The sequence below is a fragment of the Vicia villosa genome, unplaced genomic scaffold (genome assembly GCF_029867415.1).
Source record: "Vicia villosa cultivar HV-30 ecotype Madison, WI unplaced genomic scaffold, Vvil1.0 ctg.000217F_1_1_3, whole genome shotgun sequence".
NCBI lineage: Eukaryota > Viridiplantae > Streptophyta > Magnoliopsida > Fabales > Fabaceae > Vicia > Vicia villosa.
The window spans coordinates 755,180-827,268 of record NW_026705081.1 but is presented as its reverse complement, the minus strand read 5'-3'; the positions used below and the strand labels follow the sequence as shown (position 1 = coordinate 827,268).

General features: G+C 31.6%; 6 protein-coding genes, 1 long non-coding RNA gene and 1 other non-coding gene across 9 annotated transcripts; 5 read left to right on the top strand and 3 right to left on the bottom strand.

Annotated features, from left to right (window-relative positions):
• Positions 1 to 8,921: 8,921 nt before the first annotated feature.
• Positions 8,922 to 12,393, bottom strand: LOC131625438 (basic leucine zipper 34-like). The gene is made up of 5 exons (XM_058896305.1): positions 11,231 to 12,393; positions 11,030 to 11,120; positions 10,745 to 10,871; positions 9,784 to 9,944; positions 8,922 to 9,270 (listed from the first exon to the last, which is right to left on the bottom strand). The coding sequence occupies exons 1-5, from the start codon at positions 11,887 to 11,889 to the stop codon at positions 9,202 to 9,204; spliced, it is 1,107 nt and encodes a 368-aa protein (XP_058752288.1). The 5' UTR covers positions 11,890 to 12,393; the 3' UTR covers positions 8,922 to 9,201.
• Positions 12,394 to 12,850: 457 nt separating this feature from the next.
• On the bottom strand, positions 12,851 to 18,001 carry LOC131625448 (pentatricopeptide repeat-containing protein At1g06270-like). Its single transcript, XM_058896314.1, has 3 exons — positions 16,483 to 18,001; positions 15,529 to 15,861; positions 12,851 to 14,378 (listed from the first exon to the last, which is right to left on the bottom strand). The coding sequence occupies exon 1, from the start codon at positions 17,723 to 17,725 to the stop codon at positions 16,649 to 16,651; it is 1,077 nt and encodes a 358-aa protein (XP_058752297.1). The 5' UTR covers positions 17,726 to 18,001; the 3' UTR covers positions 12,851 to 14,378; positions 15,529 to 15,861; positions 16,483 to 16,648.
• Positions 14,297 to 15,976, top strand: LOC131625449 (zingipain-1-like). Its single transcript, XM_058896315.1, has 2 exons — positions 14,297 to 14,738; positions 15,247 to 15,976. The coding sequence occupies exons 1-2, from the start codon at positions 14,297 to 14,299 to the stop codon at positions 15,837 to 15,839; spliced, it is 1,035 nt and encodes a 344-aa protein (XP_058752298.1). The 3' UTR covers positions 15,840 to 15,976.
• Positions 18,002 to 21,492: 3,491 nt separating the features above from the next.
• LOC131625437 (rac-like GTP-binding protein RAC2) lies at positions 21,493 to 23,308 on the top strand. The gene is made up of 7 exons (XM_058896304.1): positions 21,493 to 21,893; positions 21,978 to 22,065; positions 22,228 to 22,337; positions 22,444 to 22,507; positions 22,611 to 22,675; positions 22,873 to 22,938; positions 23,018 to 23,308. The coding sequence occupies exons 1-7, from the start codon at positions 21,795 to 21,797 to the stop codon at positions 23,114 to 23,116; spliced, it is 591 nt and encodes a 196-aa protein (XP_058752287.1). The 5' UTR covers positions 21,493 to 21,794; the 3' UTR covers positions 23,117 to 23,308.
• Positions 23,309 to 23,454: 146 nt separating this feature from the next.
• On the top strand, positions 23,455 to 23,527 carry TRNAR-CCU (transfer RNA arginine (anticodon CCU)). The gene has a single exon. It is a non-coding gene; the product is annotated as a tRNA-Arg (tRNA).
• A 21,633-nt stretch (positions 23,528 to 45,160) lies between these two features.
• Positions 45,161 to 47,535, top strand: LOC131625447 (ras-related protein Rab11B-like). Its single transcript, XM_058896313.1, has 2 exons — positions 45,161 to 45,563; positions 46,930 to 47,535. The coding sequence occupies exons 1-2, from the start codon at positions 45,349 to 45,351 to the stop codon at positions 47,360 to 47,362; spliced, it is 648 nt and encodes a 215-aa protein (XP_058752296.1). The 5' UTR covers positions 45,161 to 45,348; the 3' UTR covers positions 47,363 to 47,535.
• A 7,712-nt stretch (positions 47,536 to 55,247) lies between these two features.
• Positions 55,248 to 57,400, top strand: LOC131625436 (putative FBD-associated F-box protein At5g56440). 2 transcript variants are annotated; one of them, XR_009290855.1, is made up of 4 exons: positions 55,248 to 55,323; positions 55,416 to 55,542; positions 55,970 to 56,219; positions 56,965 to 57,400. XR_009290855.1 is itself a non-coding variant. In XM_058896303.1 (3 exons), the coding sequence occupies exons 1-3, from the start codon at positions 55,782 to 55,784 to the stop codon at positions 57,003 to 57,005; spliced, it is 393 nt and encodes a 130-aa protein (XP_058752286.1). In that variant the 5' UTR covers positions 55,756 to 55,781; the 3' UTR covers positions 57,006 to 57,400. The 2 variants fall into 2 exon arrangements, 1 of the variants encoding a protein (XP_058752286.1); XM_058896303.1 differs by lacking the exons at positions 55,248 to 55,323; positions 55,416 to 55,542 and adding an exon at positions 55,756 to 55,883.
• A 2,974-nt stretch (positions 57,401 to 60,374) lies between these two features.
• On the bottom strand, positions 60,375 to 64,554 carry LOC131625435 (uncharacterized). Its single transcript, XR_009290854.1, has 4 exons — positions 64,169 to 64,554; positions 62,113 to 62,895; positions 61,753 to 61,837; positions 60,375 to 60,479 (listed from the first exon to the last, which is right to left on the bottom strand). It is a non-coding gene; the product is annotated as an uncharacterized LOC131625435 (long non-coding RNA).
• Positions 64,555 to 72,089: the final 7,535 nt, after the last annotated feature.

Below are 72,089 nucleotides of genomic sequence, written 5' to 3'. Positions count from 1 at the left end.
GGTGATTAACTTAAATACCTATCAAGCCTTTTAAATTTGGAGACTCAAGGTTATATTGAAGTTCTTATATGATCGGTGTATATGACAAAGAAACTTGAAAGTCTCACAGTTATGAAAGATAGAAAGTGTGAAAGCTCGTATGGTTGTATCTGTCTGACTAACCAGAGTCTTGTGAAAATAGGAAGGTAACTTCTAAAATACTAATTCAACTAACACACACATATTTAAAACATTTCTTAAGCCTCTTTTTACTTAACAAAACATCTAAAAATGTTTTTAAGCCTTAGCTAATTGATTAGGAGACTATCATCTTTATCAAAAGAATTTTTTGAACTACATAAATCACATGGCTAATCGATTACATAATCAGTTATGAAAGTCTTTTAATGATTGGTAACAGTCTCTTATCCAAAATTTCCATATTGGCCATAAATAATTGATTATTTGAAGTGCCTAATTAAATAGGCGGGTTAATTGGCTCATGGATTGTTTCCTTTTTGAATCATTTTTTTACTTATATAAAGGAGGCTCCTCCACACTTCATTTCACAATTGAAGTCGTGATTTGTCTAATTCTTCTATATTTTTATCTCTTCTCTCTCTCTCTCTCTAAAAAAAAATAACCAAAGTTGTCTTAGTGTCTTGTGAGTGGAAAATGCTTGTGAGGAAAGAATTGTACTAGTGTTGTGCCATTGTTTTATTTTCAAGAGTGTGATACTCTTGAAGAATTGATTTTTGTTATTAAGATAAAACATTTGAAATCATCCTGTAAAATCTCTACTCAGTTTGCGAGTTCAGCCCGTGAAAAAGCTTAATTCTAGTTCGGGATAAACCAATGTAAAATGTATTTATTTTCTTGTATCAAAGGTTTGTGGGCATAATCTATAAAATCTCAATATTATAGTCAAATATCAAGAAGATCTCTTAGAGACAAGAGTATGCCAATATTCGGCCGAACCTGGATAACTTTCTAGTGCGATCTCTCTAATCATTATCTTTTAATTTTTGTTATTTACTTTACTGCTTTATTTTTTGCTACATATTATTATGATCTTAAAAATACTAAAATAATTTACTAAGTATTACAACATATAAATTAATTGCGATTTTTTAATACCACATTTCACCATCCCACCCTCTCTTGTGCTTGAAGTCACTTGTATAAAAAATTTGTTGTGAGGAAAACACATAAATAGAGAGTAAGAGTCCTAAACTGAAAGAATTCTCTGATGTGTCACGACTTTTAGTTCTAAAATAACAATACACAATGGAGGAGCACACAATAACCGTAAACATTTCCCAAGGATCAAAATTGAATAAGGGGGTTTGATATTGATTAGTACTTTGTACCATATGCGTCCATCAGTGGTGTTTTTTACTCTTCTAGTGAAGCAAAAAAATTCTCGTCGCAAAATGTTTTCGATGATAAATAAGGTAGTTTTTTCTCCTGTTTCTTCTAAAGTTGTATTAGAAATGGTGCGGAAATGTCTCCCAACATTGAATGGTTCGTTATATTTTTTTGATGGGTCGTTTGGTTGTCTATCATTGATATTTTTTAATATTGTTTTGTGAACATTTTTGTGAATCAGAAATTGTTTAGATGATGTTTTGAGAGATAGACAAAACTTTAAAAAAATTCTTTCGAATCATTTTGTAGATTTTTACAAAGTTTTGAAAAGTTCATTCATAGGATTTTGAATAGTTTGCTGGATTGTGGACGGATTTGATTTGTTATTATCATGAAAATGGTGAATATGAATCTCATGGGTTTGATGTTAGTTGTTGGTAATGACATTATGGATAGACATAAGCTTGTTGCATGGTTATGTTATTGTTGTAACGGTGAAGTGATGAGTAGAATGGGGTGAAGGAGGTAGGTGTTAGAGTGTGTTGGGTATTTGTTGTTGGTTGAATATTATGGTATGTGTTGTATTTTGTTGTGGTTGGATCTAGGAAGTGGTGAATTGAGAAAGTCATCATAATGATCCATCATAACGATCCAAGAGATGTGATATTTTGTGTGTTTGTTGTTGATAATTGTTATAACTTTGATATTCATAAACATATGAATTATAAGAAATTGAATATGAAATATATGGATTTGGTGCATGTGGTGTGTATTCATGGTTAAAAGATAAACTTGGTAACGGAGTTGTAATTGGGGTGTAGGTGAAGTGAAATGGACGAGTGTAGGAGGGATAACATAAAAATGAAGGTGTAACAATAGTATTTGAATAATAAAGATAATTCATGAAATATTTTGAGTACAAGGATGAAAGAACCAATTAATAAACTCTAAAATCACTAAACTATGAAAAACTGATAAATTATAACATTATGAAGAAGATAAAAACTACCTGAGAAAATTAAGTATTCTTTCATTAATTTCTTTGATGAAATACAAAAGAGGACAATGCACTTGTTATATACTATTATAAATAAATACTAGCCATACATGTGGCATAATCTCAAATGTCCTATGAAGATTCTAATCACATTGTAATTTAGAAAATAAAATCTAAAGTATAATTGTCAAGATGGTCGAGTTGGTCTAAGGCGCCAGTTTCAGGTACTGCTCCGAAAGGGCATGGGTGGGTTCAAATCCCATTCTTGACATGGTAGTCCTTACATTACAGTCTATGGAGTTGTGTTCATTTATCTTACTCTTAACATGGCAGAATTTTTGATGCACCTCATGGTAGTCCTTACATTACAGTCTATGGAGTTGTGTTCAGAGACTATCAAGATAAATGTTTAGGTTCTTATACTTCCAATATTGGTATTTTCTTTGTTTTTCATGTTGGGTTGACGAGAACTATTTTAGCCATTAAAATTTCTTTTGATAATAGTTGACATCATCTATGGTTAGAAACTGATTCACATATACCTTTGCATTCACATATATATTCTATAGTCATTTTTCTTTTTCTATAAATTCAAAAAACTTTGAAAAAAAATTCAAACATCTTGACCCTACACATAAAAGAATCAAACACTACAACATTCCCTTTGTCATACAATAGGCTAATACATCTCAAATGGTAGGATTGTGGGTTATACCAATAGTACCATAACATATAAGTCTACCTTTATTATCATCATAAGAGACATAACCTTTTTTTTTAATACTTGTCATTTTTAGGAATCCATTTCATATTAGTCTCGTGATTTTTCTTTATGAAGGAAGAAGAAGTGTGAGTCCACTTTATATTAGTTTCATTATTTTATTTTTTTATGAAGCATGAAGAGTAAATATGACCATATTTATCAAAATAAGTGAATTTAGGCATGTTATGATTATAGGTCCTATTCAAGTGACAAAAAAGTTTAAATGACTTCGCATTATTTTCAAGTTGATAGTTTAATTCAGCTTTATTATAAATACCTCTTTGATTTTCCAAAATAATATTTAATATATCTCTCCCTTTGGTAAATTTATCAAGTGTGTCATTAAAATCTTCAATTTTATTTTATAAAACTTTTCAAGGTGCACACCTAATAGATCTATTTGTATCAGAAGAAATAGAAAGAGAGTCTTGAATTAAAATAGATTGTTTGTCTCTAAAACAAGTTATTTCCTTAGTTTTTCATTTTCATTTTCAAGAGAGACATTTGTTCTTCTATAAGTGGAAAGAGTTCTTTTTAACTTACCTAAATCATTATTGAATTATTTAGGCAAAATATCCTTTTTGATCCCTTATGTTAACTTCGGGGTTTATTTTGGTCCCTTAACTTCAAAAAGTGTCATATTGGTCCCTTAACTCTTCAAAATATGTCATTTTAGTCCTTTTTGTCACATTAGCGATGGAAAAACTCAAAAATTGATCACTAAATCAGTCGCTAATATGACAAAAAGGACTAAAATGACACCTTTTGAAGAGTTACGGGACCAATATGACATTTTTTGAAGTTAAGAGACCAAAGTGAACCCCGAGGTAAACAAAAGGGACCAAAAAGGATATTTTGCCAATTATTTATAAATGATGAAGAGCTCATTATAAGTAAATTCATAAGTTTCCTCATTTCTTTCATTGTTAGTCATTGGAAACATGTTAGCTTCTTATATTTCATATTCATCTGACGTGTCTGTGTTGTTATCATCTCATACAATGTAAGATATTTTTTGTTCTTTATGGTATTTTGTATCTTTTAGATTTTCTTTGATTCTACATATACTTTCCTTTATGTGACCCTTTTCATCTTCTAAATCCATGTCTTTGATATCTCTAGCTTTTAGTACAATTCCTTTCTTTATATTATTTCTTTATTTGCTTTCATCAACATGATTTAGTTCAATTTTGTGTTTATGTAATTTATCAAACATATTAGCAGACATCCTTAGATTTAGAAATTACAATGACTTTAGGTTTTCAACTGAGGTTCAAGTATCTAAGGAATTTATGAGTCAAATCCTAATTTAGAAAAAAAAAACAAAGTTCTTAAGTGATTTATTGTATGAATGAAATGTTTTTGCATATCTTGCATTTTTTTATCTTCAGGTTTCATTCTAAACAATTCTTACTCACGGGTCAATGTGTTTATACCAACCCTTTTTACCTTGGTAATACCCTCATGGGTAACTTGAAGGGTGCTGCACAAACATTTAGAATATCTTGCATTTTTTATCTTCAGGTTTCATTCTAAACAATTCTTACTCATGGGTCAATGTGTTTATACCAACCCTTTTTACCTTGGTAATACCCTCATGGGTAACTTGAAGGGTGCTGCACAAACATTTAGAAATATTATAATGTGAAACACATAAGAACATATCTATGCCAACACGGTATAAATGATAGTTTTAGCTCTTAAATTATACTACACTTTTACTTTGTCTTCTTTGGTTCATAGATTTCTAGGTTTGTCCACCACTACATTATTAACTTGATGATAGAGGACAAATGGACCATTTTTAACAATGTCCCAAATATTACAATTCATTCATTCAATAAGAAAAATATATTCTCTTTCTAGTAAGCATATCATTCATCATTGAATGATGGGGTGTTTGTTTAATGAATCATTTGAATTTGCCCTACCTCTTGAGACTATTAGTCTTTAAAGAAGAGTTAGGTTTTGATTCCACTTGTTATCCAAGTCATTTCATACACAAGCTTTTATCCTAGGTCCAACTTGCAAAATTTATACTCCTTCCGTTTCTTTTTAAGTGTCGTTTTAGAGAAATTTTTTTGTTTCTATTTAAGTGTCGTTTTAGAGAAATTTTTTTGTAGTTTAAAATGGTCCATTAAACTATATATATATATATATATATATATATATATATATATATATATATATATATATATATATATATATATATATATATATATATATATATATACGATACTTAAATAGAAACACATATATAGGGACCATTTTAAAATATACATATATACATATATATATATATACATACACGTTTTGTTTAAACTAGGTATGTGTTTGAAGGTGTTTGAGAGATAGAGGGATAATTTCCATCCTCTCTGTGTAACTTTCAGTATACTTTTTGTACATTCAGCAATTAAATATAGACACCATACATCGTGATGGAGATTGGGATTAAGCTCAAATCCTAAGAGGAAATTTTTTATGAGGTCTACAAAGTATAATGTGTGGTCTCAACATAGGAGGGAGGAAAAGGAGAAGGAAACTCGAACGTCTATTTTATTCACTTTATTTTTAGAAGAATGTCGTGCAAGAGATATGTATGAGGAATTCAAAGTCTTGAGAGACATAGACAAAGTGGTGAGCCTATTTAAAAGAGGTGTAAGGGGAATGAGGTACGATTTTCCAAGGATTTTTGACGTCGAGAATGAGAGGTTACTAGCAACTAAGCTTGACAACCTCTTCATTGGAAAGAGAAAGATATTTGTTAACGTCTCAAGGTTCCATAGAAAACAGAGGTATCTCACCCCAGAACGTTTCGAGAATGAATAGTTTAGTGAAGGATGGGCTAGGACAAGTATAGAAGGGTTCAAAGGTCATTGGAACAAATAATTGGTTCATAAGGTTAAAACCAAGGGATCGGAAGATTGGGGTGGGGCTGTAGGATCAATATCTTATGCAAACTTGCTCAAGAGAAATAACGATTGGTTTCCCAAACGAGTTTTAAATCTGTTGTTTGCTCGTAGTGAGTTTAATGTCTAAGAGGAAGAAATGTAAAATTTGTATAAGCAATTTATTAGCATTGTAGAAAGTTTGGGGTGTCTTACAATATTCAAGATTTTTCAAAATTGAAGGTTATTTTCGATTTAAGTTACTCCATTGGGTGCAAACCTTTGTTAGCTTGGGGAAAGAGAAGAAGGTGAGCTAGAGGTGTTTGTGGAGGATGGTAGGAACTCGTTAATCTTGTGGTTCAAAGAGATCTGATCATGGGAAGCTTATATCATAAATTTAGAGAGGTTTATTTTGGTTTGGGGATATGTTGTTCCATGTCATGCATGAAATCCTGATTTTTTTCAATTATTGATGGAATCTTTAGGCGGTTACATTTTTTTAGATGACAATACCAGCTTGCAATCTAAGATGGACATTTTTTGCATTATGGTTAGAATAATCAATAATTCGGTCCTTAATAAAGCTTTCAACATTCTGATTAATGGAGAAATATTTAGAATCAAAGTGGTTGAAGATTCTCAATGTCCACTTAGGGTTTGCATGCCCACTTCTTCTGAGGATTCTTCGTCAAGATTAGAAGCAGATTCTGATGAAAAATATGGTGATTGGTTCAAAGAAGACATAGGTCAATATGGAGATTTTGATGGAGTTGTTGGTCTCTTTAAGATGAACATATCGAATGATGGTGAATGTGATGGATTTAGTGAACGATGTTGGTCTCACTATTAATTACTCCCTCTGTCTCATAAAAATTGTCTTATTTGAGCAATAAGTTATTCTTAAGAAAATGATTAGAAGTGTTGGTTTTAATGATAAACTTAATATCTTTTACTGGAATATCCCTATTAAATGTAATTAATAGAGTAGTTGAATAAAGTGAAAATCTAATAAATAGGGGTATAATAGTGGGAAAAAATAATAAATGATGCATTGATATTGTAAATGGACAATTATTTTGAAACAGAGAAAAGTTACAAATGAGACACTTTTTATGAGACGGATGGAGTAGAGATTTAGTAGTCTATGATTAGGAGGCTAGAAACGTAAGTAGCAGCAAATATCAATTGGTGCAGGATGCTAGGGTAACTCAGTCTTTTGAGAAGAAGTCAAATCATAGTGTGTTGCGTGTGGAAAACTAAGTCTCGAAGAAAATTGGGGCGCTGAAAAAGACGACTTTCTTAAAGTAATTATTAATAAACCAAAACGTATGGAAAAATTATTTTTGGACTTGGACATGCTTTTCTAATTCAGAAGATTTTCACAGCGTGGCTACTATTAACGAAAATTCAGATGTGGGCCTATCTTGTGAGGTTGGTCCCTAGTTTGATTTTAATGGGCTTGCTTTTGCCCATAGAAAAATTATAGCCCAACCCATTTGTGTGAATGAAGTTAGAGGTCAAGCCAAAGGACATTCAAATATCCCCAAATCAAATTTTTCAACCAAACCTTCACTCTTTTATGAGTTGCAGATGGCCAGAAGTTAGTAGATTTGTTGAACATCCTACATAATGGTCAACCTAGTCAAGATTTTGTAGATGAGTTTGTGAGGTGGCAAAGTGCATGGAGCTTCTCTGTTAAATCCAATTTCAACAGGATGAGGAGCTTAGTAATTATTTGGTTGAAAACTTCTTCAAAATAAATTATCAATTATAGGCGAGTTAGCTAGAAGGGGGATTATAAATGGTATTCATAATGAGGTTTATCCAATGTGCTTTGGATTAGATGAATCCATTATCCATATGTTCTTGAGGTGTCTTTTAGTAGCTAGTGTTTCGAAGGAGGTCTTTGCCTAACTTGATATTCAAAGAATTATGGAGGAGAATTCAACTATGCACATCCCCTAGTGCTTTCGGATTTCTTTGAAAGGTAATGTTAAGTATAAATTGCAATTGTTAATTTTGATGTATGCTGCTGATTTATTTGAATTAATAGAAATGTGGTTTTTTAAAGTGGCCGAAAAGGATTGTCATGTTAGCCAAAATATTAGCTTGGAATTATTCCTTGCTAAACTCAAGGGGACTACGGTCCTTAGTTGGTCACATTTGGAAGCTAGGCCTTTTGTGGACTCTTTACTCTACTTGACTTGTCTCTCTTGTTTGCGAGGGTTGAGTACCTTTTGCACTATTTTTAATTTCTTGAAATAAATGAAGTAGGAGAGAGAAAAAAAAGATTCACTCATAATCTCCACCATTTATTTTAAAATTCAATGGTTCGGATTCATTCTCACATTCTCATATAAATATGTCATTCTCATATGATATGCGATATATATATATAAATCAAGATCAAATGACATTAAGATTTCAAACTTAATAACATGACATTTCTGATAACTCTTTACCATATATCCGTATAACAAAATCCACCGTTGGATCAAAAGTTATTATCAAATTGAGCATCATGTCTCTAAAATTTACAATTTTTATAGTTTTTATGTATTGAATATTTCATTTGATTATCTTATATTTCAATATAATAATTTTAAAGATTCTTTCTCATTTTCAAATTACAAACCTTCTAAAACTACTTCCAATCATTTAATTAATCAACAATATACACACTCCACTAAAAACAAATTGAAAAATAGGAGAAAAAAGTGATCATTTGCCAACATCTAAGAAAGCTAATTAAAACTGTATTTATGTAACTTCAAATATCGTACATTCCAGTCATGAAATCATCCAACTACTGTCAACAATAAATCTTATCTAACTTTTTCAGAATTTTGTCATGACATACCTTAGTTTTACAGTAACACATTACCTTATCCATTACCAAGATTTCCATATGCCCCACAAAAACTAATGAAACAGTTAAAACTCCATTATATATACATCACAAATTGAGTCAAACTGATGATAACTATTTACATTTTATAATTATTTTTTTCTAATTAATATGTCAAATAAAAATGATTATATAATAATTATAATAGATTACAACCAAACCAAACCATTAAATCCAATGGTGACACAATATCCATCACTCCACAAGAATCAAAAGACAAAACTAAAGAAGTGAAAGAATCATCAACAAACATTATCATTACTATTATACCTCTATTCTATATAGATAGTATAATAAATTAAGTTAAAGCAGACACAACTGTTTCTTCCACCCTTTCTTTTGATGCCACTGCTGCACATGTGTTTCCCTGCATTCCAATCATGCAAACTTTGAGTGTGGTCCCTTTCTTTTTAACTTAAACACTTCACGTGCTTCCTCTCTTTCTTTAACAGAAACTAAACCCTACTTGTACTACCCAATAACGTGACTCTTCTCAATAAATTCACTTTCCTTTTTCATAATCGATATTCTGCATCCGATTTTACATTGCAGTTGAACATAGACAAATATCTCAATGATCTATAATCGACTACATTGTACAATCAACTGCAGAATATCGACTGTGCTTTCTATCATGAACTCAGAGAAAAAAAATTCACAATATATAATAACTTAACGAAAGATGACATTGTGATAAGGTATAATATACAATTCATCCAATTACATTTTTCAAAAAAAAAATCTTAATTATTTTTTGTTCTATTATAAAAAATTGTGCAAATTCTTTTGATAAAAGTAAAAGAATCAGGGTATGATAATATAAGGTAGCTAGTTAGATATATAGTGTGAGTACTCTTCTCTTTGAAGGGTTGAGTCATACATTGAGAAGTTGTTCATTTTCTGGCTGAGGATCACATAATGGCTTTTGTTGTGATGGAGATGGTAAAGGTGAACCTGTTCCATTTTCCATCTTTGAGAGGTTTTGATGGTGATATACTTGTCTTAATCTCTCTATCTCCCTTTTCAGTGCCTCTTGATGAGCTGCATGGATTCAAAATATTACTATAGCAAAATAAATTTTGATTATTTTTCGCTTATATGTAAAAACAAAAAAAATAAATCGTCTGATCTTGATCCTTCGGACAAATAACATAATGCCGAGTTTGTAAATAGTTGAAATTTATGAGTGTAGCAAATCAAAATACAAGTATCAACTACTTTGAGCAGGACACTAGAGAAGTATTAACTAGTTTGAGACAAGGCACATGATCATATACAGACACATAAATATGTGTGCATGCAAGGAGAAACACTTTCACTAAATTCATTCAACAAAACTATGTATGCACTCTTATAATTAATGGCATGTTTCTTCCTTATAAAATCTAATCAAATAAATATTTTGTATCAAACTTTCACTATAAAAGCTAATAGAAGGGCAACTTTATTAAGTAGTAAATTTTGCCTACTCTAGTTAATTAGGGTTTATATAGTTCGGTTTGGGCTGGTTTTAGCCTTATCCGCGACCCAAACCAATAATATCTGAATTTTGGGTTAGAATGGATACGGATTATCCACTTGTTAAAAAACCATTTTTAACTATGTTCGAATAAAAAACCATCGCCACTCATTCATTGAACGCAGATTGATTTTCATGGTTCTATTCTAGTTGAGTTGGCCAGATTAACTGAATGACTAACACGAATCTAGTCCATCGCATTTTGACTAATTATACGAGTATCTAGTTTTATTAGGAGTATCTGGTTTTATTAATCCTCTATGGTTAACCATAACCAACTTCAAAGAACTACTATGCTAGAAAGTTAATAAAATCACCATACCATCTTTGAAAATCTTGTCTTGAGCAAGGGCTGCAATTCTTTGCTTGAGAGCACTATTGTCAACATTTAGAAGCAAACGTTGATGATCCAAAAATGCAACTCGTGGAGAAAGCACTGAAACTTCGGCCTTCAATAATATCGGTCAACACAATAACAAAAAGTCAATAACATTATCATCATTTCATTATTTCTACTACTATACTAGTACACATAAAATTTCTATATTCTATAATACTACATAAATATTTCCATAAAATTTCAACAATTATTATAGTTATCACAAACCTGCAATGAAGTTACACTTCGTTCAAGCTCTGATATGTATTGCAGCTTCCTCACTCGCGATCTTTGCGCCGATTGCCTATTCGCCAAGATTCTAATACAAAAACCAAAACCAGTTTCAGTTTCAAAACAGAAAAATAATGCAGAAAATATCGTAAAGTTTTGAAGAACAAGATTACATGCATTTGCTTCATCATATGTTACCTTTTAACTCTCTTAGGATCGGTGATTCTGTCATTCGAAGAAGATGAATTGTTGTTGTTATTATTTTGAGGCTGTGAATTTTCCTGTTTGCATTGGCTTTCAACCTCATCAGGTTCATTTTTCAATTGCTTCTCATCATCTTCCTCTTTCTTCATCTCTCTCAAATCATTCTCCTTCTTCTCTTCTTGCTTATTCATCATCTCATTCTCATTCTCATTGTTGACAAAGTTCTGATCAGAAGGACTCGAAGCATTCGACGAGGACAATATTGGCGGCATGTTATGCACACCAGCTATTTCATCGCTGAACATGGACATAAACTGCTCATCATCAAACTTGTCGAACTCATGGTCATCATCATTAATGTTGTTTTCATTTTCACCATTTTTCCCGCTGCAATCATCGAGCATTGGCGATTCTAGGAACGCAACGGAGTCGCTGACGGACCGACGGTGAGCTCCCCGCCTAGCGGATGAGAAGTCGAGAAACTCGTCCACCCATGAAGGGTTTTGATTCTGATGATAATTGTTTGTGTTAACGTTGCTGCTGAAGACAATGTTGTTGGATGAAATGGATGTTGGCATGATGTTTTTTTGATGAGTTGAAAAATCTGGCCAACTTGGTGACATGTTTGGAATCTTGGGAGGTAATTGTGCCATTTTAACAGGAATTTTCGCAAACCTTAAATATGTTGTTGTTTTTGTTAATGATGTTTTTGCATGAAAATAATATGCAATGTATGAATGAGAGATAGAGAGATAGAGAGAGGGAGAAGAAAAATGAAAAATGAAGGTGAAGAGCCTCTAACACAACCCTATATGTACAACCCCAGAAACCTTTGGGGAATGTTAGAGGGAAGAAAGTTATAAAGTTAATTAAACAACATAATCATGAACTTTTTTTTTCTCTTTTTTTTCTTTTTGTGATGTAAAATATTTTTAAATATTTTGTTATAGGATATAAAATCCTAATAAAAAAAATGAAAAAAAAATGGAAGGGTATCTTGTGTGAGTAGGGTCACATGGGGATGGAGAAGGAATGGACAGCTATGAACAGCTGGGAAGAGGGACTCAACGGTGTAACTGGAAAGTCGCCAGTGGGTTTAATAGATAGTGGGAATCAGCCACCACGTGCCATTGTGACCTTCTATTTAGTGACATACCCTTATCTTAATCTTATAAATAAGGTCCCATTTTGGAACATTATTCTCTTCTCTATCTATATATTGTTCAATCAGAATATACTAATTTTAACTCTTTGATCATGGAAAATCTAAGGTTAATTAATTAGATATTTTTGTTTTTTTTTTCGTAATTTACTAGGTTAAGAAAAAAGTTGAATTCTAGTTGATTAACCAATTTAGTTAGGTTTGTTTGAGGTGGTTAAGAAAAATATCTTAAATTAGAGTGTGTGTTTTTTAAGTTTGTTTTTAGGTAAAAAAAGAAAACAGAATTAGGTATTGGATTTGATTCGAATGAATCGTGTCCACGTTCTTGATGAAATTTTAAAGGTTAATTGATTGTCTCTAAGACAAAAGGAAAGTGAACCAACCCCACTTAAGGAAGTTAGTGATTGGTGAAATCATATGGGTTTGTGATCTTTAATGATCTTTAACTTAGAGGAGAACAACGACCATGTGCATCTATAAGATATTTTTTATAATGAGTGTAGTGGTTAATACATGATTTTTTTTTCTATTAGTGTAATTTGAAATTTTAGTGATTGTTTGATTGATATTATATATAGGTTTTGGGTTTTAAAGTTGATTTTAAGTTTTTGGAACAAGATTGTTCGGTTTAGATTGTTCGGTTTAGGTTTTAAAGTTTTTTTTTAATTTACACCGTCCGATCTCAATCAAACATTGATGTAACTTACTGCATGGATGCGAGAATCAGAATGTGTAATGCATGGGGTGTGACGTGTAGAATTGTGAGGACTTGTGGGATTTGGGGTATGAGCTGTGAAAGAGAGGGAAAAGTTAGGGGTTATAGTGAAGATCATGTTATGCTCCCATGTGAATTGTTTCCATGCACTATATGCTTTCTTTGCTTTGTCCCCAAACCATTCCCACATGTAGGGTATATGCTCTCTTTCTCTCTATGAGAATGTGCATATATGTCTTTCTAAGTACCTTCTTCCATCATCTTATCTTAACTTGAATTAATTTAGTTTTATAAGGAGATAAAAGTTTGACATAGCACATGATTAAGAGCACCTTCGTGGAGTTTAATATTATAATTAAGGGCATCTTTAAGTTCTTAGGCATGTTGAGTGGGATATCTTACCAATGTGACTAAGAAAAAGAAGTTCAATATTTTTTTGAGAAATTGAGATGACATTAACTTTAGACAAACATGGGTTTGTAGATTCAATGTACTAGCGATCAAATAGAAATGAAAAATATAAAGAAAAACGAACATTCTTTAACTCTATTAGAAGACCAGTGCATCTTGCGCCAGAGAGAGATCCACAATAGACGACAAAACTCTCACTCAAAAAATTTAACACTACTGCATGCTTAGAATTGAATTCAAACTCAATACCTCTGGTCTCACTCAAAAAAATTTAACACTGCTGCATGCTTAGAATTGAATTCAAACTCAATACCTCTGGTCTCACTCAAAAAATTTAACAATTGAATTCAAACTCAATACCTCTGGTTAAGAGGAAAGAGATCCTTTTTCATCTCATCCAAGTGCTCTTGGGTGACTGCGGACTATAATTGAGTCATTTGTTCAATTTAAATCCATTCAATAAGCCAACACAAGAATTAACTATTCACACCAACTGAAACTGCCTAAATTATGGAAAATTCTTAACAAGACATGTGCGTCTTCATTATGGTCATGCACAGAACATGAGATACACAATTCTTGTCTTGCTAAAAACTCTCAAGCACCAAACACATGGAAATAAATACATAAATATGCAAATGAAACGTCTCTTAAACAGAAATTAATATGCATTGTAATGCATACATAAATAAATAAAATAAACAAGACATTAAGATAATAAATACCAATTAATGCTAATGCTATCATTCACTATATGCATTAAGAATTGGAGATGAAGATGATCATAATATTAACCATTGTTATCCTCAATCTTGTTGTCGTGTGCAACCTATGGATAACTGCAAGCGCAAGCCCTGCAATGCATAAAATGAATTCAACTAATCCAGAAGTTATGAAGAAGAGGTATCAAACTTGGCTGAAACGACACAGACGACATTACAGGGACAAAGAAGAATGGGAAGTTTGTTTTGACATTTACCAATCAAATGTTCAGTTTATAGAGTTCCACAACTCTAGAAACTATTCTTACAAGCTCACAGATAACAGGTTTGCAGATCTTACAAATGAAGAATTCAGAACTAGGTATCTAGGTTTTCTACCTCGGTTGCATGCACAGGAAAAAAACAAATATCATAAACATGGAGATCTTCCAAGAAACCTAGATTGGAGGAAGAAAGGTGCGGTTACACATGTCAAAGATCAAGGCCGTTGCGGTAAAATTTATTTCAAACCAAGTTTATTCATTTTCTCAGATATAACAGTATGATATATGAACATACACTAACCACGATCCTCAACAGTTAAAATTCAACTGTAGAAGATTGCAGCCATTTAAAAAAATCTTTATAGTAAAAGAAAACTGAAAAAAAAAATGCAAGCAAATAATTAGCCACAGAATCAGAATTGAGCTTCGTGTAGTTAGTTGCCCAAAGGTAGAAAATTCAGTTCCAAACACGACCAAACGTTAAGTCTATAAGAATTTTATATGAAGTGTTTAAGAGTTTGCAATTTGAATTTGACAGGATAAATTAGTCTCATGTAGTATATCTATAAAGAAAGTTACTCTTTATCTTAAGGGATTGCATAAGAACTAAACATATTTGAAGTCTTCTAATATTTTATCTATTGATGAGTTCGCGAGCTAAAGATCATGCTTAAACATTTTTTTAAATTTGGGTTTAGAGCTGACTAGCTGAGATGATGGTATAAAACTTGATGCATGAAGTTGTTGGGCATTCTCAGCAGTGGCAGCTGTGGAAGGCATCAACAAGATAAAAACAGGAAATTTAGTTTCATTATCAGAACAACAGTTGATAGATTGTGATACTAAAAGTGGGAATGAAGGTTGCGAAGGTGGCGACATGTACATAGCATTCAACTACATCAAAACGCATGGAGGGCTAGCCACTGCCAAAGAATATCCTTATACAGGAACAAATGGTAAATGTAACAAAACTAAAGCTAAAAACCATGTGGTAACTATAAGCGGCTATGAAAATGTACCTGCTCACAACGAGAAAATGCTAAAAGCTGCAGTTGCCCATCAGCCTGTTTCCGTTGCAACCGATGCCGGAGGCTATGCATTTCAATTTTATTCAAAAGGAGTATTCTCTGGAAGTTGTGGAAAGGACCTCAATCATGGTATGACTATAGTTGGGTATGGAGAAAAAAATGGTGAAAAGTATTGGATTGTCAAAAATTCATGGGCAAACGACTGGGGTGAATCGGGTTATGTTAGGATGAAGCGTGATATTAAGGATAAAGATGGAACTTGTGGCATTGCCATGGATGCTACCTACCCTGTCAAGCATTAAGCAGCATGATAGGAAAATTGACCTGTTGTAGTTATACAAATGAATGGTGTTAGCTCAAGAAATATTGTTTACACTTAGTATAAAAGGTTTTAGGAAGACAGCAACTATTGACTGAATTTCAAATGTAGGTAGCTACTAGCTAGACAAGGAAATTTTTTAAGGAGCACAAATTAGAAACAACAAGGTAAAGAAAACTCCACAAGTATTGTCAAAATAGCAAGATATATCAGATAACAATACACATAGCTCAATTTCTCATCATTTTCACCAATCAAGAAATTGTTCCCCAGAGTTTGTTTATATTTTGTGATTGCACAAGTTAAAACATGTATAAGGTTAGCAACCTGCAGAAAAATCATGAAATAATCACAGAAAGATGACTGGAACCGGAATATAAAGCATAAGGAACATGACATTTCCCACCATTTTATAATCTATGCAGTTGATATTCTAATATTGTTTCCTTTACACATGAAGTTACTCCATTTTCTTGTGTTAAAAGTATCGTATACAGGCTAATTTTCTTGAATATAATACAACCATCAAAGTCAGGCTAAGAAGAAACATCAATTTTACAATTCAAATAAAACTAAGTTCGTGTATATGCTCACTCCTTTCCATGCAATAACATAAGAGATTATACCTCCAAATGATTTGCAAATCTAAGATCCTTGAGCTGCAATCCTCTATCACAGCATTCCCATCGAGAAAAGAATAATGACACCGTAACACAGACGGTACGTGTCTTTGCAATAGTCACTTGTTCAGCTTAAAAACCAAAACCCTCCTCACTGTAAACAATTCAACAGCTAAGATTTAAGTTTCGCAAATCTTTGTCTCACAGCACAAGCCATCTTCCACTCATCAACACTCGCCAACCCATCAATTATCTTCTGCCTCACCTTAATATATGGTATAAAACCTCTTTCAGTCATCCCCATCACAACCTTCCCTGCCAAAACATACTCACGTCTCTCCAAACAACCTTCAATCACCATCTCATAACTCTCAAACCCAACATCATTCCCTTCCTTCTCCAGAAACTCAATCACCTCAACCGCTCTCCATATCTCTTTGTTCCTCCGTAAAGCAGCCAACAATTTCACCACCGTTCCATGATCCGGCGTCAACCCATACTTCACCACCATTTCCTTCATTAAATCATATCCATCAACAGTCCTTTTAACTCTACACATTGCACTAATCACAACCCCAAAACAATTCAAATCAGGAATACACCCTGCTCCACTCATACCCTTCACAACATTAACCGCCTCCGCTAATTCATCAACAGCACAAAGACACGAAACTATATAACCACAAGTACCACAGTCAGGATAATACCCAATTGCTTGCATCTCAAGTAAAATACCAGCTACAGAAGATTCCGACCCACATTGCCGCCGGTTGAGCCAAGCAGACGAGAGAAGTACATGAGTCTGAGGAACTGGTAAGCAACCAGAACGTAAAGTCCGTTGTAAAACAGCAAGTGCAAGAGGGAATGGCTGAGGAGTTTGGAGAATGTAAGACAGAAGATAAGAGTAAGCTAGCTTGGGCTTATAGCGTGGTCTGATAGGTATAAAAGACTGCAACATTTCATCAACCATTTGAATTTGTAAATTATGCGGAAAAGAAGATAAAAATTTGAAAGGGTTTGAAATTTGGGATTGGGATTGTGAGAATTCATTGGTAATGAAATCGGGGATTTTGACATAGTTTTTGGATTCTACTAATGCAGTAAGAGCATGTTCAAGTTCTTGCGGTGAAGAAGAGAATGAACGGAATTGGTTTAGGATAGGGAAGAAACGGAGAACGAATCTACGGGAAGGGTGCATTGTTGGTGCGCTTGCATGGAGTGGCGATATGTGACTATATAAAGTGATCATTCAGGTGGTTATGCACATACCTAGGTGGTTGATTGGGGATAGAGACGATGCCGTCGCGGCGGTGCGGAGGATGAAGCGGCGGGGTCGTTGAGTTACAGTGGCGGCTGCATGTTTTGCTAGGGTTAACGAAAAAGAGATTTTTTTTTTTTTTTGAGTAAAGAAATGGGGCACTTTTTTTTTTTACTTTTTTATTGTTAAATCAAAAAGAGAGTGAAAAGTGTAAACCAATAAAAAGCCCTTAAACTTTGAAATTTCAAAGAGGGGGAATAGTCTTGCCAAAGGGATTTTCAATGGAAATGAATTGAACTAGTAAAATGGAACGAAGAAGAATGGAATGAGATTCCATTTTATGAATCGTTTTATTATTTGTGTACTTTTTTATATAATTTAACGTAACAACAAATTAATTCATTACATTGTATATATTTTTATTTTATAACATTACATCAATTCAAATATACCTTTAGTAAATGGGACATATGCTTCATTAAAATCAATGTTAGGATTTTGAAGAAAGTCTTAATCGTGTCTTATACATGGCAATTTCACCATTTGATTTTAACTTTAACTTGAAAACTCACCTGAAATATATTGCCTTTTAACTTGAATAATTGACCATTTCTCAAATTTTGTTATTTTCAATGGCCTTGATCTATTCATTTGTTACACCTTGTCAGTTTTTGTCTTTCATGGCTGGAACACGATTTATTGACTTTGATTCAACCATCATGGATTCTTCAATTAGTCCACTATTTTCTCTTATGTTTTGATCTGGAAACTTCTCATAATCATTCAGTTTGATTAATTGAGTTTTGCCTTTTGTTGGTCTTCTCACTTTCTGAGGTTGTGCAGGTTCAATCTAAGCCTATACTTCTTGCTCATCGTCTTAGAGTGGTTTTAATGTGACTTTAACCTTCACCCTCCCACATTGAATTGAGCCAGATCTATACTTTTATTTCGTCAAACTCCTCATCCCTACTAATCACCACATTGTTCTCATTTTGTAAGGACAACTTATAGGCACCTACGGAATGGTAGCCAACCAAGATCTTGACTTGACCTCTATCATCAAGCTTACTTTTGAGTTGCTCAGGTACATGTCTATAACATAATAAACAAGAAATCTTGATGTATCCAATACTTGACATCTTTCCTAAATAAGATTAATAAGGTGTCTTGTTGCGCAACTTTTTTATTGGACATCTATTGATGATGTAGACAACAATTGAAGTAGCCTCACCCCAGAAATAATTTGGCATTTGTTTTTCCCTGAGGAGGCTTTTAGACATGTACCTGGTACTTCTATTCTTTCGCTCAAGGATGCCATTATGTAAGGTTCTATAACTTCGTACTTAATCCCTTTCTTTTCACAAAATCGGACAAATTCAATTAAGGTGTACTCACCACCACCATCAACTCTCAACTTTTTTGTTGCACATTAAACCTGTTTTCAACTAATATCTTGAATTTCTTGAAATTGGTGTTGACCATAACACAACACATATGATACCTTCTTGTTCATCCTTGTTCTTCACAAGAATGATTCTCATTTCTTATGATGTGACCATAATATTTTCTGCAAATCTAATGGACCTCCTCGCTGATTCATCAAGGTTCATGAACCAGTATTTTTATTGTCAGTCATATGATTGATGCATCATGTGTCAAGTATTTTTATTGTCAGTCATATGATTGATGCATCATGTGTCAAGGTGGTAAACAATGGTTTTGTCTTGAGCCAATTTTGTATCAGCCATCAAAATGATCACTTTTGAGTCACTATTTCCACCATGAGAAAATTATACTACACCCATGTCATTCTTATTCGATTATTTGTTCAAGTAACAGTCCTTAGCATAATGTACATACTTTTGGCAACAATAGCATTAAACTTCCTTCATCTCCATATTCTTTTTTAATTTCTAATTATGAGGAGCATCGTTCTTACTTGTCTCACCCCGACTTCTTAAGTACTTGCCTACACCATCACTCTCGCTCCACTTTTCTTTGCCTTTGTTATTCTTTGAGGAATATTCTTTCATTTTATTGAAGAATTTGGCCTGCAAAGCTTGTTCAAACACCTTATATGGATTTCTCTATTTCAACCCCAACTCATAAACTTCAAGAGATGCTTGCAATTCTTCAAATCTCATTTTAGATACTTATTTGAACTCTTCAATGGCCACAACAATATGATCAAATTTGACTGGAAGAACTCTTAGAACCTTCTCCACTTTTATAGTTCAGAAATCTTCTCTCCATGTCTTCTCCAAAAAAAAAAAAATCTTCTCTCCACGTGACTTCATTTGATTTGTCAAAACTACTCATTTTGATAAAAACTCAACAATTGTTTCACCATCATTTATCTACAAATTCTCATATTATTTCCTCATCAACCTAACTTTCTTTAATTTCTAATCCCCAACACTATTTTATCTTTTATTTACATGTGGATTTTAAATTTCATTTGATTGGTCAAAACCACTAATTTTGTGAATTATATTCTAAATGAATAAAATAAGATGGAGTTTCTAATAATAATAATAATAATAATTCAATATTGGTGTGCACCGAAAAGGAAATAATTGGATATTGCTTTACAGGTAACTTAGTTTTCAGTTGGGGCATGATTTGCTCTTTATTAAAGAAGATATGAGCTTAGTTTGTATTCTATGTGTGTCATGAGATATATTTAAAAGAATTATAGTTATCTTGTAAAACAGAGATGAACTTGACCTTTTGGTACTAAATCATGATTATACATCTATGCTTATTGGAGCTGTTGTCTAGCTTAAGGAAACTATATTAACCTAACAAGAAAAATCTGTGGGAGAGAAGTAATATACTCTTTTGCATTTTGGTGTATCATCTTCAGGTTGGTTATATAGATACAACTTTATTTGGTGGTGATTGGTATTTAGAATAGTTATTTTTCCATGTGAACCGTAACCCATAATTCAAGTCTTTTTCTTTGATAAAAAACAAAAAAGAAAACAATCATTCTTTTACTCAAAAAGCAAATCCGTTTTGAACTTTGAAGAAAATCTTACTTGCTTATTTTGCGAAGGGAACTTGAAATATATACTAATGTGGTGAAATGAAGTCTTGATACAGCCGAGCAAACTTTCAGTACAGCAGAGAGGAGGCGAATCTATAACATTTAACACTCTGACGTTCAAGTCAATTATTGAGTCAAAAATAATGTGAAAGCAAATTATAATTAGAGCATATCTTAGATATTGCGTGAAATCTCTTACATATGAAGAGCGGTTAGAGGTCCCCCGTTTTCTGACACGGTAGACTGTTCAATAACTCTCCAATGCCTTATCTTTAGATCGATGATCGAGTTTTTCTATTATCGAACCTCCGACCGGGCCGGAATACTTCCAAATTAGTGAAATTCCAGTTGGTACTCAATAATATTAATATTGTGTTATGTCACATATTTTCTAATCATCCACCCACATTTCAATTGATCCTAAATTTAGTGTTTTGGGAGCTGTATAACACTTGTACCACCAACTTGGTACTATCCAAACTCGAACATTAAATTTTCACAATCAACTTTTATTTTTCTCTATCTATAATCAATTACTCTTATATTTTCTTAACCATTAATTAACCAAAAAAAATCACATTCTAAGTCCTAATAATTATTCACAATCTCCCTTGTACAATACTTAACCAACTAACACCACTACAACACCAAACAACAACTCATTTTTTGCTCATCCAAAACTCTGTCCTTCCCCTTAAAGAAACAGAAAGCCAAATTGCAATAATGAAAATCTTAAAATATGTCACACTAAAGTTGGTGACATAGGACTTTCCTTATTAAATGCTTCACTTCCCCTCCTTTTCTATTCAAAATTCAAATTCACACCCCTCACCCTTTTCTTTCTAAGCACTGCACTTTCTTCTTTTAGTCTTTTTTTCACTTTTAGTTCAAATTTTTTTTCAAAGTGAAGGAAATATAATAGAACAAACCATGCAGTGATGGAAACAACATAGTAGAGAAAAAGTTTGAATCTTCTTGATTTGAAAAAAAAAAGGGTGTGTGTGTGTGAAAATGAGTACAGCAAGATTCATCAAATGTGTTACTGTTGGAGATGGAGCTGTTGGAAAGACTTGTATGCTTATCTCTTACACAAGCAACACATTTCCTACGGTATTATAATGTTTTTTTCTTTGACATGTAAATTTAGTTTTTGTTTGGTTGATAAAAAATTCACTTGTTTTTTGTTTTTTTAAGGATTATGTTCCGACAGTTTTTGATAACTTCAGTGCAAATGTTGTGGTTGATGGTAGCACAGTTAATTTGGGATTATGGGACACCGCTGGTAAGCATTATGTTACACATCAATTGTATTATAAGTTATAACCTACAAAATATTGACACAGATACAGAGACATAGACACGTTTTCTATTAGAAGTATCGGTGCTATAGAGATTATAATTAGAATTGCGTACCCGTTTAGTTATTGTTGATTTATAAATTCAGGACAAGAGGATTACAACAGGCTTAGGCCTTTGAGCTATAGAGGAGCAGATGTGTTTTTGTTGGCCTTTTCGCTACTCAGTCGAGCCAGCTATGAGAATATCTCGAAAAAGGTTCTTATGAAAGGAAATCTAGACTTTTTTTTTCACTTTTGCTTTGAATTGTGACATGGTTTAATTCTTTTCAATAGAATCTTATAACTAGGCTAATTTTATGCAGTGGATTCCTGAACTGAGACATTATGCTCCAACTGTGCCAATTGTGCTTGTGGGAACAAAACTTGGTAGGAGCTAAAATTTGGTGTTATTTGTTAATGCTAAATTTTGAGCCTTAGTAATCATTTAATAATTTATTTTTATTTTTATTTTCATTTTATTGGTTTGTAGATTTGAGGGAAGATAGACAGTATTTGATTGATCATCCTGGAGCAACACCTATAACTACTGCCCAGGTAAGTGGTAGAAATTGGATTCTATGTAGTCACGCAATTGCAGATTTCGACCATAGATAATAGTCAGACAACTAGTATTCAAAATTTTATTTTAGTTATATTAGAATACTAGTTGTCTGATTTTCATCTAACGGTTGAGATCTTTTGATAATACGATTGCGGTAAATCATTGTCCGAATTTTTATGGTTTTGGGCAGGGAGAAGAGCTGAAGAGGGCAATTGGTGCAGCAGTGTACTTAGAATGCAGCTCAAAAACTCAACAGGTTGTTACATAATATATATAGTTATTAATTATTAATATTATATACACATTGTAATCATAGTCTAATTTGAATATTTCAGAATGTGAAAGCTGTGTTTGATGCTGCAATCAAGGTAGTTTTGCAGCCTCCAAAGCAAAAGAAAAAAAGAAAGAAGAACAGATCATGTGTTTTCCTTTAAAATTGATATTGATTCTCATTCTGTAACATTTGATTGCATGGTTCAGTCTTTTGAACATATGTTTCAAAACTCTTATAATCTTTCAGTTTTCTTGTTTTTTTTCTAATGGATCCAAATGATGTTCCTATGTATGTTATATGATGTAATTGAGTATTTTGAAGGATAAATTTTGTGATAAGAAATAATAGCATCCCATCCTTTTCTTTTATGAATTGAAATATAAGGCTGAAAGGTTAAACACATATAAACAGAACTAGGCAATGTTGTTTGGTAACTTAATTGTACTTTCGTTAAATAGAATTTGATTTTAAACAAAAAATTAAGTAGATAACAACAAAGCGCCTGTAGCTCAGTGGATAGAGCGTCTGTTTCCTAAGCAGAAAGTCGAAGGTTCGACCCCTTCCTGGCGCGATTTTCATTTTTTCTGGCGAAATTGGTTTTTGCTCCATTTTTCATGTTTTGTGGCGAAAGATCAAAATCACATATTTAAAATAATTATTATATAAAACTTTTTATATCGACCATGTATAACAAACAATAAACTTTGAATTAATATATTAATCTTAGTTAACAAAAAATAAACTTTTACTTATGTAAAACATGAATTAAAATGACACATAAAATAAAAATAATATTAATTATTTAAGAAAGTTGAATTTGATAACTTCAAATTTGAGTGTTTAAATTTAAATCAATCTAAATAAAAATTGTAAATTAATGAAAAAAATTAAAAAGCATAAAAAATTAAAAATTATTAAATGTGTTTGAATGTCATTTTATAAAAACCGCTCGGTTCGAATTATTTTTGAAAATTATTGGTACCATTATTTTTAATATTATTTATTACTTTAGTTTAATCAATTTACTTTTATTATTTCATTTGATTCAATCATAATCGGTCATTTTCATTTTGTAATATTAATTTTTAATATATTATATGTTATATATTATATCAAATCTATTATTTATTTGTATTTTATAATTTTAATAAAGCCCAGAAAGAAACGAGGGCCGAAGCCCAGAAAGAAAAACAAACTACAACGAAGAAGAGCGGCAGATGTTCGATGGCAACCTCCAGTGATGAGTATGTTAAAGCTCAACATCTCTATCGAGTTTTGGAGGGAGATCGAAGAAGAGCGGCAGATGTTCGATGGCAACCTCCAGTGTTGAATATGGTAAAGCTTAATACTGATGGTGCTAGAAAGAGTAACGGGATGGCTGGCTGTGGTGGTCTTGTTAGAGATCATACGGGTTCGTGGAAAATTGGGTTCACTAAATTCTTAGGCAAGTGCAGTTCTTTACTTGCGGAGTTCTGGGGTGTGTTTGAAGGCCTTAAATTAACTAAAGTGCTTGGATTGCGAAGGACGGAAGTTAATGTGGATTCGACAACTGTTATATAGGCTATTGAAGAAGGTATGATACGACAATTAGAGTGTGTTACCATTCTGCGAAATATCAAAAAGCTTATTGGAGATCATGAAGTGGTTATTATCTCTCATTCATACAGAGATGTGAATAGAAGTGCAGATATGCTAGCTAATCATGGGTGTCTGAACAATGTCTCCTCTATATTTGATCAACCGCCACACTTTTTGAATTACTCTTTGGAGGATGATGCGTGCGTTAGGAATCTTCGGCTCTCTTGAGCCTTCGTTGTAGTTTATTTTTCTTTTTGGGCTTCGGCCCTCTTTTCAAACAAAAAAAAAAAATATCCATGTAACTAACACACCACACCATATTCAACCGTTTTGATTTTCTATTTATATTTATTTATTAACTTTTAATAAGTTGTTGAAAAAAGTATTTAAAATAAACTTCAAAATTATTTTTATTTATTTATTAACTATTCTTTAAGTTAATTGAATATTAGATGGTTTAATAAAATTTATTAGTATCATTCACAATTTAAGAAATCCAAAATAATACAAATATTATCGATTGAATTTAATGGCAAAATCCCTTTACAAGGTAAAAAAATAAATAGAAACTTTATGAAAAATGACTAACCTATAACAGCTCTATCAACGGGGAATATCCTTTGTTGGAATAACTTAAATGGTGGAGTTCAAATCAATAACTATTCCAGTTAATCCTCTATAGTGGAGCTAAGACTTAATTAAAAAAATGTGTTTGGATATGCATTTCCTAATACACATAATTTTTCGTAAAATAAGGGTGACTCAACAATTTATGTTGAAATGTGTGTCAAAAAGATGTGTCATGAGATGTATCTTCAGACATATCCAATTTTACACAAAATAAGGGCGGCTCAATCATTTGTGCTGAAATATGTGTAAACAATGTGCGTTCGGAGATGAATCTCCGGATGCTATGGGCATTTGAGACATTTTGTGGTGGTGGGAGAGAACTCATATGGATGGAAATAGCAATTCCCTATTTTTACCTTAAAATCGATCCAAACTGCACAGCGAACACTCCTACTTCTAATAGTCAATTTATATTTAATGTCATTCTAAGGAGATTAACAAATTATTTTTTTCAAAATACATAATTAAGTAATTTACAAAAAGAATACCGTCTATTTAATTTTTATTTTGTTTTCGTGTGGGTCGACGTACGTGTTTACAACACCTCAAAATAGATGTGGACCTATGATAAATAAGACTTGATTATATTCACAATCTTTGAGACCGTTAGATCGAAACCACAAGATCAACATACACAAAGAATAAAGGTCTTAGAAAAAGGACCTTCGGGACTGAAGAACATATCAAATTCTTTTATAAAGAAGCACCTACTCAACGTGAATGATTTAAGTAAAGTTGTTAGTTTATGAAACAAATAAAACACTGACACCTATCTTCCAGACAACTCTCTTACTATAAAGGGTTATAATTCCTAAAAACCCTAAAATCAGCCTATAAAAGAATAGGTGAACATCAAAATTCCTGGTAGAAATTCTTTAAACCTAAAATATTTCCTTCCACCTTGAATAGTCACTGACATGATCATCTTATAGTATTTACAGGTATCACCCACACTTTCCCCTACCTCACCGCCAGATCAAGTGCCAAATATTTACCAGCAGTCAAAATTAACTAGCTTATCTAAACAACCAAGTATGACATCAACCATCTCAGGCCCATACTATATCATCTACGGCGTATGCGGGAATCACTTTAAGAGGAATTTTCTTATCTTCACCTCATACTCAGATGGTATGCATTGGTAGAAACACTTCCCTTTGTACATTTATAGGAAAAAATCCAAAAACAATAGTAGTAGTTGTAGTAATCTCTCTAGCAATGATCCTCACAAAGGTGTGCTTATTGAGAGCTTCTTGACCTATGAGAAACCTCCATTGTCATTCTACGATGATAGTTGATCAAGTAGAAAATATGTTAGAAGTTTATATGAACGGCACAATCATCAAGTATAAGGCACAAGAAGAGCATATGACCTATTTGGAGGCAATACTAAAAGAAATTAAAAGTTTGACATTTGACTAAATCTTAAAAAATGAACTTATGGGGTAAGTTGTGGGAAGCTCCTAGGTTAACATGATGACCCCAATAACAAAAAAACGCATTTAGCGACTAAATGGCATGTTGTCAACTTTGTCTTGATTCATTTCCAAGCTCGTTCACCACTCGTTTCCATTTTGTAAACTATTAAGGAAACAAACCACTTTTGAGTGGACACTGGACTGTGAAACTACATTTTTGCCCAGCCAAACAAGTGTTCTCACGACCACCCTCGTTTGTATGGCCTAGTGACATGGGGGGACTTTTTGTCTATCTTGTCGTTTGTAGAGCGAGAGTATGAAACCTCTCAGTACCTAATTTATTTCATCATAAAGTATTGCAAGGATTGGAAGTGCACCATCAAAAGATGGGAAAATTTTCTCTAACTCTTTTAACAACGACGAGAAATTTGAAGTATTATTTTCTTGTGCACCCCATTATGGTAGAACAAAATATCCCATTAGACAAGTACTTTTCAAGCCAAACTTGGCGGAAAGAATGACAAAATGGATGTAGAAATCTCTAAATTTGACATTTGATACTAACAAAAAAAGGTGCTAAAACCCATGTGCTAGTCTATAATATAAGAAAATTTGTTGTTTTGAAATTCACCATAATACCCTTTGGTTATCTTAGTCTAAATTAACATTTTTGGGGCAAATAATGTCTTTTACTGGTTTATTCCAAACAAAGGGGTATTTGCTTGGAAACCAGTTGAAACACGTGACACCCTACTTTGTCTTTTAGTGGTTTATTCCAAATAATTTTTTTCTTTTCGATCTGAAAACCCTATTTTGCTTTCTGAAAGAGCCTGTTCCCCTTGCTACCACATCTCTCCATATCTACTTCAAAAATTTCTTTCCTCAATCTCTCTGGTCATTCTGCTTCTTCGTCAACTTGTATTTGATCAAGATTTCCGCCATTTTCCACACCAGGTAAATGGATAATGTTACGAACTTAATGCAAGTCGTATATTTCATGTTGATATTTCGTCATTTTTTCACAAATATCTTACTTGTTTTATGTTCATCCAATGTTTATTTCATGAAACCAGTTTACCCATTTTTTCTACCCTATTTTTTAACAAAGTTTTATTTTTCATCATGTTTTTGTGCAGATCTAGTGTTTGGAATATTTTCTCTTCCATCTGAAAACCCTATTTTGCTTTTTGAAAAAGCCTGCTCCCCCTGCTACCACATCTCTCCAGATTTACTTCTCTCTCAACTCGTTTTCAATGATACCACATATCTCCATATATACTTCTCTGGTTCAACCCCAAACCGATTCCTCTTCCAAAATATCTTATGCTTTACACTTCAACATAGCAAGTCATTTTGAGAAAGGACATCAATGAAAGTAAGGAACTTTGGAAGGTTGTGGTTAGAATCCATCACAAATGGTCAGTTGTATGAAGACTAAATAGCACTTTGAAATGCTTCTAGTTGATAAAGAGGTGAGTTTTCGTTTTTACGGTTTTTTCACTTTTAATTTGGGATGACATTTCTTATTTTAGGGTTTTTTTTTTAAAACTTCATGTTGGTTACTTCTGCAGTTTTTTGTTTTCGTTGAAAAATCGATACAACTTATTTTTTTTACAAATTTTCAGTGGATGAGACCAAATTGGTTTTGTAAAACACTGCATAAGTTCATCATAAGTTTTTGTTTCGTATACTTTTCTGCAGATCTTCATCATTTTTCATCATGTTTTTGTGCAGATCTGGTGTTTGAAATATTTTAAACTTTGATTTAGGGTTTGGGTTTTATCAACTGCAACATATGGGTCTGATAAACTACAAAATATAGAGGGTTTTGTATTTTTTATACAGGAATAAAGTACGATGAACTATTGGTTATGATATTATCTGACATTTGGGTTGGTATTTTGTTGATATGTGATGTTAGGATTGACTGATGCAGCGGAGCTTTTCGAGTTAAGGTTGAACATCATGGCGGTCTTTAAATTATTATATATTATTGCAGATTGTCAGGGCTGATCAAAACTATGGACATTCCAAGCTTAATCTTACTATTCTTAGAGTGTCTGGCCAAGAAACATCTCATGCATCACAAAGGATTAAGTTTGTTTATACGTTGTTATGTGAAATCTTTGTTGAAGTGGAAACATAATATTTCAAATGTATAGAGTTAGCTGAATTACAGAGAAACGGAGACTAGGATGTTGTTGTGCAGTTAGCTGAATTTCAAAATATTGTATAAGCCTCTCATTGTTGACATTTTAATATCTTTTCTTGCTTGTCTTTGTCTCTTTCATTTTTAGCACATTTATGCAATTATATATGATATATGGTGCTTGCATGAAAGCACTTAGCAGAGTGTTGTAGAGCTGAATATTCCCGCGTGTCTAACTCCATTGTTTAGAATGTTGCGGAAATCGCCATAGTGGTATGTGACATTCTAGAAGGTATTGAGATGAATTAAGCTTTTTGAATTGTTTCAAATTTTTATTTTTTCAGTTACACACACTACTTTTCGTAGGGATTTATTTGCTGCTTAGGGATTTATCGTTGTTAGTGTTTTAACTTTGGCAAAATTAGTATCAGCTTTATCTTTATAGTTGTTACTTTATTATTTTTATATATTTAGTGTTACTTAGTAATTTGCTTCCTTCTGCACCTAACTTCACTTTTAATCTCTCAATTTCAGGCTTGACTTTACATACAATTTCAATAATTGGGGAGTTGGCCTTCCTCCAAGGGAGAAAAACGAAAAAAACTGGCCATTTGTAACACGGTGGTAGAACTGACTTTTAAAAAATGTTGCGGATAGCAAGAGTCACCACCGACTTTTATTTTATCCAATTGGAAAGGCAAAAAGAATAGGAAAGACCTTTGAAAGAGATTGAGTTCGGGGGGTAAGTTATACAAAGGGAAGGTGTAAGCACCCTTTGTATCAATGGTTATCCATGGGCTATTAATTGCTTAGCTCACTTTGTTTGTTTGAAAAATTTGAAAGAGTGTCGTGTGTGAATTGAAAATATTTGAATAAGGACTTTAGCTTGTAAATAAGCGTAGCCTTTTCGAATTGATTTGAAAAAGGGGTGTGAAAAGCAATTTGAGTTTGAATAGTGAGTAAGCAGTTAAAAGCACCTACCCTAAGTTTAATGTCTTTCTGTTCTTTAAGATTTTCGTTTGAAAGGGCTATCTATACCATAAGAAAGGTAGGTAGTCTTTTCATTGGATTTGAAAAGGGTCATCGAGAATTATCGTTCGCCATAAGGCTGTCCATACCATAAAGAGGGTAGGAAGTCTCAGGGAAGGATATAATAGTCATTTTAGACAACCAATGAGGATACCTTAGTATTCGAAAGGGACAATCATCATCTTATCGTAGGCAACCTCGAGGGACAAGATCATATACATTTGTAGGCAACATCGAAGGGACTTATGATCTTTAATGATGATAATGAACTGAGGGAAACATTTGCTAAGGCATCCTCGTATCCGAGGGACTCGACTATTTTTTTAATCGAAAGGCAGCAATAAGAGGGATTACCTTAAAGGTGTGTGGGTGCAACAATCATGTGTTTCAATTCAGTTATATTTATCTTATAATTAGTGATCTAGGTTCAATTAGCAGGCTTATCACTCCCTAGGTTACTAACCACACAGTATAATAAAGGCAAAAATATAAATGTTCCTACGCTATTAAAAGGCTTCGGGTGGGGGATTACATAGCCAAAACCCGGAAGAAAGAATAAGGCAGAAAAATAAACCTAAACTATTACGGGGCTTTGGGGCAGATACAAGAATATAATTAATTAGGCAAATGATGAAAAATTAGCATGGTAAAAGGGTAAACCCCAATTGGGGAAAAAAGTTAGCCACAGTTAATATAATCAAATTAATAAATCGACAAGGCAAGACAAAAGGCAAACCCAAACGGGGCAAAGTTAACCACCGTTAATAGAAATCAGATTAAAATCCTGGACTAGGGTTGGTGCTAACCCTAAATTATGAGTAAAAAATTAATCGATTTTAATTAACCTACTTATGTTGATCAAAGCCTTTAATTAGTTAATTATTGGTTGAGAACCTAATTAATTAGAAAACCCTAATCCTGATTAAATTAAAAATTAACCCTAATTATTTAACCTAAGTCTAAAAACTAAATTAAATTACTAACCTAAATTAAATTAATTAACCTAAATTAAAGTTATTATGAAAAACCTAAATTAAAGTTATTATTATGAAAAACCTAAATTAAAGTTATTATGAAAAAATCTAAATTAAAGTTATTAAGAAAAAACCTAAATTAAAGTTATTATGAAAAAAAAGGTTTTTAAAGGTTATAATTAAAAGTATAAAACAAGTGAATAAATATAAAATAAAATAAAAATAGAAAACCAGGATTTTGATTGTGTGAGGCCGAGAGAGATGTCCATGTGATGCGCCCCCCATCATGGTACGTTAGATATTGTTGATCTTGATCTTGATGGCTGATGATGAGAGTACATGGTGGGCATATTCAAGAAGTACGCACAGGATTTGAAAAGTTGCTAATTCAAATAAAAATATTGAAGGGACGGGGATCGAACCCACGCCCTTCTAGGGGCCAGCGAAGCCCTTTGCCAACCCAACTAGCGTGCTGCATATGTTATAGTAATACAGAGACAAAATAATATATGAAAATAGCAATTAAATGAAAATAGCGCGCCATATTTGAATTGGCCAATAGCGTGGTGACACGCTTCATCTTCTTCCCTGAAAAACCAGAAACACGCTTTTACAACGCTTGTTGCAGACAAGCTGTAAAAAGCTCGTACCTATTACACCTGTTGATCATAAAAAAAACTCATACGTGCACAGAAAATTAAATCCAAGACCACCTTTGTGATCGTCTTGCTCATACGAGTGCGCCTGTACCTGTCTCATGTCTTAATTCGTGCTAAATCAAACAACCCTAAATTCACGGCCAAGAACCCTAACATGGCAATCGATAGTAAACGTGCGCAGAAATACAATTAAATGTCCAGAATCAATCAACACTTCATCACAAACAATAATATGCAAACAAATTTCAATATGGATGCGTGAATCATCGTACTCGAATTCATGTTCTTAGTGACATACCGTGGCTTAAATGGAGGTGATTCTAGGGGTGTTGATGTCGTGTGAGTATCCAAACAGCTTCAGCAATCACCAATGAACGTGTAGCAATGCTCAGAATCCTTTGAAACGCCTTCAATCTTCAAAATCGATCTTGAGTTCTTGAAGAAAATTTTGCTCTTTGAATACGGTTATTGCTCCAAAAATCCGACCTCTTGCAATGTGGAATGACTATGTACTTATATGTGATGAGATTAGGGTTGTAAAACTTGATTAAATCTTCACCAAAAAAATTGATTTTTGATTGAAATTGTTTTATAAATCTTTCTAAATTGGACAAATTTCAATCTTTCTCAACCAATCCATATGAGCACAAATTTGTTATGAAATAATGCATATTTTGGTGATTGATTATAGTTGAAAAATCGATCAAATCGAATTTTCTCTATTTTCCTTCCAAATATTTGATTAAATTGACTTTTTAATGAATAAAAATTCATATAAAATCAAATAATCATCAATAATTCGTGGCATTCAGATTGGATCTCCTTGATTGCTTGAAGAACAAGTTTGGATCATAAAATGTTGGGGTGCTTTACAAAAAAATCCATTTTGACCCTTATTTTCTTCATGCACCTCACTAAAAAATGACCAACTTTGACAAGGCATATCTCCCTCAATATTTATGATATGAAAGTGATCTAGGACTTTTTGGAAAGCCCAAGATGTCCTCTACAAGCCACTTTGAAACCTGTTTTGCATTTGAGGATTTATCTTGATGATATTGGCTTTGACACAAAACAGCTTTTTGTTGACTTTAAAAAATGACCTGTAATGTTTTAGCTCATATCTTCCAAATGATGCTTTTTTGGCCAGGCTCTTAGAGAGACAAAGTTGTAGAGAATTGAATTTCCTTAAAAATGAGCTTTGGTTGGAAAATTCTTGATAAAGTATGTGAGAGTAATGACTGATCAAAGTTCAGTTGACTTTCTCCTAAAAAACCTTGATTTAGAAACTTTGAATTTTGTTGATTTCTAAACTTTTCTTGATGAATCATGATCAACCCCTTGATCAAATGATGAATGTAACTTAAAATGAGGGATGTTGACCAAAAATCTTGACTTTTGACTGTACTTTGACTACAGTTGACTTTCAGGTCAGAACAATCGACTATTGATCAACTGAGCAATCTTGTGAATCAAATCTTGGAGTATAGTGGGCAAGTTTTGGGGGATGACACCATTGTAAGCATTTCAACATTTCATTATCACCATTTAACAAATGGCTCTGCAAATGCATGCCTCCAGGGTATTGATTAATGAATAATTATATATTTTTTTATTAAAAAGCATTACATTCAATGTATTGGTAATATCAAGTATTACAATTTTCCATGGGTACCTTAATCTTATCTTATCAGAATCTGGGCTAATATTTTAGTGTGGGTGAGGTATCAAAGAAATCCTTTAGCGTGGAATTAGGAACTGGTTTGGATAGTTGGTGAAACAAAGAAGAGGGGTTGGAGGAGACAAATCCTCAAGGTAGCTATGGCTAAAACAATTTACAACATTTGTCATAATAGAAATTTAATCATTTTTACAAATGCGGGTGTGGATGCTAATAGATCAATCAAGTTTCAAGTTTTTCAAGTTTCAATGTTTGAAAAATTTTAAGTTTGCGCATTTATCACGTACAAATTACTACATAATCAAAGCATATTACTCAAAAAAAAATGTTTCACATCCTCCATTACTCTAGATTCCAACAAAAATAAAAGAACATAATTATAATTTAATATAAGAGCAAAAATGAATTTGAAACCCTAGCCACCAGGTTGATGGAATTATGGAGAGTGAGGATGACGAAGAGGAAACACCAACAAATTCACCTGCAAGAAAGGAGAGTGAAGTAGAGAAGAAGGGAGAAGAGGCAAAAACGGAAACCCTAGATCTGGAAGCAACTAGTGCAGAAGGAAGAAAACTATGGGTAGATGTCCTCAGTGGAAATCGAAACCCTGGGAATGGAATGACAATTGAGTACATTACGCCAAAGATGCACAATGGAGAGATTGAGGTCCAGATTGAAGAGGAAGATATAGCACAAGAGGTAAGATTTTGGGACTCTGCTTTAATCATGTATGTGTTAGGAGGTGAAGTCAGTATGAATGCAGTTAAGCAATTTATGTTGAAACTCTGGAATTTTGTGAAGTTACCAGATATGTACTATAATGACGAAGGTTATTTCATACTCTGATTCCACTCCGTGGTTGATAAGGATGTGGTATTTATGAGTGGTCCTTACACTATACGTAACCTTCCGATGCTGCTCAGGGATTGGAAACCAGGGTTTAATCTTAAAGATGATATGCTACGTACAATACCGGTTTGGGTGAAGCTGCCTCAGCTGCCATTACACTTATGAAGGGCTAGGAGTCTAAGTAAGATTGGTAGTGCCATAGGAACCCCTCTTGTCACTGACGAATTCACAACAAAAAAGTTAAGAATATATTATGCTAGGATGCTTATGGAGATTGATATTACACAGGACTTACCTAAGGAGATAAACATTAAGGGATATGAAGGAAGTGTAATGAAGCAAGCAGTGGAATATGAATGGAAGTCAGCCTATTGTGACATATGTAAGAAGATTGGACACAAATGTGATAAGAAAAAGAAACCAGTTAAACAATGGGTGCAAGAGAAACCAGGGGAAAGGAAGGAGGATAAGAGTTCAGAGGTAGAAGTGAAGCCTCCTGAGGATGTAGTGAGAAACAATGTTGAGCAACAGGTGGAACAAAGTGAAGTTGAATGGAGTACAATCTTAAGAGGAGATAGAGGAAAACAGCCTGTGGGGAATGCATGAGTTACTTTTGCAAATGATTTTGGAGCACTAGAGTAGGGTGATGCCACAGTGTTCCCAGACCAAGTACCATGATAGTCTCTTAGAACTTAAGGGGGATCAATAAAGTGGGTAAGATCAAGGAGATAACCTCTCGTCTTGTTGATATGAACCCAGACATTACTCTGCTTATTGAGACTAGAGTAAAGGAAAATGACTGCCAGATGATACACTGTGGCATTCAAGATAGTATGGGTAGATGGAAATATTGGCTGACATCTATCTATGCTATGAATCATTTTGAGCAGAGACAAAAGTTGTGGAAGGATATTAAGGATATCCATAGGAACCAACAGGGTCCTTGGTGTATTCTTGGGGGCTTCAACAATGTTTTGAATAACAATGATAGACTTGGTGGCAGACAAGTTAATTAACATGAATATAAAGACCTTTGCAGCATGATGAGAACTACTGGGCTCTATGAAATGGATAATACAGGTAATCATTACACTTGGACTAATAAACAGAAAGATAATGCTATATACTCGAGTATTGATAGAGTAATTAGTAATATTGATTGGCTGCAACAACATATGGAGTATAACCTTACTATTATGCCCCCTAGTGTGTCTGAACATTCGATGTTGTGCTTGAGGGAGAACCTAATCAGACCTACTCAGAAAAACAAGTTCAAGTTCAGGAATTGCTTGGCTGATTTGGATGGTTATAGTAGCATAGTGGCTAGAAGTTGGAATGAACCTCTGTATGGAAGACCTATGTATGTTGTGTGGAATAAAATGCAAAGACTCCAACCCCACTTGAGAGCCCTAGGCAAGCCTCTTAAAGATTTTGAGAAGAACATGGTAGCCATCCCACAACTCGGGTGATCTACCTTGACAAACCCTAATGATTACATCTTTTCAATACTCGGTTTGCTTAATAAAACTAGGTTACAAAGTTTCCTATTTATATCCTATTCCCAACTGGACTTGGGCCTTCAATCACAGTTTTATTTGCTGTTACAAATCAGCAGAAATCTTCTGCTAAAAGAAAGGTCTTTGAATTATAAGTTTCCTAAATTGTCTCCATAATTAGAAACTACACAATCTTCAATATTCTGACTTGATTCTTTTGACCTTTAAATCTGCGCCACATAGGATTACATAATATTCCATAGAATTTTCTGCATTTGTTTAATGAATATTGAATCTTCACATTCCAGCTTCAGCAGACGCAATATCACATAAGACGTGATGTCACAGAACATGTCTTAACATTCCATAGAACATCTTACTGTTGTACCTGTTTTGTTCATATTTATATTTGCAAGTTCTATAGATCCTATTACATATTGCTGCTACTACGTTTTAGCCAAACATAAATGCCAATCACATAACTCAAGGCATTAACACTCACAATTGCTTAGATATGTAGGTCGATTCCAATTACTCAGAAGCACTATATTTTCTGTTATGAATTACTGGATGCAGGCTTTACCATTTCCTAAAGCTGTGATTCATAGAATTGATGTTATGTGTAGGAGCTTTTTATGGACAGGTCAGAAGGAGAAGAGTAAAAAAAGCCTGATTGCTTAGAAGACTGTTTGCAGCCCTAAGAAGAATGGTGGTTTGAGCTTGATTGATCTGCAAACTTGGAATAATACTGTGATGGCAAAATTGCTTTGGAACTTGAGTGGTAAGGTTGACAACTTATGAGTGAAGTGGGTTCATGCCTACTTTATAAAAAACAACTTGCTGATGGAGATGAATATGAAGGAGCACTTCTCTTGGGTTATGAAAGCTATTCTACTGTAGAGAGAGACTATTAGTCAACTGTCTGTTTGGAATAATACTGATAAGTTCAAGATAAAGCTAAACTATCAGGCCTTGCATCAGAATCAGCACACTGTCCACTGGAGATCTTTGTTGTATGGTAATTTAGCTAGACCTAGGGTCATCTTCCAATTGTGGGTTGCTTGCCATTAGAGATTGCCTATGAAAAGTAGATTGAAGAAGTGGGGGATGATTGATCAGACTAGATGTAATTGTTAGAACATAGTTTGGTTCTAATTATACTTTAGTGTTTTGATGATAACAAACAAACAAATTTTGTATAAAGCAAACATGGTACATTAATCATATGGTTCTAATTTCAGAAGATGTACTAGTACCAGCAATCAGAACTTGAAGGATCAGAACTTAAAGCTAGAGAAACTTCTGATACTGCACGATGCAAACATATCTACAATAGAAGATGGAGAACAAGGCTTAACAGAAGATTATGAGGAATGATTCAAGTTAACACTACTTCAGATACCACACACTGAAGACATATCTACAACAGAAGTTGAAGAACAAAGTCTGAACAGAAGTTTACACAGATTGATTCAAATTGAACCGTTGAAAGACATAATCATTAGCAAAACAGCTGCAACACTCCAAAAGCCTAATTTCCAAGGTTGATTGAAGAAGCTACTCACATGCAAATTCTTGAAGAAAGCAAAGCAAAGATAACACGCAAACCATTTAATGCTGAATGCCTGCTTTAGAGATAATAGTCAAAAATTCTGAAGCTATATATACTCATGATCGTTTGAAGAACAATATAGAACTCAACAAGCAAAATAGAAAGAAACAAGAAAGAACACACAAGAACGCTGCAACTCTGAAAAATCATCAAGTGTGAAGAAAAAATCTTAGAAGCTAAAATCTCTTATTCATATTATGAGTTTATTGTTTTGTAATTAATCTTAGTGAAATATCACAGTGGTGATTACAGCTTTCTAGAAGCAAAACTATACACTATCAACTGAAGTTACGTGGTAACTAAGTCCTTGAGAGACCGTTTGGGTCAGAAGTCTCAAGAAGTGTAGGACTAGTTGAGTCTTAGAGGATTGGTTAGTCACAAGCAGTTGGCTTGTGCGGGATCGTTAGTCACCAGTAGTTTGGCTCGTGCACTGTATTGTGAATCACGGCAGTTGGTCGTGCAAGTGTAATCAGGTTCTGATTATAGTGGATTAAGACCTCTGTTGAGAGAGGAAAATCACCTTGTCGAGGGTGGACTGGAGGTAGCCTTATTGAGAAGGTGAACCAGGATAAAAATATTTGTGTTCTGATCGTCTTTCCTTCACAGAGTTTTTAAAACCCACTTATTCAACCCCCTCTAAGTGTTTTCTCAACCTTCAGTAATTTCTGTAATGCAGAGGAAACACAAAGCCACTTGTTGTTTGAGTGTAATGTAATGAACACTGCTTGGAGGAAACTTCTGCAATGGATTAATGTGGACCATATCCCTCTTGATAAGGAGCAGGAATTGAATTGACTGGTAGAAAATTGCAAAGGAAAAAGAAAAAAAGCGGTTATCCTCAAGTTGGCTGCCACTGAGTGCATATATGAAATTTGGAAGTATAGAAATGACAAAATTTTTGGGAAGAGTATACAAAACAGGAAAATAGAAGAAATAGTCATAGACATGATAATGTATAGGGGTTGGCATAATAGGAAGATGAGAGATTACCTGACTAAGTTAATGATGTAGTAGCTAGGTTGTTTTTTGGGATCATCTTGTCTTTTTCTGATTCTGTTGGGCTGGATCCTACCGGTCGCCTTGTATAGCTTTTTTTTGAATTAATCAAAGTTTTATAGATTAAAAAAAAATGAATTGGAAAATTTTAAAACACTGTTGAACGTGGACTCAATATTTATGTACATTATCAAATCATATCAACTCATTTATCTATCTTTTCACTCATTCTAAACGGTATTATTTTTATTTACGGGAAAATGTATTATTGATTTAAATATTTTTATAAATCATATTAAAATACGAAAAAATAATCTATGATTAATCCAAATATTTTTATATACGAGAAGAAATCCTACTTATTCAAATATTTTTATAAATGATGTCAAAACAAAATATTTGTTTTATTAATTTTCTAATTTGTGTACAAATGCGCGTTACAAATCAGTACTCGTGCATCCTCACAGGTACTTTACATTGCTTTGACTCTCTTTTAGTTTCTCTTTCTAATCTTACATTTTAGTTGTTAAACAATTATTAAATACCATGTAATTTTATTTTCAAAAACTGCTTATAATTTACTTTGAATAAAAATATTTTTGTACTTCAAATATTTATTTTGTTCTCATTAATCTATTTTGTATAAATAACAATTATTATTTGTGGAAACAATACACGTTTCCGACCATAACTCGTGCGTATGCATGGGTTTATTGCTAGTTAATTTAATCGCACAAACTACAACCACCGAAGTGGACATTGTTCCTATTCCTAGATTCATTATCAAACATAAAGAGCATCGATGCCAGAATCCTCCTAGAAAAGGACATTGTTCCTATATTTTGTATGAATAGTCATTTAATAAATATTTTAAATATCATTTTACTAGATCGACGTTAAGATATGATTTATTTGATGGGTATTTATGTATGAGGTAAGTACTTTGCAATGATTTGCACAAAGATACTTTTACCGATTAAAAATTTAAGAGGTATCATTGGGATCATATGTCGTATCAAATGTATGTTTATTATACAATTTAAAAAAATATTTAAATTGTTTATTTGACTTCTATATTTGCTATAATATTTTTTACTATTTATTATAAATTTTTTTTTGAATGAGGTTATATATATATATATATATATATATATATATATATATATATATATATATATATATATATATATATATATATATATATATATATATATATATATATATATATATATATATATATATATATATATATATATATATATATATATATATATATATATATATATATATATATAAAAGAAAAGTGGTACAAAAAGAGAGGGGGGACTAGGCCAATACCCTCTCAACCAGAACTGAACCTGAAGAAAGGCAAACCTAACCTATTCTTCATAAAATCTGCCCTAAAAAAAAGGGAATAGAGTTAAATCTAATCGAGTCTGTAATCGTAAGTCCTAAGTTAGCGAGTGAATCTGCACAACTATTTCCTTCTCTAAAAATATGGGAAACTATAAACGACATCTTCGAAGTTATATTAACACAATTAATCCATCTATTGCGAATTTGCCAAGGGACCAAAAAAGGCGGCTTGAACGCGTTAACCACCGCCATCGAATCAGACTCCAGCCAAAGGTTATGCCAACCCTTCTCATTGGCGAACTCAATTGTCGACATAGCACCAGAGAGTTCGGCAATGAGAGAATTTGATAAACCCAAAAACTAAGCGAACGCACCCATAAAGATACCATCATGATTTCTAATAATACCACCACAAGCGGAAATACCAAGGTTGTTATGAGAAGCTCCGTCACAATTAATCTTGATCCAATTTCTCGGAGGAGGCTTCCAAAGAACTTCAATGATCCGCGGAGCGTTAGGCGGTTTAAAAACAATTGAATTTAAATTGTTTGACTTCTGTATTTTCTAAATAATTGAATGAATAAAAGAATATGGATTAAATTGATCAATTAATAAATTTAAATGTATGTATTTTCTTAAAACAAAATACTAGACTATGGTTTGCTAGCACTATCGGCACGCTTCACATCTGATTTATTTCTAGTGGGCTATAGATTACACTTGTATCTTATCTAGTTTCTTTTAGGGTGTGTTTGTTTCAAGTTAAAAAATAATATTCCTTAAAACCCTATTCCCATCATTATTATTACTTGGATTAATATTCCTATCCAAGTGTTTGGCAAAAACTAAATTTCCCAGAAAAGTTTATAATATTTATTTAATTTAAAAATTATAAAAAATAAATAAATAAATAAATAAATAAATGTGAGGAGTTATAGTTAGTTGAACTTTATTCTCATGGGAATGTTGGATTCCCACCCGTTAAACCTTGGAATAAAAATAGAATAACCATGTGTAAATAAAGTTCCTAAGAATAAAATATGCTTTGGAATAATTTTTGAAAAATTGAATCAAATATGGGAATGTTGCATTCCCATGGCCATATTTCCGGGAATATCTTTTACAACCTTGAAACAAACACACCTTTAGTTATTACCCTAAGGGAATTTCTCTTTGAACCCTTATGGAATGGGACGCACCTCTAAAAACTTCAAAATACTCTTAGGTTTATTCGGAGATACATCTCTGAACGCACCAAATCCCATTTTTTCCAAATTTTGGTTTGGAGATGTTATTTTGAATTTTTTTGAGGTTAATTCGGAGATGCATATCCGAAGTCACCTTTCTTCGATAGCAAACTAAGCAACCACCCCATTTTTAAAAAAAATAGTTCAGAGATGCATCTTCGAACTATTTGTGAAATAAATTCAGAGATACATCTATGAAGTCTTGCATGCATATTTCTTGTGCAGAAACATTGTATTGAGTTTATAGTTTTTTCAATCTAAAGTAATTTTAGTTCGATTAACATTGTCATTATTAGTTTCAAAGATTAATAAATACGAATATCATAATACAAAGTATTGCATTAATTAAACGAAAGACAATCATAGTACAAAAATTATCCTCGAAGAATGAAAAAAATATACAAAAACATCCCAAAATACAATCAAATCCATAATCTACTGAGTATGCCTAATCTTAACACCCCTGCTCCTCCTCTGCATATGGTAGCCCAAGGTATTCTGTGCCTCGGTAAGAATGGAACGTGCTAGGGAAACCGCATCATCGCCACCTCTCTCAAACAGTCCAAACTTTATGCCTTCTTCTGTCATCCGCATAATGGTCTGACAAATCGGCAACACATCAATGGCATGGTCATCCATGACATGCTCATTCTCTAGGAAGGAAATAATTTAGAGATATATCTCCAAAAAATAGAAAGAACAGATTTCAGAGATACATCTCCAAGAAAAGCTTCATTTTTTTATTTCAATGGCAGAAACATCTCTGCACTTTCCCTAACCATCCAAAACTCATCCAAATGTTATAAACAGATCATACACATTATCTATTTCAAATGGTAATACTATCTAATGCATTAAAAGTAACCTATATGACCTAATACATTAATAAAAAATCAAAATAAGCTAAATGAAAAACTTACTAAAAAACGTGTTGATGAGGGTGTAAAGTGTTGAATGTAGTAATTAGAGGAAGTTGGTCATGCTAAGATACAAGCAGAGGTTCTGAGGTTGCTTCAAAAGCTGACTTGAACTATTATGCTCACGAGCTTAAATGGGGCAAAGTTTTATGAATTGTAAATGAAGAATGAGAAAAAGGAGAGTCTGGCGCGCGTTTAAATAGATTTACCTGGTTGGGAGATGTATCTCAGGATATTTTTTTAAACTAAAAAAAAGAATAATTCGAAAATGTATCTGCGAATATACCTTAAAACCCCTTCGTAGATACATCTCCGAATTAACCTTTAGATAAAATAAAGAATTTGTGTGTTAGGAGATATGTCTTCAAAAACAGGGAGCATTTTAGAAATTTCGCACAGGACCTATGAGAAGGAATAATGGTGCGATGAGAAGTTCCCTTACCCTAATAGCTATGGCGTGAGCCTGAATATTATTCTCTCTAATGACATGCTGGATCATTCCTAACTTAAAGTCCAACAACTTATCCATAATGTTATTCACTAACATAAAGTAAGTTATGTCCAGCTTCTCGCCGCTTTTGTCTTTGTAGGAAACCCTAAAATTGATTGGGTTCCCTTTCTTCCTACACTAATTTATTCATGTGAACATTCATCGATTATTAAATGGATGGATTGAATCAATATAATATAGTGAATATAATTTATGAATTATTTATTAGTTGAATGATTTATTCGTCGATTAAATTGTCTCCCTATATAATATGAAGAACTAATATTTAACTTTCAACTGAATGTGATAACTAATGATTTAGCTGCATTTAAGATTCAACATTTTAAAAATAAAATATATATTCTATTTGAATTGATTTATATAAACTTATCTACACACTAAGTAAAATATGATATAAATAAACAAAAATTTAAAAATTAATTATATATATATATATATATATATATATATATATATATATATATATATATATATATATATATATGTGTGTGAGAAAAGAGGTGATGAACTGACAGTGTAAAATATTTTTACACTGTCAACTAATCACCATTCATGTATCCAATTAAACCATTTTTTTATTTAAAAAAAACTTAATGACATGGCACATTTATGTAAAATTATTTTACAATGTCAGTGCACTACCTTTTAACTATATATATATATATATATATATATATATATATATATATATATATATATATATATATATATATATATATATATATAAGGCATATCATATGAGAATGTGAGAATGAATCTGAACCATTAGATTTTAAAATAAAGGGTGGAGATTATGCGAGAATTTTTTTTTTAGTGAGAACCTCTTTGGTTTCACTAAACTCATTAATGGTAAATATCATAATCTGCAATAAAGCAATGTCTCAGTGAAGTTAATTGAGGATTTTAAGACAAGGAAGGTGGAAGGATTTTTCGTAACGGTGGTTATATAGGCTTGTGAATAGTGAAAGGGAAAAGAGACTTGAAGAAAATGAAAAATAATATAATTGGGTGGTTACGATCTATAATAAAATTGCTAGTTAGATTAATCTAAGGGCGCTCTTATTTGTTCTTTCTAAGTGGTCCATTGGTGAGGGATTTGGTAGAGCCCTCACTCTAGCATCCACCTTAAAATAAATGATGTAGGAGAGAGAAAAAAAGATTCTTACATAATCTCCACCATTTATTTTAAAATTTAATGGTTCAGATTCATTCTCACATTCTCATATAAAAAATGCATTCTCATATAATATGATATATATATACAGGGCCTGCTCTATGCATGTGCAGGAAGTGCTACAGCATAAGGCCCCAAATTTTGGGAGGTCCCAAATTTTTAAAAAGTTCAAGTTTTTCCATAATTATTAATCGAAATAAATAAAATGTTATAATAAAAATCTAATTAAAAAATGCTATAATAAAAACTCAATACATACAAAAATTGAGATAGATCAAAATTCAAAATAATTATAATTAAATATATTATTGATTAGTACATAAAAGTAATTTTTATGTGTCTTTTTTAATTATTATAATTGTATTTATATTTTAAATTTGGGCTCATTTCTAAAATTAGAACAGAGCCTCCGCATTGATTGGGCCGATATATATATATATATATATATATATATATATATATATATATATATATATATATATATATATATATATATATATATATATATATATATAAACAAAAAATTTAACCATTAAGTAAAATAAAAACTAATTTATAAAATTAAAAGAGTTAAAATTTTTTAAATAAAAGAATGTTTTAATTAGATGGATGGTAGTGATTGGTTGACAGTGTAAAAAGACTTTACACTGTCGATGCATGACCCATTTTCTCAAATTAAAATATTTAAAAATAACAGTATAATTAAAATTAGGTTTAATAGGTATTTTACTACTACACATAAAAAACTAAAAAATGTTTGAATTTCCCATGTCATGCGAAGATTCTTATGACCTCTTCAAAAAATCTAATCATAAAAAATAATGATATGAAAAAAGATTTCCGTATTATTAAAAATTTCCGTATTCATTCATAATCATCATCCACATGATAATCATATTATTAAAAATTTCCGTATTCATTCGTAATAATCTTATTAATATATAATTACATACTCCCTCCGTCTCATAATAAGTGTCTCATTTGCATTTTTTCTATGTCTCAAAATAAATGTCTCTTTAGAAAACCAATGCAACATTTATTATTTTTTTCACTACTATACCCCTATTTATTAACTTTCACGTTTTTCAACTACTCTACTACCTATAAGAAATAAGGGTATTTTAGTAAATGATATTAACTTTATCATTAAAACCAACACATCAAATCATTTTCTTAAGAACGCGCAAAACTCAAATAAGACACTTATTATGAGACGGAGGGAGTATAAATGTTCTAGTCAGCTGTTTAAATATATTTAATTCAACTACTAAATATAAGTTTTTTTTGACAGACTACTAAATATAAGTTAAACTACCTCATCCATCCATTTTTATTTATTTAAAAATGGGATGCAAAATTTAAAAAAAAAAAAAACAGGTAGAATAAAATTACAATTTAAGTCTTTTAAATTTATATTAGAGGAGACATCAGAAACAAAAATTTAAATAACAGTGTTTAAAAAAAAATTACCAAAAAAATAAATTTTTCAAAAAATTTACCAAAATGTTTAGGTTTTGCGGGACTCCCTGGAGTATGTCCCAAACTATTTGACGCATTGATATACTATGTTACTCAATTAGTTAATTCATTTGGCGTATAATAGGAATAGAAAAAGAAAAAAAAAAAAAATACTCACATAGGCGTCAAACCATCTGGCGCATACACCTAATTTTGTACCAATGCGTCAATTCATTTGGCGCATACTCCAGGAGATCCTGCAAAACTGATAAATTTTTTGAAAAACTTGTTTTTTTTTATAATTTTTTTTTAAACCTTGTTATTTAAATATTTTTTTCGGAGACATCAATATAAAACCTATTTAAATTTTAAAATTGACCGTAAATACCTTTTCAACATCTCGAAAAATAGCCGTTATTAAAATTATTATAAAATCATATCATAAAAATAAAATAAAATCAAAGATTCATTTGATTGAGGCGTGAATTGTTTTCATCAACAGTCGCCAACGTTTCCTTCCTTCCTTCCTCGTACACGCACTCCACACGTTTCTCTTTCTCTTTTCACAAATTACCATTTTTGAAGCATTCAACTTTTTCACTCTCTCTACTTAATTTCAACCCTTTTTCATTTGATTTAATTTTGTTCGATCTAATCAATGGGTGCCGCCGATGAAGAATACGATTACTTGTTCAAGTTGGTTTTGATCGGTGATTCTGGCGTTGGGAAGTCTAATCTGTTGTCGAGATTTACGAGGAATGAGTTTAATTTGGAGTCTAAATCTACTATTGGTGTTGAGTTTGCGACCAGAAGTGTTAGGATTCTTGATAAGCTTGTTAAGGCTCAGATTTGGGATACTGCTGGACAAGAAAGGTCATTTTTTTCTCTCTTTTTTTTTATGCTTAGTCATGATCTAGGTTTTAGTGGGTTTGATTGTTTTTTTATTGATGAATTGAATTGAATGGAGCCAAAATGTAAGTTTTTTAGTTGTTGTGGTTTTGGGGTTTTTGCTTTTGATCTTGATCTTCATGTTTAGGACACTGATCATAAATTGGGTATTATGCTATGAAGCACCGAACAGGACACTGACATGTCACTCATCAATAATAATTTGAAAATATGAATTAGTTTGATATAATCACATTTGTTGGAATCATATTATATGTTGAACACAACATTTCTCAGAGATGTCGGTGCTAGAGACATATTTTGTAGAGTTTTGTTGTTGAGGAAGAGACTGGTGAATGAATTGGGTATTTTTCTACGAATCACAGATTTAGACATTAGACATGACACTGACAATTCTATATAGGTAATAATTCTATACATATGTCTGCGTCGGTGTCGGACACTTATATGTCGGTCACTAGATACTCATGTGAATGTGTAGGGGAAATTCATCACGTTACAAGCCTAGCCATTGTTTATTTCTTCCATATTGAGTATTTTTTCTTCAAAATTTGCAATTTGTTAGATATCTCAAGGTGTTTGATCAATATGATTGTTCCAGTTGCCCCCCTATATTCTCTTCTAAAAGCCTGTACTTCTACACTTGCAATTTGTCTGATAGGAATCCAGAACTAAGAGGGTGTTCTGTACCCGTTCTCTTCTAAAAGTCTAGCCTTCTATAGTTTTTGGTTCTAACTCATCTAAATTGAAAATAATCTCGACTGATGAAATCAACTATTAAGATGTCTTACTTTTCCTTCTAAAATGAGAGTTCAATTAAGAGAATTTGTTCATCTACAATGTAATACTTACAATGTCGTCAAGATCAAGTGTTGGATCGTAAGATCTTACGTGCCAAGGATGCCTGAGAGTGTTAAGATAAGAAAAATATCATTTTTGTCGCCAGTATGGTCAAGATCGTAAAAAAAAATATTGAATTATAATTTTCATGTTTTTTGTGTATGTTTCGTGAGAGTGCTAAGATAAGAAAAATGTCGTTTTTATCACCAGTATGGTCAAGATCGTAAAAAAAAATATTGAAGTATAATTTTCATGCTTTTTGTGTATGTTTATGCATAAATATATATGAAATTACCATTTTTTTTCCTCCAATTTACGTGCCGTGCTAACAATCCGAGTTTTACGATATTTCACAAGCCGACCGATCCTACTTAAGATCTCGTGCTTGACTACATTGGATACTTACATACTAATAAATCCTAGACTCCTAGATGAATCATTATATCTCATCCCTGAATGTTGTAGTCTTACTCTTTTTCATGTATCGCAGATATCGTGCAATCACAAGTGCTTACTACCGTGGAGCCGTCGGTGCATTACTTGTGTACGACTCAACCAGGCACGTAACATTTGAAAACGTGGAGAGATGGTTGAAGGAGCTTCGAGATCACACAGACGCCTACGTAGTAATCATGCTTGTAGGAAACAAAACAGATCTCAGACACTTGTGTGCCGTGTCCACAGAAGAAGCCACCGCATTTGCTGAGAAAGAAAACATATATTTCATGGAAACTTCTGCACTCGAGTCCGTCAATGTAGACAGTGCTTTTGTGGAAGTGCTGACTCAGATATACAATGTTGTGAGTAAGAGGGCTCTCGAGAAAGAGAATGGCTCTGCATCAGTGCCTAAGGGAGAGACTATCAATATTGGTAAAGATGATGTATCAGAGGTTAAGAAGAGTACATGCTGCAGTTCAGCATAGTTTGAATTGAAAGAAGATCTTAGTTACATTTTTGTCATTATGAAATGTTTTGGTATTTGATTGATACCTTTTTATTTTATTTTTTTGTCATTGAACATTTTTGTTATTTGTTGTGAGAAAGTCATTGCTTTATGATGCGTTTTTGTTTATTGAGATACATTGATTCGCTACAAGAGCCAATTGTTGTTTTGTTACAGCTTACAATTCAGTTCTCTACCTTCATCTATCTTTTTGTAATGGTATTAATTTTTTAATTATCAATGTTTCTGCTATGGATTTGGTGATTCCATAAACTAATAAAATCTAGAGATAAACAAATGTTTCTGCATTTTAGATAAAGAATAGAGAAATGCAAATAGATTATTCTTTAATAGCTTTCATTCCAATTATTTGCCTAAATGTTTCTATTGTGTAACTGAATCAAGGAGGCGCTTTGAATGTTGAGGTCTCCCTTGATTTTGGAGAGCGTTTTGAATGTTTAGGTCTGCGATTTTGGTGAGTCAGTTCAATTTAAGTAAAAAAAATTATTTAAAAAATAATGTTAACGTGGCACCCCAACTAAGAAATAAATCCCAACACTCCAATAAAAAAGGATGTTAACATCTCACAAGTTCAATACCATTTTTACCTCTATACATACTGTGGAGTTATTAGAGATATTGTTGAGTATAATACTGTAGAGTTATTAGAGATATTGTTGAGTATAATTTATATTGTGAAGATTATTATAGATAGAAATATCTATTTCTTATGGGTTACTAGAAATTAAAGTTTAGGTAAACAGAAGTCTTTTATTATATGAATGACTTTTAATACTGGAATCCTAATTCATAAATCCTAATTCATAAGATAAAAATAACGAAAAATTCTTTTTAGTTGTAGAGGTAGGCACCAAAGATCGATCAAGTTTATTGTATTTTTACTTTCGTTTATTTTTTATCTTTCATGTTGGTTGCTAATCTAACAATTGTTATCATTGGGTGTTTAATCTTTGTGCAAAATTCGAAGTAACAAGGTTCGACAACACAAATAATTTCGAATTATAACAAATGAGGATCAAGGTTTGTTGGCTCAACGAAGTTTATAACAGGCGCTGCATAAAACGAAATTAAATGACATGGAGGATACCGATTGAGCAGAGATGAAGTAGAAAGCGACATTATTAATTCGCTTATGTGTTTTAGACGATGTCATGTATCATGTCCTTAACCCGACGACTCTGAAGGAGGTTTGAGATAAATTGGAGAGTCAGTGTATGTCAAATACGTTGATGAACAAATTGCTCGCGAAGTAGCGATTATACAGGATGACAATGTAGGAAAGATCTAATTTGGATCAAAGTGTCAATGTCTTCAAGAACATAATCATTGATCTGGTGATACTTGGAGTGAAGAATCTTTTTGTATGGTTTGAAGCAGTTTCTAAGGAAATGGTACAAGTTATTTGATTCATACATGTTTAAGATTGGCTATAGAAGGTGTGAATATGTATGTTATGTTTATGCTAGAAGCTACGATGATGGCTTTTTTTATTTTTTTTGTTACTGTATGTTGATGATATTTTGATTGGTGTTAATCATTTACATGATGTAAATGAACTGAAAATCATGTCGGGAAAGGAGTTTGACATGAAAGAACTAGGTACTAAAAAGATTCTTTGTATGAAAGTTCAAATTCATAAGAGTGGTAGAAAATTATGGCTCTCTTAGAAAATCTATTTTGAAAGTAGACAAGTTTCACATGAGTAATTTGAAGGCTGTGAGTACTCAATTGACGAATCACTTTAAGCTCTTATCGAATAAGTGTTCAAAGACATATGTAAAAGCTGAGTATATCTCAAAGGTCCCTTATGTCAGTGTTATTGATTGTTTAATGTATGTTATGGTCTGCACTATACCTGATTTGATACAAGTTGTAAGTCAAGTTTATACGTTTATGTCTAGACCAAGAAAACATCATTGATAAATAGTCAAGTGGATTATTAAGTACATGAAGGGTATTATGCATTATGGTATCATGTTTAGCAGTGAATAGAGTGATTCGTCAATCGTAGGATATGTTGATTCACACTATGTTGGTGATACTGATAATAGGAAGTATATAACAGAGTATGTCTTTACTTTAACAAGAGGACCTATTTGTTTGAAATCAACGGTTCAATCCACAGTGGCCATGTGGACAACTGGAGCTGAGTACAAGGCTTACATGATTGGTGAGAGAATTAGGTGTTCAGCAAAGTGGAGTTTAGTTGCTTTGTGATAGTCAGAGTGTCATTTATTTGACAAACAATCAAGTGTGTCATGCTAGAACAAATCATACTAATATGATATTGCACAAAATCGGAGAGTTAATTGCATTTAGATAGATATTACTAGAAAAGTTTCATACTTTAGAGAATGCAATAGATATGTTAACAAAGTCAGTCATTTATGATAAGTTCATGCATTGCTTGGATTTGTTACATGTTTCTCTCTGTTAAACAAGATATGTACCTCTCCAATTTCCAAGAAGAATCGTCATGCAAAAAGTCTTCATAGGAGTTTGATATTCGCCAAGATGGAGATTGTTGAGTATGACTCATATTATGGAGAGTATTATAAATATTGTTGAATATAACTCATTGTGGAGATTATATATATATATATATATATATATATATATATATATATATATATATATATATATATATATATATATATATATATATATATATATATATATATATATATATATATATATATGACTTGTAATACTGAAATCCTAATTCTTAAGAAAAAAAAATTATAATTACTCTATAGTCACCGAGATATGTATCATGGTCTGATCTGCGTTAACAAAGATCGATAGCTTTATCTTTTACTTTCATTTAATTGTATTCTTCTAGTTTCTGTTCTAACAAAACTAATCTTCCAAACCATACAAGCTTCTATGTTAATCTCAAGAAAATGCATCCTTAAGAAGAAAGTATGGGCTATTATCTAGATAATAATGACTTACTAATTTTCCAAACCAAGCAGGCATATGTAAATCTCAAAGAAATTTGTCAAGAAGAAAGTATGGGCTATTATCAAGATACTAATGACTTGTTGAACTCTAACTCAAAAATATGTTTCAGCCATCAAAATAAGTTTCTCCACCTGAGTACTTCAAGTTCACCTTATTAACAAATATAAGCTCCTTAAACCTTACTAAAACTAGGATGACTTTACCTTATTAACAAATATAAGCTCCTTAATCCTTACTAAAACTAGGGTGACAATCGAACATATTCATATCGTTTAAATCTACCATATAAAAGTCTATGAAAAATAGAGTGGGATAAAACTATCCATAAAAAATAGAGCGGGAAAGAACTGAAACTAAGATGACAAACGAACATATTTGTCCCGTTTAAACCTGCTATATAAAAGTCCATAGAAAATAGATTGGGGTAGAACAAAGCAGGCATGGTAAAGGACCGAGCCGACGGATCATGCATCTTACATCTTAAAAGTTGCAAAAATTTATTTGAAAATTAATTTGGATAAGATGGCAGAACCTCTTTCAACTTAACCATTAACTCTATATTTAAATTTGCTTCCATTGCTCTCCATTATGGTTCTTCCGAGTCCTGAGAAATCATTTTTGTAGTTGCTCTCGCATGATATTTTTAATTAACAAAAAAACTGTAAGATTTAGCATTGAAACATTTAGTAGATGCTGATGCGCTTGCCCTTTAGATTACAAGAACAAAAGAGTATTAAGGAACCAAAACACTTCCATAGTTGACAATGATAGGAATTAAAAATAGTTACCAAATGGCAAGCAATTAGAAGCCTTAGAAACATGAAAATGACATTTGACATTAGCTACTAACTACCATGGTTTTAAGTATAATTATTGCTCCATCAACCAAAAATACATCATCTTATGGCAACCAAAAAACATAACATCATCTTTAAACTTTATTAAAATTTCAATAAGTGTAATTAATCTTCCTAATTTCATTAAAAAAGTGCAATCTAGAAAAACTAATCAATGTTCAAGAGTATTATTTTAAGAATGATATTAGCATTAGATAGTATTGATCATTTATAGCAACTGAAAAGCCAAGCTTGTGTGCAACACACTACCAAAAGATGAAATACAACAAACAACTAAAACATTAGATTGCCTTTCAAACAACACATGCTCAAATCACAATGGCATGCCAACAAAAGTTCAACATGAAATCAAAAATATGTACTTAGATTCTAATTCTACACTATTGTCATCATCATGAGTGGTAAAGTAAACCAGAACCAAATCATCTTGTCAAAATCTACAATTTCCATTACAAATTGTGAGAGAGTTAGGTGTTGAGAATCTGTCTCTTGGTCATCTTTCATCTTCAATGAAAATTGATGTCTCAACTATTCTGCACAAACACATTTTCTCACATTAACAACAAAGCACAGACAACTCAAACACGACCCAGACACAAACACATTTTTTCAGAGGTGTCGGCAATACGGATTTAACAATCAAATTATAGATTTCTAAAAAAGATAACAAAAAAGAAAGGCATACCATCATCAACATCATCATCATCCGCTAGTACTGGGACGATTCTCAAAACTCGAATTTGAACCACCGACACCAACCCTCCTCATCCTCTCGTTTCCACCACCAGACTTGGGTCGCAAGTTTTCCCTAAACCGACCCAATTCCGGTCTAGCATGCTCCTCTCTCGGGACAAACCCGGGCCGAAGATGCGGCGGCACGAACTTATTCGGCTTCAGAGAACCCAAATCTTTCTCTTTCTCTAGATTCGGGGTTGGCAAAAGAGCCGACCCGACTCCGGTTCGACCCAGAGGACGAAGCGAGATCGAATCTGATCCCGGTTCAGACCGGGGTCGATCTGGAGGATTCTGTAAGATCGGGTTTGGGTTTGGTTTGGATGGCGGTGCGGCAGGGGTGGGATGTTGTGCGATGGGTTTTGGCGTGGGTCGGGTTAGAACGAGGATGCGGCCATGTTTGTTGGGGGCGGAGACTGCAGAATAGGAAGCGGAGGAGAAGGAGGATGAAGAGGAGGAAATGGAGGGGCTTTTGGAGGCGTTGGTGGTTTTGGTGGTGGTGGTTATGGATTTGTCGTAGATGTGGTTGAAGTTGATGGAAGCATATTTGTTGTTTTTTGCCATCCACTGGTTTGCAGAGAGAGAATGAAAATGGCGTCCAAGAAGAGAGAGATCAAGAAGAAGAGAAGAGAGCGATTTGAGTTTTGTGAGAAATGGGATTTGTTGAGTTTGCTTCTTTTCTTGATGATGGGTGTTTGGGCTTTCTCTGTTATTTTGGGCTTTAATTTTAATAGCAAGTTTTGGGCCCAACTTTATCCGAGTCACTCATGTCATGGAAGAGAGAAATCTGGAGAAATGCTTTTTCCACCCTTATGCCCGCACCTCCAAGAAAAGTCTTCATCTCTAGCGTTTAAAAATGTATTTTTGGATGTACATTTTTTATACACATTTTAAAATAAATTATTGAGTCACCTTTATTTTCCAAAAAATTGAGTTTATTTAGAGATTTATCTTTGGATAAATTTTTTAACATTATGGAGTGAATTTCAGAATAACACATTTTAATATGATTTTGAATGACAAATTATTTTTAACAATAAAAGATGGATCTCAAAATAATAATGCACGTCAATATGATTTTGGGTAATTTCTGAAATTATCACCAAACATATTTTAAATTTTCAAATGTGTTTCAAATGTGTGAATTGTGAAATACTTAAATAAGGGTGGATATTAGACAACCCTCAAATCTAGATTTTAATTGAAATGATTATTATGTTTTTTTAACTTTTATTTACATAAATATGCAGTTTAAAGTTAAAACGACATAATAGTTTTTTATATACAACTATTGAAATTTCATGTAGATCCACTATCTATTTATTAATATAAATATCCAAAATTATACTAAGTTACTATTAGTACAAAGTTACTAATAACTCCTTTGATTGAAAAAAAATTACTACTAAAAACAAATAATAAAAAATTGGAGCCCTCTCTAATGTCCACCTCACATCAGTTTTTTTTTTATAAAATTTAAAATTTAAAATGTTCATTTTCCTCTCATCACTAATTTTTCTATATTTTAAATTTCACATTCATTCACTTTCACTTTTGTCTCTTTTTCCTTCATTTTATTTTTATGTTTATTTTTTCTTCTCATCTTTAACATTTTTATAAATTTCTTTTTTTAATATTTTGCAAAAAAATTAAAAGCCATCTACAAAGAAACAAATTCCAAATTCATAGAATAAATATCATGATCAACTTTTATTTTTTTCTTCATCATTCTTATAATTATTTTTCCATATCATATTATACAATCTATCCTTTTTAAAAAAAATATCATAGAAATTTTGTCAAAGTACTCAAGTTTTTTTTTCTTCCATTCTTTATCCTCACTACTAGAAATACACGTATTACCTGCGGAATTTCCTGCGGAAAATATTCTGCAGGTTTACCTGCGGAATTTCCTGGGACTTTCTTAAATAAACTAAATTTTTCTGTGGATCTAGAATTGGCAGAAAATTCCGCAGGAATACCTGCGGATTTTTCTGCGGTTCATATAATTCAATTAGAAAACGAAACTTTAATGCAAAATCGGCAGGTAAATCGGCAGGAAAGTTTCCTGCGAATTTTGCTGCGGATTTCTATTTTATAAAAACCAAACTATTATACAAAATCCGCAGGAAATTTTCCTGCGGATTTTGCTGCAAAATTAACTATTTTCTTAAAATTATTTCTAAAATTTAAATTTAATCTCATTTATCAAGTATACATTTTGTGTTATAAAAAATTTTGAAACATAAAATTAAAAATAACTATAAAAAATAGAAAAATAAAATCGGTTGAAAATTAAACAAATTTGAAAAATAATAATAAAAAAAACTATAAATAAATTGAAAAATAAAATATGTTAAAAATTAAATAGTGGAATCAAACCCATAATCTACCTGTATTGAAACAAAAATTCTACCACTAAGACAATATTTTTAAAATGTAGTCTCTTAATTTAAATTAAAATTAAAACAAAAAATAAAATAAAATTAAGGAAAGAAAGGAAAGTCAGCAACAGTTGAAGAGAAACAAACAAAAGCGCTTTTTCCAAAAGCTCCAACGGAGCGCTTATTTACTAAAAGCTTTTTTTTCCTCTCATCTTCCTCACACGTGATAACAACAATACGCTCAAACTCTTCACAGTTATGTTTGGTGTTCGCGAAGTTTTTCTGTTCAGAATCGGAGTTGCTACTCAATTTTGTTTTGGTTCGAGTTTGGAGGTTTCGACGCAGTGCAGAGTTTGGATTCGAGCAGAGCTTTTTCACGGTTCAGATTTTGCATTCGAGCCAAGTTTTCGCTACAGGTTTGTTTCGATTTCAAATCGAGTTTTGTTACAGTTTAGAATTTGATTTACGTATTATGTTCAAAATTGGTTGCCTTTTGAAATTTTTGCATTTTTACTGTTTCGACTCAATTAAGGGTTCTGCTACAGTTTGAGTTTGATTCACAAGGTGTTCGATGAAATGTCTCAACCAGATTCTCTCTTCTTTTTGCTTCAGTTTTGATTTTCTTATGTTATGATGTTGTGTTGTTGATGATTTATGTTCAAATTGCAGCTTGTAAATTGGTTATGATGTTGTCGTTATTACCGTCTTGCAACTTGCATTTTCAAATAATCGCACTTGTTTATAGTTCTCATTTTTTGATGTATTGAATTGAATGCATTTATTCACTTGATTCAGTTATTTCTGTTGAATGGAGTTGGTTGTAGTTGAAATATACTGATACATGATGTTTTGAAATTGAGAATAGTTGCAAGTTTTTCTATTGATTATGTTTTAAATCTGAATGTTTAGTTTAGCTTTTGGAAGAAAAATGCAGAATTTGTCCTCGCTCGCAAGGTGTTCGATGAAATGTCCCAACCGAATTCGTCAGTCTTCTTCTCCCGCTCTCAACATTTTCATTTCTTGGATTATTTTTTTTTATTTGTTGAAAATTGAAATATTGTTTCTCTTGTTTCAGCTTTTGTGGCGAAGTTAGCGGTGAGAGAGGAATTTGATTTAGTTGATGTTAACGGCTCAATATACTTAATCCTGACACTAGGAATTTGATTCATTGGCCAAACGGCCAGGTTCTGAGTGGAGAACTAGTAAGAACATTGTTGGTTTCATTAGAGATTATTTCTTTCTACTTAGCACGGACATCTTTACTGACACTTGAGATTACGCTATTAAGTTTATGTTGCGGTGTCAGTGTCGATGCTTCCTAGATTTCTTCATTTATTATGTTTTTCTATGATAAAAGAAATTAAGGTTGATATCTAACTTTGGTGAATCACAACAGGACTCACATTACTGCAGCTATCCTATTCTTTACAATGTAATATACATGGAGGTAATCCTTAAGCATAGAGATCTTAAGGAGGAGTGGGTGTGGTTGCTAGAAAGGCTGGATTATTTTCCCAACCTTCGAAATCTTACCATTATCGAGGTTTTGTACTGTCTACCAATCTCTTTTTGTTTTTACTTCATTTTTTGTTTATCTATTTTATCTTATAAAAAGTATGTGAATCACAGGACAATGGGAATGGAGACGAAATTGTGTATAATTGGAGGGAACAAACATCTACTCCGGGATGTCTTTCAACACAGCTTAGAACATGTTTGATTAAACAATTTACATACACAGAATGTGGTCTTCAATTTGCTGAATATATTTTGAGGAATTCAAAGGTACTGGACACAATGTCAATCAAGAGTGCTTCATTCATAAATGAAAATGTCAAGCACCAAATGTTAATGATATTAGCTTCGGAGGAATTCAAAGGTATAGTTCTCATATGTGTCTATACACTTGTTATATTTTGTTTTAAAGACATTGCCATTGTTTCACTTTGACTCATTTAGATATTTAAATATATTCACTTTTATGTAATTAATTGATGCTAGATTCTTTCAAATTTTAAATTTCTAAGCTTATTGATGATTGTGTTATACTTAGGTTATAAAAATATAGATACAATGTTGGTCATTAGACAGTGATGGATAAGTTTATATCCCTAAATCAACCAGCTTTTCTTATGGGAAGGTTGCTGGTTGAGGGAGTGATGGGTGTCACTGAGGTGGTCGACATGGCCAAGAGAACTAAGAGAGCTTGTCTCATTCTTAAGGTGGATTTTGACAAAGTGTATGGTTCAGTTAGTTGGAATTTTCTAATTTTCTGCATTATATGCTTATTAGATTTGGGTTTAGTTAGATGTGGAGTTAAGACTATTCTTAGAGGGTTCGAGGTGGCCTTTGGCTCCGAGTTCATTTCTCATATCTTTTAGTAACATGTAACCACTGTTTGTTACATGTTGCTGGAAGTTAGGAAATGTTAGTTATAAGTGAGTGCAAAGAGAGTTTGTTATGAAGTTGAAGGGTGGAGGTTTGAGGTTAGTTACCTTTCTCTTTTGGTAGTTAGTTATGAACTGAATGTTAGTTAGGAAAGTCTGTTATGTAGTTGGGGAATGGTTTGAACTGGGGCTGTTATGAGGCTAAACTTCTGAACTGATACACCCTTTCTTGTGCAGGGGCTGTTTTGACAAAGCCGACTGATCTAGGAGCAGTTTGAGATTGATACAACGCTGACAGTTTGGCTGCACCCAAGCCTCTTATCAAACTGCTGGATCTGATGGAAAATTAGTCGATCGGGAAGCGCGTCTAACTGCAATCTCTTCAAGCGGAGCAAAGGTACTGAATTGGAATGGATTTAAATGTCTGAAACTCGCTTGTATTAGCGCTGAACTGGGGTGCATCTAATTTGAATTGGGATCGCATCTCTCGCACTAACCGTAATAATAGGTATGCTTTAATGTGAACATAGTTGGATGAGGCCATAGGTTCTGTTTGCTATTTTGAACTAGCCATACCTCCTGTTTCTTCCTGATTTTTTTATATGGTGCAACATTGTCTCCTTTTTTTTTTGTCTCAATTCTGAAAAGAATTGGTTTGAATTGTGTTTGAATGCTGCAGGGAGTTTATAACAGCAGGTTCAAAAAATGTTAGTAATCAGTGACAGAAAGTTAGGTTAATATTTAATTGTTAGAATTGAAAAAGCTGTTGTGGGTTAGGTGATTTGTCTTTAAGATAGTCATAAGGATGGTTCCATGGTAGATTTGTCTTTAGGAGAAAACCATTGTTGCATAACTTTGGTGACTGTATATATTTAGTAGAAGCAATACATATCTAGAGATGAGACGGTATAAATTTTTTTTTTTAATTTTTTAAATAATTTTCCTGCGGATTTACCTGCGGGATTTTCCTGCGGATTTAGCTGCGGAATTACCTGCGGAACTTCCTGCCGAAAATATTACCCACGAAGGTTTTAGCTGGGGACACTAAACCGCAGGAAAATCTGCAGGTAAAGTGTTTCCTGCGGAAAGTTAGCTTAAATCCGCAGGTAAATCCGCAGGAAATTCCAGTATTTCTAGTAGTGCCTATTCATCTTTTATTCATTTCAAGTGTTTTTTTCAATTCTTTATGCTATTCATCTTTTATTCATTTTAAGTTTAGAATGGAGATGAATACATAATAATATAAAAGGCGCCGTAAAATCATATCATTATTATTTAAAATTATTCATACTAATCAAATAAAAAGTAAAATAAATCAATTCAAATTGAAAAAAACAATTTATTATAAAAGTGAAATAACAAAATATGTGCAATGAGAAGAAAACAAGAAGAGAAGATAAGTAGACTAAAAATAAAATATTTTTTCTTTATAATTAAAATTAATGGTTTTTTATACTAATATTTAAGATCTAAACAAACCTTCAATTTAATATGAGATTATATTACATGTATAAGAAAAATCAAATTTTTTGAAGGTTAAAAATATGGAAATTTAAATTAAAAAGAAATTTTTTTAAGATAGTAATTAGGATTTAGGAGGCATCAAGTGAGAGAGAGAGGATGACTGAAACATTGTAGAGTGAGTTTGAGAATATGACAAGCAGATGGTTGATCAAATAAAATGAATAGATTAAAATTTAGATAAAAATGAAGAAAGTGCAAAGTTTAATTTAGATTTTTGACACATAATTACATGTTTAATCTCAACATTTTTTTAAATTGATTGATTTTTATTCATTCTCATATATATATATATATATATATATATATATATATATATATATATATATATATATATATATATATATATATATATATATATATATATATATATATATATATATATATATATATATATATATATATATATATATATATATATATATATATATATATATATATATATATATATGTATATAATTATTTTCGAATTTTGATTTGATTAATTTTGAATTTTATATTTATTTTTACTTGATTTTTTAAAATAGGATCATGATTTTAATATTTTTATAACAAAATTTAAAGAATTTAAGTAGTAGTTTATTTGGAAATAGATTATTAATATAATTATTAAATTATTTAACACAATTGAGTTGATAAGATCATTATTCATTTTTACAAGAAATTCATTTAAAATTTACATGTGCATCTATATATATTTTATACTGTGTCAAATATATTTATCTGTGAGAGCGCACATGTATCTTACTCGTTTCTCCATTTAAGACCTATTTTAGACATGTAATTTGACATTGTTTAGGACTGACAAAAGATCTAAATAGATGAGGCCCGATTCACCTCAAATCCATTCCAGTTGATCTAGGTATAAAAGTTAGTTCATAAGAAGAAAAAAAACGTATTTTTTCTAATCTCCACTATTCATTATACTTATCTTGAATATTGAATTAACTTAGACGTTATGGAGCTAATATTGTAGACCCAACCAGCGCCACCATACATCATTAGTTCAAAGTTGTCTATTTCTCACACAACAAGAAAATCTTTGATTAGCTACGGCAAATACACTAGCTAGTTTGTAGCTAATCTCTATCAAACAGAATTAGCTAGAGATTTGTTGGAGAATAACTACAATATATGCCCTAGCATGGATTGAGTGGCTAATTATCTTGGCAAACTTTTCCTAGCAAAATTCAAACTAATATTTAAATATTCCTAGCTAAACGACAACAAAACTGTAGCAAAATATCGAAGTTGAATTTATATTTCCCAACTATACGGCTACAATATAGCTACGAAAATATCAAAACAAATCTCAAGCTAAATATTTGTAACAATTTCAAACCTATTTTTTATTTTGATTTTTTAATAAATCTTAATTAGACTAATTCATATTTTTTTTATAATTAATTAAAATCAAAACTAATTAGATTATTTTTAAAAGAATTGTTGATGTTTATTTAAATTAAATTTTATTAAAAATAATATAATTTTTACTTTATTACTAAAATGAAAATACAATTAAAAAATATTTTCACACTCATATATCTTCATCTTGTAGGACTAATCCACTAGTCATTACAATAACAAAAAAAAAAAGAAATTTTAAATATCTTTATCAACACCAAAACAATATACAATAATAATCTATTTTATTTCAAATTCAAAAATCACAACTATGTTGCATATCAAATTCGGTTTCCAAAATAGATTGGAAAACATTGTTTCACCTTGTATCTCCATGATCTTTTTCCAATACTTCACTTTGTATGGGTGCTTGGCACGAATCGAATCATTGAAAGGACTGACTCCAACATCGGCGCCAAATGTGTTTGGACAAAAGAGGTCATTGCTTTATCCACATCTTCCTCAAATGTAACTATGGTTGGAAGACATAGTTCTTCTAACATCTAAGCTACGATCCATAAATGTATGCCTTGTCTTTTTCTTGTCAGAAAATTCTGTCCACACTTTAGGATCAATCATCGGATGAGTAGAAGAGTCTTCTCCATACTTTTTCAATATAGCCGTGTCATATGACTCTGAAAAACACAAATGAAGAGTATAGTAATTATGTAACCTACATTCATGTTAAAACATTACATATTTAATTTTTAAATTTTAACTTACCACAAATAACTTCGACCGTTGAGAGACATATTCTCCATCTTTTTTCTTATGAAGACGAGAGCATACACGTCTCGAAACGAAACTGTATGTTTCAACTCCTCCTCCTGTAATCCACATTTAAAAAGTGAGTGAAAGAAAAAAGTCAAAATATGAAACCAATATTTTTCTCAAACAAACAATATTATATTTACACAATATTGATTAAAGATAACAACCAAAGACTTTTTGAACCTTATATAGTATTCTTGTTTTCCAACAGAAGTGATACAAACAAACAATCATCATCCATTGCTAAATAAACTAATAGGTAGAAAGCACATAAAGCAGGGGAAATATAATAAACAAACCCAACACTGTTAAAAGACAACCATTAATATACTGCAGCACAAATTGTTTCATATGTCAGAAGTACCCTTATATTGTGACTTAAAAAAGATGAATTTCCCATAGAGGTCTAAACACAAAACCAAGAGAGAAATTCTATTTTTATTATAACAACACTACAACAAATTTGTAAAATCAAAGTCATAATGTAACAGAAAAAAACAGAGATTCTTGTGTCCGTGAGAGACTTCCTATGTATTATTATTATAACAACACTGCAATAAATTTGTAAAAGAAGAGCAATACTGTAATAGTACATTTGTACTAAGTCTGTCTAAATAAAGTTTCCCATTAGAAGCATATTTGTAAAAGTAGAGATCCAAATGTCAAGAGAGAATTCCTATTTATTATTATAACACACTAATTAGAATAGAGACAACATTATAGTAATTAATTCAATTCTCTTTCTCGCAATTTTTTTCCATTATATATAGCTTAACTTCACACCAGTCATGTTTCATATAACTAGAACTCATTGTTAATTAGCTTTACACACTCTAAGCACTTTTTTTCCAAGATGGAGCAATCTCAAAATTTGAGATGGCTGAAAAGGAAACAAGTTTTTAACTACAACACTCTTATCTTAATTCCTAGCTAGATTTATTATATAGTATGCTTCTGCAGAAGCAGCATCTTATACTATATAGTATGATTCCTATAAACCATACACATACATTTAAGTTCCACCAAATACAAAATTACACCTAATAAATTTTAATAGGTAATAGTGCCACTGCCAGAATATAAGCAATGTTGTTTTCCATAAAAAACACATAATTGGAATAGTTGCTATAGTGAATACTGCATAACAAGTAACTTTATGACTTTAATGATAAAGGTGAGAGCATTAACTCAACAAGCCTACGGACAAGCTGTGAGCAACATAATGTAAAAGTGGATTGGTGAATTACTAAACTCAAAGTTATGAAGGTAACAGACAAACTACAAACAATAATCAAAGGCATAAACGCAGATAAAACCCAAGGGGCTGACCTTGACAATCAACACAGATTTAGCTTTCTTGAAGTTGTTACCGAGCTTTTCATATTCTGGAGCTAGCTTTTTGCAATGTCCACGCCTATTATTACAGACAAAGCAGAACACAAAATTTAACTATGCATCTTAATTTGAGAACCCTAGTGAGTACAATTAACAAGCTATAATGAAGTTTGTAAACCTGGAATTATTAATTAAAATTCTGGCTCCTACTTAAGAAACATAAGGCACTGTAATTGTATAATAGCAGTAAGCAATAGAATAAATTGACCATACAATTAACCTCTTATTTGAAAAAGGGTAAAGTTACAAACTACTATTTGAATCTGAATCATATAATTCTTCACAAGAACATACCCCATTTTTTAAAAGGTGAAACCTGCTTGAATCTCGAACAATAATTTCTTTGTTTTTAATCTCTGATATGTACTTGATGGCAACATGACAGTCACCGCAAACCCACAAGTTTTTCATTACTTGAATTGGCTCTCCCTTTGGAGTGCTCAATAAAGCAAAAGCAATAGCTATTTTCTCGTTGTGGTGTGTCAAGTTGAATTCTTTTTCCTCGGTGTCCATGTCATGTAAGAAAGAGCTAATGTCAGGCACATAGCCCCCGCATCTTCATTTGTGAAGTTAATTCTTCAAGATATTGATTAATCTCCATAGACTGTGGGTGGCTTTCATCACCCATGCGGAACTGGTTGACCTGATTCTTCACTTCTACCCAACTTATGCCTGGCTCTTTCTTCACCATCTTTTCTTTCATAGCTCTCCTCACCTCAGAAACATTCTGCCACCTCTGGGCTGAAGCATGAATACCGGCAAGTAGAAAGAAATCGGTGCCTTACTTTTAGAAGTATATCTAGTCTAAATCTAACAATACTTTATAATGATAAGAGACTTCCATTTGCACCACACCCTAATCATAATTCTCTTGCAGAAGTACTTCACAAAAAATTTGTGTTTTCCTATCAGCTACTCAATATAATTAATTATATGATTATCAAAGGTTTCCAAAACAAAATACACTAAAAGGTATCAATGCAAGAATAAAATACTATATGGGATCTATTGTCATTCATGATACAACTTTTACCTATTAAAATCCAGCATAAATCAAAGGTGATATACTCAATCAGCCTGCAAATACCATTGACAAACATCAATTCCAGGAAAATATTGCAGTTTGAATGGCAGGCTAAATTTAATATTTCATTTTAATAAATAATTTCTCTACCATAACTTATGATTTCAAAGTGATTTGGCATGTACTTTTAAGAAAGTTCCTATTTGTTATACAACCCGTCACTTAGTTGTTCACTAAAGATAACAATAATTGTCTCTCATGAGATATATTATAAAGAATAGAATGTGTAAGGTTAATCATATTGCATATGTTCTTTAACTGTTTTGTTCTTGAAATATCATTCAAAGTGACAAGATACCATAAGTACAAAGACATGGATGGTAACAGAAAAAAGTAATCTTCTGTCACCGTTTTCACTCCTTAACTTGAGTTTTTCTTATTTTCAACTTCATACATTCATTAATCTATTTGTACTAAATTATTTTCAATTACATCGAAGTGGTTTTCTGATTCTCACAAATCTTTTATCACAATGATACCTTGTCAATTATTTGCACTCAATTGTTTTCATTAGTTCGACGATCAAATTGATGTAAACATACGAAACATTGAAAAACTTAGCAGATTTTCACAAACCATCAACTTCTTCTTCACATAAACCTGATCATCATCAACTACTCGGTCCTGATCAAGAATCGGTTGAAAGAGATCATAATAACGGAACTCCGTCAGGTTCATCCCAAGTTTCAAACAATGTGAAGAATAAGAACTTCAAGGATCTTAGAAAGAAGATAAAGCATATAATTGAAGAAAGCAAAAACGAAAAGCTTCGCATTACTATGGACTCTATGTCAGTATTCAAGCCTTTATTACTAAACATCAATCTCTGCAATTCAAAGTGAAACTGATAAATGAGCAAGCAATGCATCTTCGCATCCAATTTTGAGAGATCGAAAAGTGATTAATTCTAAAGACTGCAAACTGATTTTGATATGTTCATTGTTAAGAATTCATTTCGCTTCTAGAATTAATTCTATTCTAAAGCAATAATTTGTAGTTTTTGCCTCTCAAAGTGATTTTTACACTCCACTTTAAACTCATTCTAACTAAAATCACTTATATCAAAATCAGTTTTAGCCACAGTAGAGTTTATGTTTGGTTGCACATATAAATCACTTTTAGACTCACTTTAAATGAGAACCAACTTAACATAATCAATTAACTCAAAATCAAATAACATATAACCAAACATATTATTATGGATCTTCACTCCCAGCAATTGAAAGTGAAGCTGAATATTCCATAGAAACAAAAGTAAAAACTAACCTTCGGATGCAAGACACAAAACTCTCAGTTGAAGAAGCGATTTCCGAAGAAAAAGTTGCAGAAACGATATGATGGAGAAGCAGGGATTCCGATCAGAGACTTATCCTCACGTTTGCGAAAAGAGGCGGTGATTTCGATTGATAAAGGAGAAGCCGCAGTTTCGATGACGGAGAAATAGTGATTTGGATCAGAGAAACAACGGTTTCGATGGAGAAAAGTGATTTCAGAAAAAGTGATTTCGATGGAGATTTTGATTTGGATCAGAGAAACAACGGTTTCGATGAAGAAAAGTGATTTCAGAAAAAGTGATTTCGATGGAGATTTTCCATCTGTGAAGGAAAAGTGATTTTGAAGAAAAAGTGATTTGGGGAAAGGGTTTCGTGAGTTTTTTTAATTAAAATATAATTTTTTTAAATGAATACTGTGTTCTAAGAAATCACCGTATGATATAATATTTAATATTTTTATTTTTGTTTATGTAGTTACAGTTAAATAGATGTTTTTTAACTTGAAATCAACTATAAAAATAATTTGTAGTAAAATTTGGTAGCTAATCTATTATTTTCTTGTAGTGTCAACTGTATCCAATTATGGTTTTAGAATAGAAGAGACAAATAAAAAAGTTGCTAAAATGATATATACATGACTATTTATAACCCCTTTTTTGAAAAAACAGTTATTTGTAACACATCCAACATCAATTTATATTTTCTGAGTTAATTTGTAACAAAATTAAAGTTTAACAAACTCTTACTTGAAGATGAGTGTTAGATTTTAGATTTATATTGTTTATTATTGATATTGTTTATTATTGAGTATGTTTTTGTATATATTTTTTCAAACCCTTAGAGGTTAGTTCATTGCAAGTTTTAAAAAAGTATTAGATAGACCTTTTGTGATAGTTGGATTAAAGATAATTTAATCTATTTTATATGTATTTTTTAATAATTCTTATTTTTACAAGTTATATTATCAAACTCTAACCTCCTTTTTCATCTCAGATATTATTTACCACCATTGGCACCAAACTCCACTAATTTATTAAGAGAAATGAACAAAGTGAATGGCATGGCTCAATTTTCTTAATTCTCAAGAACTCTAAGAGGAAATAATAAAGCTTATAAAGAACCACATGGCATTATTTCAATCATAGGTTCACCCTTATTTGAAGTGAACCACATGCCATAATATTCCACTCTAGAAATCATCTTATTATGTCATACATTAGCAAGTAGCAACTGACTTGAAAGTTTAATTAATCGTATTTTTGACAATGATACTCATGGCCTACATAGTATAACACAAAATTGATTTATTTTGTGCGATAGTGTTACCCATGTGTTATGTTTACATATGCCAGCCTGCCAGCCACCATATTACAACTGTTTTGTTTGTCCATATACTTCAAAAATATATTGTTATACATTAAATAAATTTGAATTAAGTAGTTAATGAGATACACTATTAAAATATAAATGATTTTTTAATGAAATGAAATATGTTAGATAGTCAATGACATAAACTTGTGTCATAAAAATATCTTTGAAAAATACCATATATAGAAGTATTTATACGCAGTGGCGGAGCTAGAAAAATTACGAAGCCTGGGCAAAAATTTAAAAAAGAAAAAAATGCTACTAATAAACATGCTGGTAATTATTTTAAAGGTCACATGATAAAGAAGAAGAAAATTACTTGCTCTAACATCGATGTTCTGATGTATCAAGGTGCAACTGCATTACTCTTTATGTTCTTTATGTTGTCTTTTGCCCACTCACAAGCTAGACTTCTTTTAAGTTGATTAACTGTACCTACGAACCATAAAAGCAAATAATCGTAATAATTCAATTAACTCATCAACATCACTTTACCGAATATTGTAGTATAGATTACCTTTTGTTGCTCCTTGAACAAACATTGACTTTAGAAGGGCAAAACAAGTAACAGAAGAGATAAAAACAATACCACAAGGATCGTGCGAACCCTCCCAACTCGGTGTATTCTTCCTCTCATACTTTATAGATGAAAGTGCAAGGTCTACAATTAAAGACAAATTTAAATCACTAATTGATAAGGATAAGAGTAAATACTTAAGGTATATTTTTCAACAAAAAACGTGTCGAATATTTCTAATTTATCTATCTCATTTACATACGAAATTATATATTTACTATAATGTTTCACGCTAATTGAAATTAGATAATTAACAAATGCATTGATATATACTCAAAGAATACATACACCAGGGTACTAACAAAACTATGACTAGGAAGCTGAATATTATTTTCCTGTCACACCAGATTGTTTGGTGTAACAATGTTTCATATCAAAGCATCATTATCAGCATGGTTAGTTCGACTGTGTGTAATAGTGGTATTGTAATGAAATGTTTTCAGAATTACTTTATTTCATATTAACATGAGACAAAGCATCATTATCAGCATAATAAATATAAATAAGTATAATTAATTTAGAAAATAATTATACTAGTTGTGCTTAAAGTGGGAGTAAAGGATCCAACCAGCTATCTCATTCACATACAATAGAGCAGAGTACTAATAAAACTATGACTAGGAAACTGTATATTATTTTCCTGTCACACCAGATTGTTTGGTGTAACAATGTTTCATAACTAACTTACACATGCATCAGCAAAACCTATATTGACTATAAAAATAAAAGAGCTTACAAGGATGTTGAGTTTTCCAGGGAAGGCAGAGAAAACGTCCTCCATGAGAATCTCCCTCAGTTGTGGAACAGACACATCAAAAATTGAGTCAGTAACATGAAAACTCAAATGACTTCATTCCTTGAGATACTTATTGAGATCATTTACCGAACATGTGCAAGTTACAAAACGGTGGTAACGACGACAATTTGGTACCAATTTATAAACCACAACCTGCAACAATAACAATAATATACAACAACAATAATTCAACATCATGAAATGAAGGAAGTAAAGCGAAAAAAGGCGAGAAATTAGTTGAAGCATTCTATCAAACACTTTGCGGGCAGAACTAAAAGCTGTATTTTTCTATATTTTAAACAGGTAACCATTCATCCACTTAGCTTTATAACGTTATGTGCTAGTATTTAGAATCAATATCGAAACCGTAAAACCATAACTAACTCGAAATTGTGTCAAAAAATCAACTCGAAACTATAAAAATAGAACAATAAAAAGTATCTTACCGTAAAAAAGAAGACAAACTCCAAACAGCATAGAAATAGATTGGAAATTCAGGTGCTGAAGTCGCAATTTTACGTTCCGAAGTCGTAAAAATTTGAGTCAGAGCCTGGGCATGTGCCCAGCCTGGCCGGGCCTTAAAACCGCCCCTGTTTATACGGGACAATACACTGTCTCGTATTTATGTCAAATTTATGTGTTTAAATATATATTTATTATAAAATTATTTTGACTTGATAAAATTGTACGTGAAAACAAAAAGAAAAGAAAATTTCTTTTGCTACCTCCCTCTTTTCTTGATCATTTCGGGTGAAAAACCCAAAATACACTCACTTTGGAAATGCATTTCCGAAATGCTTTTTTTTTTCAAAATTTGTCTTATTTCGGAAATGCACTTCCGAAAACACGAAAAAAAGGTGTTTTCGAAGATGCATTTTCGAAAACACCCCTTTTTGGATTTTCGGAGATGCATTTCCGAAAACACCTTTTTTTTGGGAGGGGGTGTCTTCGGATATGCATATCCGAAATATTCCAAGACCAAATTGGTCTTTGAATGTTTCGGATATACATTTCCGAAAGAATGCAATAATTATTAAAAAATTAAAATCAAGGTGAATCAATACAATTAATAGGTATAAAATCAAGGTGAATCAATAAAATGAAGATGAATCAATAAAATCAAGGTGAATCAAAATTTCCTAAACAATTTTAAAGTGAAAAATTATTTTACTAACTTATATAAATCAAAAACATTTTTATTTCATAAGTAAATTTTGAATTATATAGAATTAAATATAAAATTTATTCATTAAATAAAATTAAGACAAAATCTTTTTTTAATTTTTTTAAACTAAATAAAAAATTATAACTCATTTTTAATTATGAATCAGAATAGAAATATATAAATATATAATAATAATTATTAATTTTGTAAGTGAAATATATAAATATATAATATATAAATATATAATAATTATTATATAAATATATAAATATATAATAATTATTATAAATTAAAATACTCATTTTTATAATTTTTATAATTATTATATAAATATATAAATATATTTATAATTAATATATAATAATTATTATATAAATATATAAATATATAATAATTTTTATAAATATGTAATAATTATTATATAAATATATAAATTAAAACACTCATTTTTTTTAATTTTTTTTGTAAATACAAAATAATTATTATAAATATATAAATAAAAAATTATAACTCATTTTGTAAGTGAAATTATTTTAATTTTTTTAGTTAAAATTATTTTAAATTTTAAAATATGAATTATATCAAAATATATAATTATTATTATTCATTACTCATAAATTATACCAAATTTATGATATATGAATTAATTAATATCCTAAAATTAATTTTTGGGATTTTTAGATTTTTTTTTGTTTTTTCGGAAATGTATCTCCGAATTAATCAAAATCCCAATTTTTGGGATTTTTTCGAAAATCCACTTCCGAAGTCTTGAAAAATTTAGAAAAAAAAATATTTCGAAAATGCATTTCCGAAGCAGGGTAAAATGAGTTTTTCGCTGGGGGTGACCCCCATAGGGAGGTGGGTAAAGAAAAAATCAAAGAAAAAAGTCTAATAAATTTAAAAAGAGATTACTAAAGTAAAATAAATTTAAAAAGAAATTAGTAAAATAAAATAAATTTAAAAAATAATAAATATTTTGTTCAATCTTAAATAGAAACAAATTTTTTTTTTCAAAACTTATTGAATGTTCGATACATTTAATTTATATAGACCAACATGAACTTCATAAATATATTTAAAGTTAAAAAAATAAAACACCATCGTCTCTAATCTTGTCACTCATTGTCAACCATTTTGATTTGTTGCAAAGCATTATAGCCTTACCATTCCTTTGCGCAAAACATCATTGGATTCTTGATGAGTTGAAGACAACATCGCAACTATGGTGAAATGCTCTTTCGTTGTCTACAAAGTGTTTGTTGAAATTTCTCTACCAAAATTATTTTGCATTAAATAGGGGAGAAACACAATTTTGCATTGGCCTATGGTTTCTACTAAGATATTCAAATACAACATTAATCCAAATATTCAACTATTGCTTCTACACGAAAGCTTGTAGCTCAACTCTCATGAAACGTCACGACCAAAAATCAAACTCAATTGTGGGTATTAAGAAACACGTCTAAATTGTCCCGTCTTTACAAATCTCATGTTGAAGGAACTATAGACTAAGATGATTTGGATTAATACACTCACTTTCACGTACCTCATTCTTAAGGAACTATGAACTAGAATATCTTTGACAAAGGTCCAAAGAATTAAGTCCACCAACTCTTCAACATTTAAGTAACATGGCGAATACATGAGTAATAAATGGAGAGGTCACATGGCGAGAATGTGATCTAACCCAACCCTCTTTCTCTCTTGAAAGGATGTTGTTAACCCCTGCTACGCGGGTGAAATAAAACTCCCTTATAGGATAATTAGAATTCGTTGAATTGACTACATTTCCAATATAATAGGATGAACCATCCCAATTACTCTCCTAACAAGTCAAATATGATAGACATGCATGTAGCTAGTTTGTAGACACAAGAATTAATCTCCCCATTACCTCCTCCATCAAAGTTTTCATTTAAAAATACTCAATTAGACACTTGAGTAGATTCATTCACTTTTTACGTATCAAAATCAAACAAGCTCTATTGTGCTTCCTAATACATGATGGTCCTTATATTGTACTCATTACAAGTATGTTTAAAGCGTTTGCAATTTTGTCTATGCAAAATTGTATGAAAAAGTTTACAATTTTTTCGAAGAAAATTGCATGTTAAGTTATATAATGAGAATGGGTAATTTATATGAGAATGTGATAATGAATCTGAACCATTAAATCATAAAATAAATTGTGGAGATTAAGTGTGAATCTTTTTTTTTTCTCCTCCATTATTAAAATAAATATTGAGAAAAGAGAAAAAAAAATATCGACACTTAATATCCATAATTTATTTTAAAATCTAATAGTTCAGATTCATTATCATATTCTCACATAAAAATATCATTCTCATATATATATATATATATATATATATATATATATATATATATATATATATATATATATATATATATATATATATATATATATATATATATATATATATATATATATAATTAGTATAAAGTGTCAAAGCATATATAATAGATTTGTGAGTTGAACTTTTTGTTTTTTTACTTCTTTTGTGAGTGTGCTTTTACTTGTCTAAAGATTTATTTTTAAGTGTTTTTTTTAATAATGGTATTTGAATTTGGTTCAATTTATTAGAGGAGCGGTGCTTGGTGTTGGTTAAGGGCGTGAAGAGTTTCACACTTAAGGTTGGTGGAGAGAATTTTGTGATGTTTCAAGTGAGAATTAAAAGTCTCATATTAAATTAAAAGAGTACACCAAATAAGCATGAAGATTTATATATCAAATATTTTAAAATTTTAAATAAAAATATAATGTGAAAATTCACTTATGTGATTGCTCTTAATCTAATTTATATTGACTTAATTAAGTGTTTTTTTTTTACAGGAATAAACTTAACACATTTCATTCATCAAACAAAATTCAATACAATGAGGTATCATATTAAAGAACTTACGTCTAGTTCAAGAATTGGCCGCCTTAGCTAATTTATGGGCAACCGAATTCGCTTGGCGCTTAATGAACTTTACCTCAAAGTTCAGAAATAAACATAACAAATTCTGAATAGACTTAATGATAAAACTAAATTCGGAGGATCCGACATGCAAGGATGGCCCTGGGCATAGGCTCGCGGGGCGGGAGCCCGGGCCCCATAATTTTAGGGCCACCAAATTTTTTTTATCCATATATATATATATATATATATATATATATATATATATATATATATATATATATATATATATATATATATATATATATATATATATATATATATATATATATATATATATATATATATATATATTAAAAGGGAATTTTCTATTATAAAAATATTTGCTAAATTTTTTTTAAAAAAAATACTAGCTAACAAATATATAGGGGCACTACAAAGTCAAAACTAATTAAAGAATGTAGAGAATATGGATTTGTAAATGCTAAGGCTAGTGCTGAAAAGATTGTGAATGAAATGGAGATGGAATGTGTGTTTATTCAAAAATGTTAAATTCGAAGAAAACAACACTATGATGAAAATCCATCTCAACTCACGCGACTGAATCTTGAGTCTGCTAAAGAGTCTTTTCGAAACCACTATTTCGTATTTATCGTAGATCAAACAATTGACTCACTTGATAGAAGATTTGTGCAATATAGAACATATAAAAATATTTTTGGATTCTTGTTTAGTATTGAAAGGCTTAGATCATTATCTGATAAGAACTTAAAATCATGTTATAATCATCTTGAAACTTGTTTAAAACATGACAATTCTTTTAATCTTGATGGTGAAATTATGCTTAAAGAATTGAAAGTTATTAGAGAAGTTTTAATTGTTGAATCAAAATCAAGCAATATGATATTGAGGTCTTTAAAGACTTTTAATTGTTTTTCTAATGCATGCATAGCTTATAGAATAATATTGACTATTCCTATCAGTGTTGCATCTGCTGAGAGAAGTTTTTCTAAATTAAAATTATTAAAATCTTATTTAAGATCTACTATGTCACAAGATAGATTACATAGTCTTACTTTGGTTTCA

Excerpts from the sequence above, each read along its gene's own strand:
- LOC131625437 (XM_058896304.1), top strand. The coding sequence starts at position 21,795 with ATGAGTACAGCAAGATTCATCAAATGTGTTACTGTTGGAGATGGAGCT. Across the intron at positions 21,894-21,977 it reads CAAGCAACACATTTCCTACG|GATTATGTTCCGACAGTTTT; the intron begins GTATTATAATGT and ends TGTTTTTTTAAG. Across the intron at positions 22,066-22,227 it reads GGGATTATGGGACACCGCTG|GACAAGAGGATTACAACAGG; the intron begins GTAAGCATTATG and ends TTATAAATTCAG.
- LOC131625447 (XM_058896313.1), top strand. The coding sequence starts at position 45,349 with ATGGGTGCCGCCGATGAAGAATACGATTACTTGTTCAAGTTGGTTTTG. Across the intron at positions 45,564-46,929 it reads GATACTGCTGGACAAGAAAG|ATATCGTGCAATCACAAGTG; the intron begins GTCATTTTTTTC and ends CATGTATCGCAG.
- LOC131625449 (XM_058896315.1), top strand. The coding sequence starts at position 14,297 with ATGAAGATGATCATAATATTAACCATTGTTATCCTCAATCTTGTTGTC. Across the intron at positions 14,739-15,246 it reads CAAAGATCAAGGCCGTTGCG|GAAGTTGTTGGGCATTCTCA; the intron begins GTAAAATTTATT and ends AACTTGATGCAT.
- LOC131625436 (XM_058896303.1), top strand. The coding sequence starts at position 55,782 with ATGGAGGTAATCCTTAAGCATAGAGATCTTAAGGAGGAGTGGGTGTGG. Across the intron at positions 55,884-55,969 it reads GAAATCTTACCATTATCGAG|GACAATGGGAATGGAGACGA; the intron begins GTTTTGTACTGT and ends TGTGAATCACAG. Across the intron at positions 56,220-56,964 it reads AGCTTCGGAGGAATTCAAAG|GGGCTGTTTTGACAAAGCCG; the intron begins GTATAGTTCTCA and ends TTTCTTGTGCAG.
- LOC131625438 (XM_058896305.1), bottom strand. The coding sequence starts at position 11,889 with ATGGCACAATTACCTCCCAAGATTCCAAACATGTCACCAAGTTGGCCA. Across the intron at positions 11,121-11,230 it reads GATCCTAAGAGAGTTAAAAG|AATCTTGGCGAATAGGCAAT; the intron begins GTAACATATGAT and ends TTTTTGTATTAG. Across the intron at positions 9,271-9,783 it reads AAAATGAACAACTTCTCAAT|GGAAACACATGTGCAGCAGT; the intron begins GTATGACTCAAC and ends ATTGGAATGCAG.
- LOC131625448 (XM_058896314.1), bottom strand. The coding sequence starts at position 17,725 with ATGATCACTTTATATAGTCACATATCGCCACTCCATGCAAGCGCACCA.